This window comes from Panicum virgatum, chromosome 4N (genome assembly GCF_016808335.1).
Source record: "Panicum virgatum strain AP13 chromosome 4N, P.virgatum_v5, whole genome shotgun sequence".
In the NCBI taxonomy this organism is placed as follows: domain Eukaryota; kingdom Viridiplantae; phylum Streptophyta; class Magnoliopsida; order Poales; family Poaceae; genus Panicum; species Panicum virgatum.
The window spans coordinates 1,648,911-1,718,321 of NC_053148.1; the positions used below are offsets into that span (position 1 = coordinate 1,648,911).

The 69,411-nt window shown below is 46.8% G+C and overlaps 5 protein-coding genes and 2 long non-coding RNA genes across 10 annotated transcripts; 4 read left to right on the forward strand and 3 right to left on the reverse strand.

Moving 5' to 3' along the window:
* Positions 1 to 4,649: 4,649 nt before the first annotated feature.
* LOC120669905 (LIMR family protein Os06g0128200-like) lies at positions 4,650 to 10,201 on the reverse strand. Its single transcript, XM_039949803.1, has 14 exons — positions 9,585 to 10,201; positions 9,371 to 9,456; positions 8,541 to 8,659; positions 7,770 to 7,880; positions 7,510 to 7,608; positions 7,274 to 7,396; positions 6,693 to 6,755; positions 6,555 to 6,619; positions 6,350 to 6,459; positions 6,153 to 6,267; positions 6,001 to 6,066; positions 5,471 to 5,581; positions 5,301 to 5,367; positions 4,650 to 5,212 (listed from the first exon to the last, which is right to left on the reverse strand). The coding sequence occupies exons 1-14, from the start codon at positions 9,932 to 9,934 to the stop codon at positions 5,165 to 5,167; spliced, it is 1,533 nt and encodes a 510-aa protein (XP_039805737.1). The 5' UTR covers positions 9,935 to 10,201; the 3' UTR covers positions 4,650 to 5,164.
* Positions 10,202 to 17,578: 7,377 nt separating this feature from the next.
* Positions 17,579 to 30,052, forward strand: LOC120669875 (nucleolar protein 10-like). Its single transcript, XM_039949755.1, has 16 exons — positions 17,579 to 17,866; positions 17,986 to 18,084; positions 18,167 to 18,258; positions 18,868 to 18,968; positions 19,663 to 19,753; positions 20,098 to 20,156; positions 20,244 to 20,367; positions 20,447 to 20,515; positions 25,938 to 25,990; positions 26,378 to 26,486; positions 26,976 to 27,146; positions 27,238 to 27,396; positions 27,835 to 27,927; positions 28,016 to 28,192; positions 28,689 to 28,879; positions 29,268 to 30,052. Exons 1-16 carry the CDS (start codon positions 17,731 to 17,733, stop codon positions 29,650 to 29,652), a joined length of 2,109 nt encoding a protein of 702 aa, XP_039805689.1. The 5' UTR covers positions 17,579 to 17,730; the 3' UTR covers positions 29,653 to 30,052.
* An 820-nt stretch (positions 30,053 to 30,872) lies between these two features.
* LOC120670830 (39S ribosomal protein L47, mitochondrial-like) lies at positions 30,873 to 33,354 on the forward strand. Of its 4 annotated transcripts, none has more exons than XM_039950997.1 (5): positions 30,873 to 30,970; positions 31,048 to 31,237; positions 31,907 to 32,064; positions 32,830 to 32,899; positions 32,987 to 33,354. In XM_039950997.1, exons 2-5 carry the CDS (start codon positions 31,066 to 31,068, stop codon positions 33,025 to 33,027), a joined length of 441 nt encoding a protein of 146 aa, XP_039806931.1. In that variant the 5' UTR covers positions 30,873 to 30,970; positions 31,048 to 31,065; the 3' UTR covers positions 33,028 to 33,354. The 4 variants fall into 4 exon arrangements, with proteins under 4 accessions (XP_039806931.1, XP_039806933.1, XP_039806932.1 ...); XM_039950998.1 differs by having other exon boundaries at positions 30,875 to 30,968; positions 31,045 to 31,237; XM_039950999.1 differs by lacking the exon at positions 32,830 to 32,899.
* An 8,862-nt stretch (positions 33,355 to 42,216) lies between these two features.
* Positions 42,217 to 43,629, forward strand: LOC120670175. The gene is made up of 2 exons (XR_005673088.1): positions 42,217 to 42,655; positions 42,824 to 43,629. It is a non-coding gene; the product is annotated as an uncharacterized LOC120670175 (long non-coding RNA).
* A 2,350-nt stretch (positions 43,630 to 45,979) lies between these two features.
* LOC120670233 (probable E3 ubiquitin-protein ligase XBOS36) lies at positions 45,980 to 50,530 on the forward strand. Its single transcript, XM_039950300.1, has 8 exons — positions 45,980 to 46,461; positions 47,986 to 48,045; positions 48,604 to 48,675; positions 48,798 to 49,121; positions 49,219 to 49,265; positions 49,378 to 49,521; positions 49,660 to 49,769; positions 49,869 to 50,530. The coding sequence occupies exons 1-8, from the start codon at positions 46,285 to 46,287 to the stop codon at positions 50,192 to 50,194; spliced, it is 1,260 nt and encodes a 419-aa protein (XP_039806234.1). The 5' UTR covers positions 45,980 to 46,284; the 3' UTR covers positions 50,195 to 50,530.
* Positions 50,531 to 56,321: 5,791 nt separating this feature from the next.
* On the reverse strand, positions 56,322 to 56,860 carry LOC120670661. The gene is made up of 2 exons (XR_005673289.1): positions 56,803 to 56,860; positions 56,322 to 56,721 (listed from the first exon to the last, which is right to left on the reverse strand). It is a non-coding gene; the product is annotated as an uncharacterized LOC120670661 (long non-coding RNA).
* An 891-nt stretch (positions 56,861 to 57,751) lies between these two features.
* LOC120670423 (serine/threonine-protein phosphatase 7 long form homolog) lies at positions 57,752 to 59,132 on the reverse strand. The gene is made up of 4 exons (XM_039950520.1): positions 59,052 to 59,132; positions 58,588 to 58,972; positions 58,098 to 58,511; positions 57,752 to 58,013 (listed from the first exon to the last, which is right to left on the reverse strand). The coding sequence occupies exons 1-3, from the start codon at positions 59,087 to 59,089 to the stop codon at positions 58,431 to 58,433; spliced, it is 504 nt and encodes a 167-aa protein (XP_039806454.1). The 5' UTR covers positions 59,090 to 59,132; the 3' UTR covers positions 57,752 to 58,013; positions 58,098 to 58,430.
* Between the last annotated feature and the right edge of the window lie 10,279 nt (positions 59,133 to 69,411).

Genomic DNA, 69,411 nt, shown 5'->3' on the forward strand with positions numbered 1-69,411 from the left:
GAGACGCAGGTACTCTTCCCCGTTTGCCCTCGAGCGCGGCGCGCCGGCTAGGGGCCATGACATCACGGCGACGACCGACGGCGAGCAGGTGGCTGCTACTCGGTGCGAGCCTCCGACATGGCGCAATCCTCGCGCTGCCTTGTCCCCAGAATACGTGCAGTAGCTGCGTCCTGCGTGCCTCTTCAGCTGGTTCTCCTGACAGATCACAATAATGTTTCAGTCTCCTGAAACTTTTTGTTGCATTCGACAATGATCAACAATCTGTACCTGATCGCCGCGTTCACCATCCATACCATCTGACTGTAGCTGTTTTTTCCATGCTGAAAGCTTAACATGGCAGTTACATCGATCGAGCATGAGTTATACCATCCAGCATCGTACCTGCTTGAGGTTCCATTGGTGATCAGATCATTTGCTAAAGCAAACTGATTCGGTGCCATCCATGTATTGATACGAAGAACAATCTGCCCGACTAGACTTGCTGAATCTAGACTGCAGGCTGCAGCTGCCAGCTGGTAGAGGCATATGGCCCGCATTGCTCATGATTTAAACCATCTAGCATCTATCACACTTGGTGTCCTATTGGTTCAACTGAAAAGAGTCCTGCTCTTCTTACTTGATGGTCAGTTGGTCACACGATGTAATCACGCATTGCTCGTGAATTAATGGTAAATGCTATATTGTTTGTCTGAATTTTTGTCTCTGGCTCAATATAAATGCGTTTGCCTTGGCAGTACTTGTGTGTGTCCTGGTACTTCCGTCAGGACATAGATGCAACTCCGCCCATTAGCTAACCACGTTGAGCCGCCATTTGCCCACTAAACAATGAGTTGAGATTTTAGAGGAAACTGAGAGTTTGCGCTCCTACTTCTTGTTGATTGGCATCTGCAAAGTTGAGATTGTCTTGAATAACATGCTAATAGGATTATTCAGTCCATGAATGTTTGGGGCGTGGTGGCGGGGATTAAAAAAATATTTTATTTATATTTGTTCCGATCAATAGTAGCTCTTCACTCATCATTGGCAAGGCGTCTCATACCACATAATGTGGTACTGAATTCTCGATCTCCCTCTACCACAGGTCAAGCCAACCCTTATTTCTAAATTCGCATGTCAAAGTCTTCTCAATATAGATGGCTGATTATCTCAGTCATAAATGAACTATTTCCAATTCTCCAGCGGTCATTATGGAAAAGCATATAGTGTCCATTCAACATTAGCTTTGATTTTTTTTCTTTATCCTACGATGTCCAAGGAAATAAGCATTTGATTTTGTCTCCCTTGTTATAACTTATAACATAATATGAACTTTGTGGGTTTGAGATTCAAAAGAAGTTCCATATGTGAAGGCATCACTTGTTGAGTTTGCTGTTACAATTTGTACAACGAACATCGTGCTTGCCATGCTGGTTGAGCTAAAGATCTGATCACTATTCCCTAATTCACTACAAAACGTTTGATCCGGCGAAAGTATACTCTCTTGTATTGTCTTCATCTTTCCATGTGGCAATTTAGATGACTTTCTCCTCTTGGATATCGCCCAGTGGGGCAGACACAGCCACGAATTGAGCCATACGCGTTGGCATCTTTTCAATTAAGAAATGGAGTACACTTAGCTTGAGATGTTGAGATGGACAATTGATTTGGTTTGTCTCCTGTTCTGAAACATTTTTTGTGTGTGTTGGTAGTGAAATTTTCTTCATGCTGCTGCTACTAAGTCATGCAGTCATGCTAGTTGTATTGTGCCCAGCCTGCACGTGGTCAGTTGTACCATTCAGCATCATACTCTTTGCACTAAGGATGTGATTTCATCCTTAGTTCGCTGCGATTTCTTCACATGCTTCTTTGGATGGATAAAACTCATCGTTTTCTTATTCAATGGCCATGCTATGTAATCACATTGCTATGAGCTGATTCTTTATAAATTAATTGTACCGGCTACAAAGTCGATTTGTGTGAATTGTTGGTCTCCAGCTCTATATATTTCTACACTTTCGAAACTCTTGTGAGCGTTTTGTTTTACTCCCACCAGAAAATACGATAAATCTGCTCTTAGTCAACCATGCATGTCAAGCTGTTGTTTGAGATAAATCTGCTCTTAGTCAACCATGAACGTTGAGCTATTGCTCCCAAACAAAACTTACATTATGCTTAGTTGAGATTTTAGAGCAAACTTACGTCCTTCCACCTCTAGACAACTTCAGCCTCGCAATGTATTTATAGTAAAAAAAATTATAAGGGGGAAGGCTTAGCGGAGCTCTATAGGTCCAGCAGCGGTAGTGGGGGTTATGCTAGAAGATTTTGCACCATCTTCTAACATCATATGAGACTGACTTCAACAGAGGCAGGCAAATGTATTTTGCCTCTCCAACCTCTACTGTTCACGTGAGGCATCTACTCCAACAGAGAAGGCATACTCGGGAGGCAAATTGCGTTGGAGGAGAGAGGCAATGCAAAATTGCAATCCCTCTCTCCTCGAACGCATATGCGGCCGGCAGGGCAGGGGAGCCTGCGGGGAGGAGCAAGGAGGAGCAGACCGCGGCGGGGAGCAGCCGGAGCGGCGCGGCGTACCCGGCCTCCACCTCGTTGCCGGAGCGGGAGGCGTGGAGGAGGCTGTGCTACTCCGCCGGCCGCCAGCCCCTCCACGGCGGTGGAGGGAGGAGCAGCCCGGGCCACCTCTCCCGCGCGCTGGCCGGCAGATTGAGCTTCCCCCGCCGTCTCGTCCTCCCGCCGCCTCCCTCCCTCTCCAGGCTGGCGGAGGAGCAGAGGCGGGGTGGCCTCCAGGCGGACGGAGGAGCAGAGGCGGGGTTGGCATCCAGGCCGGCGGAGTAGCAGAGGCAAAGCTTTGTCGGCGGCGCGTCGATCTGGGGGCGGGCGGAGCTCCGGCGGTGGCGCGTCGATTTAGGGGCGGGCGGACCTCTGGCAGCGGCACCTTCCTCTCCGACGGTGCTTGGATTTTGCTTCGTTAGAAGATAGATTTGGATTTTTTGGATCCATGCCATTACAATTTTCCAACTTCTAAGATATGTCATTACAATTCACCTATTTTGAAACCTGCCATTACAATTTTTCGTTTCTTTAAATCGTGCCATTTTATACGTCTTTGATGCCCATGGACCCACTTGCAGACCCTCGTATTTTCGTATGGCCCAAAATACCCCTGCTGCTTCTCTCTCTACACTCACTGATGTGTGGGGCCCACACGTCAGCTTCTCCTTCAATCTCCTTCCTCCTTCAACCTTCTCCTCTCCATGGGCTGCTCACCTCTGCACCCCCCCCACGCCACGAGCGCCGCCGGCATGCTCCCCCGCCGGGAGAGCCCCCTCCCCCCCGGCCGAGCCCTCCCCCGCTTGGCCTTGCGCGGGCATGCTGTCGCCGGAGCCCCTCGCGCGGGCACACCGCCGCCGTGCCCCTAGGCGAGCTCGCATCCCCTGCTCTGCCCGCATGCCGCTCTCGCCGCCACCACTCCGACTGAGGAACTAGGGAAGCAGAGGAGGGCATGGAGTGGGGAGGCGGTTCCCCTGCGCTTCGGCTCGCCGCTGCCCTGCACGCCAGCCATTGCCCCGCACGGTCGCCGCTGCTCTCGCCTGCCGTGCGCCACGCCGTGCCGCTGCTACCGCCTACCCTGCGCCACGCCGCGCGGCCGTCCCGAGCGCTCCTCCACGCCGCTCAGAGCGCCGCCGCTAGTGCACCTCCGTGTTGCTGCGGGGCCATTCGGAGCAGGGGAGGGGGGTGCCCGGCCTGCCGCGCGCTCCACCGTGCAGGCTGCCACACGCTCCGCCCACGGCCGAAGCAGGGGAGGGCCGCGCCCGCTCGGCCTGCTCGCCCGCCCACGGAGCTCGCCCGTCCGGTGCGGGATGCGGGGTAGTGAGGCAGCGGGGGATGCAGGGGTGTGGGCGGCGGGGGATGCTGGGGAGAAGGCGCGCCGGCGGAGGGGAGCCAGGGGAGGGGGGGCGCCAGCGGAGGGGAGCCAGCGGAGGGGATGCAGGAAGAAGAAGCACCGAAGGTTGAAAAAAGAAGCTGACGTGTGGGCCCCACACGTCAGTGAGTGTTGGGAGAGAAGCAACAGGGGTATTTTGGGCCATACAAAAATACGGGGGTCTGCAAGTGGGTCCAAGGGCATCAAAGACGTATAAAATGGCACGATTCAAAGAAACGAAAAATTGTAATGGCAGGTTTCAAAATAGGTGAATTGTAATGGCATATCTCAGAAGTTAGCAAATTGTAATGGCATAGATCAAAAAACCCTAGAGATTTTGCATCGCGTTGTTGAAGACGACCAATTTTGCGTGGGCCACCTATCCACTGTGTGCGATGCAAATGAAAGAATACATCCCTCATTTTGCCTCGCGTGTTGGAGTCAGGATAGGTAGTCATATTGTCATACTTTCCATCTTTACAGACGTTTCACTATCGTTAATATTTTTTTTATATTGATTGTTGTAAGTCTTTATTATATTTACAAACATATGCAGATACTTATATGCATGTGATCAGGTTGGCTCATCTTGACAATGGCTAACAATTGAAAATGCAATCATGCAGAAAAAAAAAGTCTCCGCTCATTCATCAGAGAACAGGCATGCCCTGCTCATTCTTCAGCACAAATTGTATCGTGAAGGTTTACCAACTGATGACGCAAATCAGGATTCCACTGCAAGACAGGCAAATGCTTCATAGATCGGGTTACAGTTGAAAAGCACGCTGGGATCCCAAATTAAAGCAACACAGACGCACACAAATGTTCGAGACATCATCAATACAACCTAAAACCTCGTGTTGTAATCACAGTATGATACATGTAAAAGCAATGGACTGACCTAAAATAACTCCAGACACAACCAAGAAAGGAAGAATGGGGACCACGTGGCACCCAATCACACCAAACATCTCTCAAGAATACCATCAATAATACAGACGTAAAAGAAGAGCCGATACAAGAAATTTGTACACTGCAAAATCAATTGGTTCTACTTTTAACATCCATGTCCGTGGTGACCAACAGTCCCCCATTCTCACCTTCCAGGTCTCATAGTTGATAATCTACACCGGTTGCAGCTCCTTGGCTCTTCAAGATGTTTTGGTTTGGTTGATCATGTACAACGCTAACTGAACAAATATGATGTTGAATCCGTCAAGCTTCACTTACAGGGCAACCCACCAATCAATTTGAGAGCTGGAACCTTCCTGTTGGTTTCCTCTTTCGCCATCCCTAACAAGTGTTGGGAATATCAGTTACGCTTGCATGTTCCCCCCAGATTTTAATGTGAATAGTTAAGAACTTGAGAAGAATGACTCACAAATATCGCATAGTAGAAGAGCGTGAGTATGGCAAGAGCAACAAAGCCATACTGGAAAACGTTGTACCTGCATATATTTTGTTAAAAATCAGAATGCATTCAAAATTTAATGTAAAACATCAACACACAAAAGCAACTAATTTCACACTTTCATATTAGTCAAGACTTACTTGTAAAGGTACTTAATTCCACGAAGAGATTGCAATGTGTGGCCGAAGATCTCCTGAGCAGCAGTTGCTTGTGCATAGTATGCAAAAGCTGTGGCACAGAACTGAATCACACTGCATAACGAACAGCAAAAAATATGATAAACTAAATGACAGCGATTTTATATCGTAAAAATCAACATTAACTAAAATAGGCAATGCATACTCATGGACGGGTTATGACCTTTTTTACACAAGGAAATAAACTGATCAAATTAACAAAATTCATGCTTATGCAGAAGTCATTTCCATCTTCAGTAACATGCAAGAACACAATAAAACCCAATCCAGGTCCATTCACCATGATAAATTGAGGAACATGCCATTCTGAACATTGCACTATACTAAATATTATGTTCTTTACATATGGAAATTCAAAAATAACCATAGACACAGGGCATGCTACAAGAAATGCAATAAATATCCTTTATACTTCATAACAATTTGTATTACAACAAAACATGTGTGCCTAAAAGAAGGCATTGGTGGGATACCTGATAGAGCAAAGTAGAATGAGTCCAACATTAAACAGGAAGGAGTTCATTAAAGTGCCTCCCCATCTGAAATAAATTGATTGGTTTGTTAACAAGATCCAATAATTAAAACTACAGGAAAGAAGGGATGTTACAGTATATAGGTTAGTTACTTCATCGGATGAATGGTGATGAAAACTAGTTTCAAGCCAAGCATCATCTCCCCAGCGATCACTGCAATAAGGAGATAGAAGCAGAAGAACGCGAAGGCAGCAGTCCCAAGCAGACCTGGCACATAAATCAGAAGAATGATTGGACTATTCTCCTCAGTAGCATAAGTTTACAAGAATGCAAAAAGATCAGTGGATACCCCAAACATCGTCCAACTTTATGAAGACTTCATTCAGGAATGATGATAGAGGAGGATCAATCAGCAAGTATATGACGATATGTGCAACCCAAGCTATCGATATGATTAACCTGCATGCCGAACGCCACTTTCAGCAGAAATCACTTGGGAAAGTGGACTAGATTATGAGAGAAATAGCAATGCAGGACAAAAATTTTACACTCACCCGACAACACCAAATATAAGTTTTGCAATGTACCCGAGGACTGTGAATGCCCAAGTAGTCTCAGCCTGTTTCAGAACAGCTGTCAAGGAGAAACGTTTACACATAAAACATATGACATGAGAATTTATGTTATCTTACCTGTTCTCCTTGAGGATACATCTCCTCCAGAGCCTTCATGTCATCTTCCAGAAGTAATAACTCCTGATGTTTAAAAGTGCGAACTTAGCAGTTAGCGCTGCTAAATACACAAGACAAGTACCATAGAACATTGGGAATAAGGTCTAGTGTAATAATTAGGGACCGATAGCATTCCATATGAACACTACACAAACATAATGAGGCACACATATGGACACAGCTCAATGGGGAACTTTTTAACAGCCAAAACACGAAAATGCAATATGGCTTCTATAACTACTTGTCAGATTATTATTAACCTTTTCTGTTAAGCCAAATATTTGGAATTGATATCTTTATTCTGGTTATGGAGAGATGTGAGTAGGAGTACTGCAAACTGCAAAGTTTCCAATAGCTAAATGGAAGGCAGAGGCCCTCAAGAACCTATGTTGGACCATTACCAAATGAATCGCTAGGTAGCTGATCTCCTGCTCTTAGTTTTTAACACAACTCCTAAAAGGCAGAAGATGGTCTTCTTTTCAAGTGATAGCTAAACATTACCAACGACCAGAAAGATTATGCCATTTGGCTGGAATGCGTACCTTTTCCACAGCCTTCACATTTTTGCGCCATTTCCTGCCCTTGTTCCCGCTTCTCTCTTCTTGGTGAAGGGCTTCAGCTGCTTTCTTCAACTCCCTGGCCTTCTTTCCCAATTCAGTTGCTTCCTGCAGGGCCCATTATTTAAGGACATAATGATATCCAAACAACAGAAAGTTTCAATCACAAGTGGAAGCAAGCGTCCTTTATGACCAAAATGCTTTATGTAATGTGCGCGCACCTTTATATATTGCGAGCGTGTAATAACAGCTTTTGGACGCCGGACAAATGAGAATATAAGTCCTAATGGAAGGCAAGCAATGCCAACACCACCAAATATCTACCAAACAAAAAATATAGTTAGCAAAACAGAAGGCAAAAATGCAAAAACAAACTGACAGCATGACTACATCAGTACTAAATGTTGGAAGAACAAATGGCTCTTATTTCACATACAGTTTACAATGTCTAAAGAAATGACAAGTTTTGAAATAAACTCACGGTGAAAAGCACAGATCCAACGATAGTAGTAAGAGCAACGACATATTCAGGGAAGGTAGCACGCATTGTCCAAGTTGTTAAAGAGCTTGACGGTGCCGTAGAAGCCGCACACTGAAAAGACAAGACAGGAGAGGTAAGTTACAACTAGTCACCAAATCTGTATGCCTAGCAAGGTTTCATTTACCGACCGGACCGGCCAAACCGCCGGGGTCCGGTACCGGTATACCGGTCCGGTTTGACCGGAAACCGGTCGGTACCGGTCGAATTCAAATTTGAATTCAAAAAACTCATTTCAACCGGTTCGTACTGGTATACCGGTCGGTTTGACCGGTTTGAATTCAAATCCAAATTTAAAATCGCATGTGTGACCGGTTTAGAACGGTATACCGGCCGGTTTGACCGGTTTACCAAGTGGGCCTTAATGGGCCGTCTCATTTTTTTCCTTTTCTTTTTTGGTTTAACTTTAAATGCCCGAAAAGTATGTTAAACGAACGAATTTTTGAGAAAATTTGACACCATTAGATTCGTCGCACCTTGAAGTATTTTTAGGAATTTTTCTTTTTTTTGGAATTCAAATTTGAATTTTGAATTTGGGCCGGTTTGGTACCGGCCCAAACCAGAACCGGACCGGTTCCCACCGGTTTTGTAAACCTTGATGCCTAGTAGTCAGATAAAGTGGGAAGGCTGAGAACTATGAATGCTAACAAATAAATGCAGTCAGAGATTAGTGTTCATTTAGCGAGAAAAAAAAAGATTCCATCAACGACTAACCTGACGAGGCAATGAACTGATGCAAGGCTGACCGCTTGACAATCCAGAAAATGAGTTTGGAAATGTCTCGACCGATGAAGACAGGTGCCTGACAGTGAAGTCTACTTTACCAACAAGTCCTGAAGAACCAAAATGGAAATGGGATAAGCCTACTCAGTTAAGCACACGACCTAACAGAATAAAAAATGTTTGACATTGTTGGAACTTAGAAAGCTGACATCTGATAATCTCATAAAATGTGTAACCATATTGATTCCATACTGTTAACAATCTTTAATTCGTGCAATAGAATGTGTATGGAAGGTATGGTTTTCATCAAGGCATGTCCTTACTATGCAATCTTAGTATCTACAAATAGAATAGTATAGGTTATATATATATATAACTGAAAAACCAGACGAGACAAGGTAATCTTTTGCTGCCCATACTAAGAAAATTTCACGTGTAGAGGAATGCCTATCTAATTTCAACAACATATAGTGCAGTTATAAAAAAATTGCATAGTTAGTTCTAAACTAAGCTCAAGAAGCATAGGAAGGATCAGCCTAACAAATTAGCAACAGGACAAACTCAATTCCAGATCTAAGCGGCGCAAGCACTACAGCTGTGATTACTCCTGAAGAAAAGTGATGACTGCTTGAAGATTTCACTCTAATTCAGACCCAAGCGCGAGGAAACACTGGAATCGGACTCAAGATTCAGGCAAAAGATGCCACATTTTTTGAACTGAACTAAAACGGTAATCAAAATCTCACTCCATTCTTCGACAAAACAGAAGAGGATTCCAGGGGGCAGGGGGGATGAGGAAGATTGGATTGATCCGCACGCACCGTACAGGATGCCGAGGACGAGGCCGCAAACCACCGCGGACGCGACGACCCATATGAGCGCGGTCCTGAGCCTCTTCCCCACGGACCTGCAGCAGGCCAGAGAGACGACAGCAGCGCGGATCCAATCAGCGGAAAGCTTCAATCTTTTCGAAGAGTAAGGAAGAGAGGAAAAACCCCATCCCCATTTCTGAAAGAGGACGAGGAGATGCCGCACTTGTCCTGGTCGCCCTCGTAGTAGAACATGGCGAAGGGTATGACGAGGAAGACGAGGACGGCGTCGACGATGTAGACGACGAGCCAGAGCGTCTTCATGGGGAGCGTGAGGTTGCAGGCGCCGTTGTAGACGGCCTTCCGGCAGGCCTGCCGGTTGGCGACGTCGGCGGGGAGCATGAGGATGGAGAGGACGGCGACGGTGAGGCCGAGCACGACGACGAGCTTGGGGAAGTAGGCCTGGTTGGCGTCGTCGGGGTGCTGGTAGTTGACGAGCAGGTAGACGCTGACGAGCAGCACGATCACGCTGACCACCACCGCCACGATCACCAGCGCCAGGTTGAAGTCCCCCATCGCCGCCGGATCTCGGCGGGCGGGCGGTCACTCACTCACTAGGGTTCGGGTTCGCGCGTGGTCCGCCCCCTTGCTCCGGCGCCAGCGGCGGGGGGCACCGCCAGCGGCGGGCGGGATCTGGGCGGCAGCGCCGGGGGAGCGCGCGCGGAGAGGGAGGTGGGGGGAGGGAGGGTGGGAGCTGGGGAGGCAGGGAGCCGAGGAGGCCGCGCCGAGGCGGCGGGTGGGGTGCGGTGGGTTGACGACGCCGATGGGGAAAGGGACGGGGGCGAGACTGAGCAGGGAGGGGGGCAGTGTGGGCTAGGCTGGCGAGCAGCGCGAGGCGGCCGGCCGGCTCGGGCGGTCTGGTTGGTACTTGGGACGCGTACTCCCTGCGTGGCTGGGTACAGCACAGCGGTGCAGGGTCTCGTCCGGAGTTGAGCGGCGGCTCTGCGGTTGGTGATGGCAGGTGAAGGCGTTGCTTTCAGTTCAAGTCTCGGAGATTTCGAGCCCGTTTAGTTGCAAAAACAAAAAAAAATTGGATGTCAAATCGAGACTTTGACCAGATGTCGGGAGGGTTTTTCGGACACTAATTAAAAAATTAATTTCAGAACTCACTTGGAAATCGCAAGACGAATCTTTTGAGGTCTTTGACCGCATCATTAGCACATGCGGGTACTGTAGCACTTATAGCTAATCATGCACTAGTTATGCTCGAAAGATTCGTCTCGTCGTGTACATCCTAACTGTGTAATTAGTTTTATTATTTAATTACATTTAATGCTTCATACATGTGTTCAAAGAGGAGGTGAAAATTTTTGAGTGAAAATTTTTGGCAACTAAACGGGCTTCTTTTCTTCAGATGAATCCTCTCTCTGAGTCTCCCAACGCTTGGTTTAGGTTTATCACATCAGTTGTTCACAACTAAGGTCTCGTTTAGATGCACTCCGTAAAATTTTTGACAGAAAATCTTTTCACATTTAAAATATTAAATATAGGCTAATTATAAAATTAATTGCAGATTCCGTCCGTAAATTGCCAGACGAATTTAATGAGCCTAATTAACCATCATTAGAGCATGTGCACTGTAGCAATTACTGTATCAATTTAGTGTCTAATCATAGCGTAATTAGACTCATTAAATTCGTCTCACAATTTACAAGCAAACTATGCAATTAGTTTTTTATTTCGTTTATATTTAATACCCCATGCATGTAAGATTCTCATACGATATAATAGTTTTTGAATTTTAAATTTTGCATCTAAATAAGGGGTAAATTGCCACCCCTTGTGAACAGCTAGGATCCATGACCCCGGGGCAGATGGCTTTGGGTGTGCCATTGGGGGGCCCTTAGCGGATAGCATAAACAATCATCCCAACGCGGGAATGTCCAGTTTCTCCTTTCCTTGTCTGTTTCAGAACATGTAAACAACGCACAATCATGGGTTTGCAGGTTAGGAGTGCCGGAAGTGCATGTGGGCGGCCGATATAAATCTGCAAGCTTGGATTTAGACTGTTTGTGTGTCTGCATTAGGAGGATTCAGGCGAAAAAGGATCAGTCAGAAAACTCGAAGAATACTCTACCCATGACTCCCACTCACCCCTTGCCTCCTGGATTCTTTACCTCCCTCAGATCATTTACCTTTCTTCCAGGTCAAGCACAACCTTTTCTTTTCACCTTTTTCCCTGAACGAAGATCGTGAACAATGTAGAAAATGCTGACCAATAGGTCCTACAGAACTCAGCTTCTGCTTCGGCCAAATTGAGGCCCTGTTTGGTTCTCTCTGCGCTACTCGTGTTACCAAAAAATCTTACATGCATAAGTACTAAATGAAGTTTATTTGTAAAACTTTTTTTATGGATGGATGTAATTTTTCGCGACGAATCTAATGACGGTAATTAATCGATGATTGGCTACAGTAATACTACAGTAACTAACTTCTAATCGTGCGGTCAAAAGCCTCATTATATTCGTCTCGCAAAGTAGCGCACGAGTTGTGAAGTTAGTTTTGTAAACTGATTTTATTTAGTATCTCTAATTATTAGTCAAAATTTGTGCTGCTAGAGAGAGGGCTAGAGAGGGCCTGATTTGCAGCCTTGCGGATGGGATGGACAGGAACTGACGGGACAGGGGCGGAGACAGGGGGGCGGGCAGGGGCCTGGCCCCCCTATCATCCCCAAATTTACACTGCAAATTTAAATTTTGATTAAATTTTTAGATAAATTTATATGGTTAGCCCCCCTAACAATGAAAAAAACGCCATCCTGGCTCCGCCCCTGTGACGGGACCACCGGTCTGCTTGTCATCGGCGAACTCGCCGGCGGCGTGGCAACTGGCATCCCTGGCAGATGCCGGTGTTCTCCGCACGGGCAACACAGGGTGCAGAGTTGCTCTCCAGTTCAGCCTTCCGTGACTCTTAACTGGGGAGCCGTAATAACTTCGCCGCTCAGAGCTTGAGCCGACCGTGAGACCGGCGTGCAAGGCGGCCGGTCACGAGCCTATCCTATCCACGCATGCATCGTGCATTGAACAAGATCGAAGAAGAAACTAGAAAACCTCGCGGCTTTGCAGCGAGTGGACATTGGATGTACCTGTGGTATAGTAGTTGTTTTGTGTATGATTGAATAAATATTTTTATAAATGATTTGCAGAAGCACTTTGAATTTTGAGAAAATTATCGATCACTTTTTTATTTGCAGACGTTTTAGTTAACCATAGAGATTTGGATTTCTATATTGCTCAGTAGTGATGTTGTAGGTTTTGGAATTTTGAGCAACCTTTATAAATGCTTTTAAATTTTAAGACTTTCATTTGAGTGGGTTTGGGCATGAAGACCTGTTTGATCACTTTTGGTTAAATTGTATGTGTTTGGATAAATTTATAGAATGTATTATTCTAACTAAATAATGCATAAAAGGGAATAATGGAATTTTTGGAATTTTTATCACAATGTTGCTCTTTAAGTCAAACACATGAAAACGAACTCATGTGATTGTTTATGGTTCGAACTAAACTCAAATCCTAACTCAAAAGGAGTTGTATATCATGTAAATGAGTTGTTTACTCTCATCACTTTTGAGGGCTTTTTTAAAATTGCTGCACCAACGATTGGGCCAGTCATGAGTCATCTTAGCATGTTGCCGTCTTGTGGTTGTTGAATATATATATTTCGTAGTACATGCCTCTGTCAAAAGAAAGTTCGTGTAATAGCAAATAATTGTATGTATGGAGGGGAAGCACTATTTATGCACGGGTAAGCTTAAAACAAATGCAGGAACAAATCAATAACAATTGATTAGAACATTCATCTATTTAGTATAATAATTGTAGCTATGAACCGTAAGGATTATATATTTCAACAAATTGGACTATATATTTCAATGATAGTTCAGATTCCTTTTTTTTGTGAGATTCAATCACGTGTACATATATCATGTATGCATCTTATGGGTTTCAGATAAGGTAAATGTAAAGTTTCCATCTTGATATAATTTGCATGTTGGCTAATCACCTAATTTGATGATTGACTGCTAATCACCTCATTTTTTTCCAGTACTCCGGTAGACTAAATTGTCAATGTAAATACAACAAGGGATATTGTAAGCGAACAAACAAAATCATATAAGGTACATGTAAGCAACTCGTCCAAAGTAAATGTACATGTAACACAGAAACTAACCAATACTGCACGAAGTCCCTGAAAACGCACTGCATTTCAGGGTCTCCATTCTCCCCAAGGTTCAATAGAAGATCACATAAGGTATGCTACTAAATAAGTACTTAATATGGATAAAACATGTATAGGATAGGAATTTTCAGTTTATACAAATTGCCCCGCTTTGATAGAAGTAATTTATTTAGCAACTGGTATTGTACGGGAAGCACTACAGGTGAATGTTTCACCTACACATGACAACTATATGTTACCCTTCATCTAATAATTTTAAACATGTAAATGTTTCAATCAAACCATAAGTACTAAACCTTGCACTTGGCAGTCTGACACTGTAAAGGGTAAATCCAACTTCAGATATCTGATTGTTTCATCAAAGTTTGCTGAGAGGAAGATTGTCCAGAATCTTATGATGCGCCTTCATGCTGCACAGGCTCGAGAAATCAGGAGTTCTAGAAAGCTATGAATACCACTTGCTCAGCTCTTTACAATTCCGGGAAAGTTCACACGGTTCTCCCATAGAGATCAATAGATCTTATCTGAAACCTTGGATTGGAATGAGATTCTCTTACGCACAGAAACCTGAACCTGGCAATGGAAAAAAGAAAAGTTCAGTCAAACAGGAGAGATACTAATTACTTCACGAAGTGTGGCATCAGCCAGTAATATAGAACATACCGGAAAGCATTTGCTTCACATCTCTTATCCACTGTAAATGTTTTTCGGAAGAAACGGGTCTCAAATATCTCAGAACTGCGAGTGTCGATTGTATTCCAGGTGGAGCCTCCATCCATGCTCCCTTCAAGAACCCTGTGACATATGCTTGTGAGTTGCAAGTACATCGACTAGTAACTTCGATTAGAAAAATATTGCCCACAACTTCTAGCTCGAAACATGTTTTTCCCTATAATTCTCAAACTAATGATCTTGTCAGCGAAGTTATATTGTCTACAGTTGTAACAAAAGTACCAGAATATGAATGCTGTTATGGCCAAAGTGCAGAACAAAACAGTCTTCTTAAATAAACTTATATTTAAGCGAAAGATGATATCTATACTTAATCTTGTCCGTTTTAGAGGACAATCTAAGTAGAACATATCGAAAGAATAGTATAACTTGTCTTGTAATTTTGTTGTGTTTCAATTCTCATGACCTGAAATAGGCAATCGTAATAAAAATCAGCTTGATCTGCAGAAATAATTTTGAATTGTAACTAAATTGGGAACTTTGGTTGGGCTGACCTAAATACTAGGTATATGTGGAGCCCTATTATGTAATTGAATGCATGCCTATTGTGTTATTATGCAAACTTGTACTGAAATGGTAGATGAAAGTTGAGAAAAGTATCTATTAATCATAATTCTCAGCCCTCAGCACATCAGAGATGACCAACCAATTGTATATCTCAAGTAGACTTTTGTAACCACTGCTGGTCAGACATATTTTTCTAACAAAAGCATGGTCCACATTTCTCATATTTCTACTGAATAGCTTGGTGCAATTAGAAGTATACTCAGGAGGGTCATGGAAACAAGCAAAACTCAGTTAAGAAGGTAAGGATATCATAATTAAATACGTGTAGAGAGAGCGGGCAGCTGAGAGAATGTGGAAGGGACTGTCGATTTGAGAAAGAAATAGTGGCAGGAATCAAATCAGCATAATTTTAACCTTCAATGGTATGTCAACAAACACAACGCAAGCCCCTCTTGTACATTTCATCGAGCATCTGGTGAGCAGCAGCCATTTGATGGCGAGTTCAAGGCAAGCACAACAGAGGCCATGTACGGATCATGTGGGGACCCGTAGTGCAGCGACGGCTTGTCGCCGAGGCAATGGCGCGGCGGCTGCGCGCGGGGTCTGGGCAACGGTGCCAGGCTTGTCCTGTATAGGCACCGGCACACGTTGCCGATCTCCTGGCTGTAGTCGACCCTGCTCACCGCCGTCTTCGCCACCACGTCGTGTAGTGCCACCCAGCCGGCGCCCACCAATACGAGGAGGCCTCCCTCCAGGATGGCCTGGGCCTCGTCGCTCGGCTGGAGCTCGGGGATCTGGCGCGGCGGCAGGTCGATCTGAAGGCGGCGAGCCCACGCCACGCCGTCGCTCTCGAGGGCCCAGATGTCCATGCTAGGCGATCCTAGGGTCACCGTTGAGACGGCGAGCGTCCCTCCCATGTCAAATGCCCGGAGGTGGTGGGTATGGGGGTCGGTCAGCGGAGGCGGCGGGATCCGCCGGAACCTCTCGGATGCCATGTCGAACACGACCATGTCGCCGCTGTCGCCGGACTCGAGGTGGCACGACCAGTGTAGGACCCCACCAAGAGCGACGCTGGCGGACGGGACAGGGTTCCTGCTGCCCCTGGCGACAGGGCTGAGCCGCTGTGGCTCGGCGGCGCCCGTCGAAAGAATGTAGTAGAAATCTTTGCCTTCGGCGGCAACATCGTCGTCAGGTGGCACAGCCTGGCCTATCGGCGGTGGACGACGGCTGTAGTGTTGGCCGATGCAAAGCACGCGGTGCTCGCCGGATGGCTGGTGGAAGTGGAGCCCGGATGCCAGCACCGACATGCACGGATCTGGCACCGCACGACGGCAAGCTGGTCAGCTGCCGTGTCGTCGGGTTGCAGATGAGGAAAGCCCTGTCACGCAGCGCCAGCAGCAGGAGGCCGTCTCGCGAGTCGACGGTGCGCAGCGAACACAGGAAGCGCCGGTACCCCCAGGCGCTGCTGCTGTCAAGAGGGTCGACGCCGGCGAGGATGTTCTTGTCGCCGGATCGGGCCATCCAACAGCCACAGGAATCCCCCGCCTCCTCCCGCGCCCGTCTCCACCGCGACAGCACTCCGCCCCCGCCCGAGCCCCGCCACGCGCTCCGCCCCTTGACTTTGTCGCCGCTCCTGTCTCGCCGCCTTGGTTGACCCGGTGCACGTGCACAGCCCGTGACGCGGCGCACACGCCCGGAGCCGCGCGACGCCGCGGTGGATTGGTGAGGGTAGGTGGCCAGGAAGTGAGTGGAGGCCGGCCGCGCGCGCGCACCAGCGGCCCAAGGGCGCGGCGAAGCTCACCAGCCAAGCGCAGCGTCGGGAGCGCGGTGAGGAGACAGGGCGACGACGTCCGGTGGCGGGCCACGATGGAGCTTTGCCGAGAGGACCTGCGGAAGGGGAATCGACCGGGTAAGTACCGGAATCGGTCGAGGAGAGGAAGGGAAAGCTCTTCTGTAAGGAATTGAAGGGAGCCTCACCGGAGACGATGAATCGAGGGTGGCCGGCGGTGGGAAAGAAGGTGGCGGCTGTGGCAGGAGCAGCACCACATCGGCACGGCGGCACACCTCGCCGCCGGAGGCTGGAGCTCCTGCGGCCGGCGGCGGGAGTAGACCGCGAGGAAGGCGGGGCAGATGGTGTCGCGGAGCCAGCGGAGCGTGTGGCGGCGGGCGGCGGCTGGCTCGTGGGCGCGCGGCGGTGGCCGGCGGGAGGTGCGGTGGACTGCGGGTTGATTTCGAAAAAGTTTAGGGGTTTATTAGAAACAATTTCTCAGAGAAGAGTGTGGACGGCGGGTTGTATTTCGAGAAAGTTCGAGGACTTTGGTGCAAAATGACTGAAAAACACTAAGATCCGGGCCGTTCGTCCACCCGATCGGACGGCCGGGAGCGGCTGGCGACGTGGCGCGCTCCCAGGCCAGGGAATTGGCCAGGAATCGTAGGGTGAGATTGGGAGTATTCTTCTAGTATAGAGTGAAGAAAAAAAAGGTAAAAAAAAATCAAGAAACTAGGAGCTCATAGAATGGCATCATGAAACAGGCCCATCGCACCGAGCTCATGGGCCGAGAACTAATAACAGCCCACAATCCTCGCAAAAGAAAAAAAAACAGCCCACAACCATAGCGTTAGCAGCACCAAGCCCACGAAAGCCAACTACTACAGTCCACAGACCATCCAACGGTTGGAAACCGCGATCCGACGGCTGCGGAAGCTCTCGTCGCGCCGCCGCCTCCCACCTGTCCGTTGCACAAGGACAGCCGCCAGGCACTCTGCCCCCTCTCTGCTCTCCCTCCGAATCCCTTAAACCCTAGCAGCGGCGCCCGCCACCGCGAGGGCGCTGTCGACGACGACGACGAGGAGGAGGAGCGCGGGATAGGGCTCCGGCGTCCGCTCTGAGCATGGCGGCGAGCCATGGCGCGGGGACGCTCAAGTCCACCTCCATCAACGGGGTCAAGCTCTACTCGCTCACCGGCAACCGCTACGTCGCCCCCTGGGTTCTCGCAAAGAAGAAGCGCGCGCTCCGCAAGGACAAAGGTGCCTCCCCACACCTCCGCCCCGCGAGTGTTCGTCATTGGTGGGGGGATTAGCGCGGGAAGTTTTGCGATCGTTGTTGATTAATCAATGGCGCCGCTTGTTTTGTTATCTGGTTTTAGAGTATCAGCGGAGGTTGGATTTGATCCATGACCTGAGGTTTGAGACTGCCACCACCAAGATCAAGTTGACGCCTGATGACCAGTACGTGATCGCCTCAGGTGTGTTTACCTTAATGGCTATGGTTAGCTTAACATGTTCGTAGGTAATGTAGCATACTTATGTATCTTATGTGCTATATAGGTATCTACCCCCCACAAGTTAAAGTCTATGAGTTGAAGGAATTGTCTATGAAGTTTGAGAGGCACATGATTTCAGAAATTATAAATTTCCAGGTACCACTAGTGAAGCACATTTTTTTTTACTATTGAACAATGCCTTGTCATACACCATTCCAGAATTTACAGATTTGTTTGTTGATCATAGTTGATAATTCATCATTATCATGCAGTTGGCTGCTTTGATAATTAATTGATTTCCATGAGGTTTGTAGCTGTTCAATTTATATTTATGCTCGACTTATTCTGGTCATTCTACTGTTTACCTTTTGACCACACAATTCCTCTGTGAGCCCATTCCATTAATTTTGGTGGGATGACTCCATCCCTCATGCTTATACTAATCATCGACTTGTGAGGGATGCATTTCCACAAACCAAAAACCCCATAACTTCATTGGCCTATCATTCCTAATTCCTTCATGTTCTTTGTCGATTGTTTTGTCATAACCACATTCTTTTTCTGCACCCGACACTACTCGGGATTCGGGAATATAGTGGTGATTTTCAATTTCCCTATAAACATGGAATTTATACATTGAGGAATGGCAAAGGAGAAACATGGCTTGTTATCTAGTGCAAGGGAGAAAAACTGCTGAAAATTTCCTAATATGCTTAGGGATGCTCACCTTTGTTCCCTAACGAGTTTGCTTGTTTCTTTCTTCAGATCCTTGGTGATGACTATTCCAAACTCGCGTTTTTGTGTGCTGATCGTTCTGTAAATCTGCATGCAAAGTATGGAAGCCATTATAGTTTGAGAATTCCAAGGTTAGAATGATTGCTAGCATACTTTTATTTCATATATGACTCAGTCTTATCTATGTACTAGTGGTTATGCACGTGCCCAGGCACGTGTTTATTTAGTGGTTTTGCACATTTCGAGTCCCATGTTTTAAAACTAATTCTATATAACTCTACGGAGCTACATAATATACTCTATGGTGTAAGAGTTCCGCCAAGTAGACAAATCAATCAAGAATATAGAAATCACAAATTTAACTTCAACAAAATAAAATTAATAATTAATAACAATAATAATGTAGTATAAGACCTTGTCTCAATCCATTAATGTTGATTATTGATTGACATGGAAATTAATAACAAAGTATGGAAGCCATTATAGTTTGAGAATTCCAAGGTTAGAATGACTGCTAGCATACTTTTATTTCATATATGACTCAGTCTTATCTATGTATTTGTCATCTAGTTCCACACGCTGCGCAGTCATAACATATGCTTGTCACCTATGTGGGTATCTTTAGGAAAATATTAGTTGTTTTAGCATTGAAGAATAATCTATATTGAGTTAATACATAGTGTATTTGTTCTTGAACCTTGAGTCTAAACAGAGAAGTCTGTTGTTTGATGAATATTAGAGAATCAATAAAAAAAAGTTATAGACATGCTTCATCCAAATTTCAATCTTACATATTTTGAATGTCCATAATGATTTAATTGACAGAATGGGAAGGGATATGGCCTACGATTGCTGGTCTTGCGACTTGCTATGCGCTGCTTCATCACCAGATTTGTACAGAATCAACTTAGAGCAGGTCTACTTTCAGTACTTAGTTATTCATGTATTTGATTAGTTCGTTTATCTGTTAGTGACTAAGCAAAATATCATATTTGTAATTTTATTTGATGCCTAATGCAGAATTAAGGTTCTCATAAAACTTAAGCAGATCATTTTGAATGGAGTTCCACCTAGCTATATTACTTACATCCTATTTGATTTTGGTGATATTAATTCTGGCTATGAATACACTAAATACACATTCCTTCTGTTGTTTTAAATAGTACACACAACCATAATGATTGCTTTTTTTCTTGTTATTTGCTTTCAGTCTTGCTAGATCAAATACTTATTTGCACATTTTATATGCACTTCTTGCAGGGACGTTTCCTTGCTGCTCTTTCATCCCAATCGCCTGCAATAAATGCAGTTACACGAAGGTAGTCACTCTTTATTGACTTTACATGTCTTTCAATTGACATGAATATCAGGTATTGTTAACTTCTCAATTTTCTTCGTGCTCACAGTAAGGTCCATGGGCTTGTCGCTTGTGGTGGTGAGAATGGTGCGGTTGAGTGCTTTGATATGAGGAAAAGGTCTTCTGTTGGCAGAATTAATATTCCAGCTGTTTCTTCTGAAGATTATGATCAGGTATCAGTTTATTTCTTTAATAGCAAGTAATACACTGATGTTTTTTTTTGGCAACTGGGTCTTAAGTTTGAAACTGCAGGAGGTCACATCTTTGCAATTTGATGAAGATCAAGGATACCTTATGGCAGTAGGGAGCAGTACAGGAAAGGTAGGGTTTGTCATTACGTGATTTCTTGTTTGATTTCGCCTTTTCAATGTCCTGCTCTGAATTTATGCAAATAACATTTCTTCTATTCCGCACTACTGATTATGGTAGCTACTCTCTCCATCCCAAAATAAAGGTATACATGTATTTCAATATTCAATATTCATAGTCTTCCCAACAATTAGTCTACCAATATGAAAAAAATGCCACAAAAGTGGTTATGTTTTACATTTTAAAGTACTTTCTAATGATCAACCCATTATTGCCTTGAACGGGATAGGAGAAATTAGTGGTCAAAGTATACTCTTGTAGACTGTGCCAGTTCAAGCGATTCCTTATATTGTGGGATGGAGGGAGTACATGGTTTGTCCTTCTGTAATTTCAGCCAAAATTCTGCCATGATAATAGTGGAAGCAGTTTATATGCTACTGCATGTTTGGTACTATTGCAGTGTCCATCAGTTGGATAAGAAAATTTCTTGTGTAACAGACTAATAACTTTTGCTAAAGGAGTAAAAAGGATTAAGAATTGTACTAGCAGTTTATATGCTATCATGCAATTTTCCTTTGTGAGGTCTGCCTTGTTGCTTGTTGGTGATTAAGAATTTGGCTTGGTCATCTGAGCTGTTATAGGTCCACGTGCTGGAACCATGACCTATGCTATCAGTCCGCTTTACTATTACTTCTACTGCTAATTCCTCTCTTTGCCTTTTAATTCTTTTTTGGGGCTCATGTTGGGTTTCTTCTGAAGTCAACCCCAACTCAATTTCGGGGATAAAAGACTAAGTTGTTGTTGTTGATCATCTGAGCTGTTATTGGTAATTCAGGCAATAGTTGCCCAGGCCGTCCTACTTGAGCTGAATATCCAACACAGAACTGGAAACTTTAGGGTTTGTTTGGATATTTTGCTAGAACCGATCTAGTCTTGCCTAGCCAGGTTTCGTGTTTGGAACTGCCAAAAAATCCACGGGCAAGCTAGCATATACGGACAAGGAAAACTTTGCCCAGCGCTGAGAACCAACAGTCTGCTCTTAATTGTCAAGGCAAAATTGGCCCGGGGACACCGTTAAAACGTGGAATTTCCCACAGCACACCAAAAAAAGATGTCTTTGCCACACCACACTATATCGTGGCACTGCAGAGCCCGCTAGTGTGCCCCTCCTCCCTCCACTCCCGATCTCGCCGCCGTGGACATCGACAAGATGGACATCGACCTCGATGATGCCGGCGCCGACATCGATTCTCCCTTGTCCGCCCCCTCCGCCTCCCGCTCCCTCCCGGCCCCTCAGCTCCGGTTCCGGCGGCGGCTATCCCCGAAAGCGCAAGAACCAGCGCCACAAGCCGGCTGCGGCCCCACAGGTCGCGCCATCGCTGCTCCTGTGGGCGCTCTCCCTGCTCGCTGACGCCATGGGGTGGCTGCCGCTCTGGGCCCACCCAGATACGCTGCAGTCACTCGTCGAATGTAGATGTGGAGGGGTAAGGGTATACTTGTCTTTTATAGGAGTGTTGATACCTCTTTGAGGGGGATATATTATTATATGAGTCGACATTATTTTTTACTGGTCTGTGGCAAAAGCCGCCTTTTTTGAGTGTCCTATGGCTAATTTTGCCTATCATCAGAATGACTGTCATTAAGCAAATATTGTATAACTTCCTGTCTGGCTTGACAGAACTAAATGACAAGTGCAAGTGTGGGTTAGATCAGATGTGCTAGTTTGTCCAGCCAAGCATAGCAAGACTCGGCTGAAAATCCAGATGTGTTTTTCCTTTTGACGACAGATTGAGTACTCAGATAATTGACCTTGTTTAGTCTGTGCATCATCTAGTTTTGCTTTCAAAGAAACTACTGTTACATAAAACAAAACTGCATATGGATGTTTTATGCTTTACCACCTCTAATTTACTCAGTATGGCTGTTTTATGTTACAGCAGTGTACAACAACAACAACAACATAGCCTTTTTTCCCAAGCAAGTTGGGGTAGGCTAGAGATGAAACCCAAAAGAAATAAGTTCAAGGTTCAGGCACATTGATAGCTAGTCTCCAAGCGCTCCTATCCAAAGCTATCTCTTTAGAAATATTCCAATCCTTAAGGTCTCTCTTAACCGACTCATCCCACGTCAGTTTAGGTCTACCTCTACCCCTCTTTACATTATCGACCCGCTCAAGAACCCCATTACGCACCGGCGCCTCAGGAGACCTTCGTTGGACATGTCCAAACCATCTCAGCCGATGCTGGGTAAGTTTCTCCTCAATTGGTGCCACCCCGACCCTATCCCGAATAAATTCGTTCCGGACTCTATCCCTCCTTGTGTGCCCGCAAAACCACCGCAACATCCTCATCTCTGCTACACTCAGTTGCTTGACATGTCGCCTTTTTGTAGGCCAACATTCAGCACCGTATAACATCGCTGGACGAATTGCTGTCCTATAGAATTTGCCTTTTAGCTTTTGTGCCACCCTCTTGTCACAAATGATGCCAGAAACTTGCCGCCATTTCAACCAGCCAGCTGAAATTCTATGCCTAACATCTTCATCAATGTCGCAATCCTTTTGTAGCACCGATCCTAAATACCGAAAAATATCCTTCTGGACCACCACTTGCCCATCTAGACTAACGTCTCCCCCCTCATGCCTAGTCGCGCTGAAATCGCATATCATGTACTCGGTCTTGGTCCTACTAAGTCTGAACCCTTTCGACTCTAACGTGCGTCTCCACAGCTCTAACTTTCTATTAACCCCTGCCCTACTCTCATCAACTAGTCGATCTGTCCCATCCTTAATGCATTTGATATTGTTGATGTCCCTTGTCTTCCGCTCGCGGATCGTAGCCATCCTATAAATGTCCTTCTCCCCTTCTTTCGTGCCTAGCCGCTGATACAGGTCATCATACGCCTTACCCTTTGCTACACTCAGCTCGCTTTGCAACCCTCTTCGTTAATTTATAGCCCTCGATGTTGGCTGCACTCTTGTCAAGGTGGAGGCGCTTGACATGGTTTTCACGACGTCGCCTAGGCGTCGCCTCGCCTTGGCGTCCAGGCGAGCTTCAGATTGGGGCGTCTCCTCCGCCACGCCCGTCGTTCGTATGGCGTCGCCTCGCGCGCCAAGGCGTCGGGAGGACGCCACACGGAGGGTAAGGCGGTCGCGCGCGGGAAATCGCGTGCCTATACTCCCGCGCGGGCCGCCGCATCGCTTCAGCGCGGGAAGGGAGAGAGAGCGGAGGAAAGAGAAGAGAGGGGAGGGGGGAGAGAACAAGACGAACCTGGAATTCGGCGGCGCGCCGCCGGCATCCAGCTCGCCGTCCGCCCGTCCGCCGATTCTGCTCCGGCCGTCCGCACATCCGCCTCTGCTCTGGCCGTCCCCCTCTGCTCCGGCCATCCGCCAGTCTGCGGATTGAAGCCCGAGCCCGATCTGCTCCGCCCGTCGCCCCTTCCGCCGATTGACGCTGCAGATCGGCTCCCGCGCCACCATCCTCTGCTGTTACTCCACACCTCTCCATCCTCTGCTGCTGCTCCTGAGCCCGACCTGCGCTCCGCCCTGCTGCCGATTGAAGCCTCCACCTGCAGATTGACGCCTCCATCGATTCGTGGCTGCTTCCTTCCTCTGCTCTGCCTCTCTGCCAACGCCCTTCCTTCACGTCAGCCAGAGGTATGTCTTCCCCCCCTTCTTTGCTTTTCGTTCATGCTACTTGCTGCTGGCTGCTTGCTGCTTGCTATGTGCTAGTGCAATGTGCTCTGCTCAGTGCTCTGTTTTTTGAACTCATGTAGCTTGCTGCTTGGGAGAAGAAGAAAAGAGAAGTCAGGCTCAGGCCATCAAGAAGGTATTTCAGTTGATCCACATCCATATTTATTCAATTAATCATATTACAAAAATATTTAACTTGCTGTTACAAGGAACAAGGGCAACTGGAAGTGGGAGGATGTCTGCTACATGGGCTCCAAAACTTGCAGCAACAAGGTATGTTTCTATCACTCCATCTAGGTTAAGGTATGTGTATGGCGTTGCCTCGCCGCACGCCATACTCACCTAGGCGTCTGGAAGGGGGTGAGTCGCCTCGCCTCGCCTTACCGCCGTAAAAACCATGGTGCTTGAAACACTCCTTCTTAATAGCCCTTTGCACCTCGCCGTTCCACCACCAGGTGTCTTTCCCCTCTTGTGTGCCTCCCCTACTCACGCCAAACACCTCTGAGGCCACATTCCGAACACATGTTGCCATCTTTAGCCACATGTCATCTGCGTCTTCTCCTTCTTCCCAAGGCCCCTCACCTAGCATCCTTTCCTTAAACGCTTGTGCCGCTTCCCCTCTAAGCTTCCACCACTTTGTTCTCGCAATCTTGGCACGTTTGTCCCAGTGGACACTACCCGAAAACGAAAGTCCGCCACCACAAGCTTGTGTTGAGGGACAACACACTCCCCAGGTATCACCTTACAATCTAAGCAATCACGTCTATCCTCCCTCCTAGCAAGGATAAAGTCGATCTGGCTCGAGTGTTGTCCACTACGAAACGTCACAAGATGGGATTCTCTCTTCTTAAACACGGTATTCGCTATCAACAAGTCGTAGGCTAACGCGAAGTTCAACACATCCTCCCCCTCTTGACTCCTGCTACCATACCCAAAACCCCCGTGCACTCGCTCGAACCCTACATTAGTCGCACCCACATGGCCGTTGAGATCTCCTCCTATGAAGAGTTTCTCGCTGGTGGGCACGGTACTAACCATGCTATCTAGATCTTCCCAGAACTGCATCTTGGTGCTCTCACTAAGGCCTACCTGAGGGGCATAGGCACTGATCACATTCAAAACCGAATCTCCAACTACCAACCGGATTAGGATAATCCGGTCGCCTTGCCTTCTAACCTCTACGACTCCATCCTTAAGGCTCCTATCAATCAAGATGCCTACACCATTCCTACCCGGAGTTGCTCCCGTGTACCAAAGCTTGAAGCCAGTATTCTCAACCTCCTCCGCCTTCTGGCCCTTCCATTTAGTCTCCTGAACGCATAGAATATTTACACGCCTCCTAATTGCTGCATCAACTAGCTCTCGCAACTTACCCGTTAGGGACCCTACGTTCCAGCTACCTATATGAATCCTAGTTGGCTCGGCTAGCTTCCTTACCCTTCGCACCCGTCGAGGGAAGTGCGAAGACCCTTACTCATTTTTCACTACACCCGGGCGTAGATGTAGCGCGCTATTCAGGTGACGACCCGACCCTTGCTCACTTATCATCGTACCCAGGTCACGATACGACGCGCCCTTGGGGGGATGGCAGTGTGCAGTTTGATAATCTTGTTTTGTTTACAATTTATATATCTTTATGCGTACAAAAACAAGATATTTATCATTTAATTACATCTTCATGACAACCAAGTCTTTAAAAATATGATATATTAAATACACAAACACTTTTGTGATTTTCTGCAGATATCAATATATGATTTGCGCATGTCTTCTCCTCTGCGAGTTAAGGATCACATGTAAGTTCTGTATTTCTTCCTCATATGAAGAATTCTCAATTGGTGCTCATCAAAAGTTGATTAAACCATTTTCATAGGAATTTCATCTCGCTAGATGGGGATTTCCTACTTTATTTGTTCATTACAAACGGAGTCATACCTTTTCTGATTACCCCTTTTCTCATATCCATGTCATTCTGGCCACATTCCACCCTTTTTTTTCAATTCTATTATAGAACTCGCACACCTATTATAAGGTTTTTGAAACTGTATATTCACTATTCTGGATCTTGCAACTCTGAATACCTGTACCTCTATTGCATACGAAATGTAATCGATAGTCGAATAATTCTTGAGTTATATTGTACTTTTCGCTGACCATGTCGTTAATGTTGTTTTCTATTTCAGGTACGGTAGTCCAATACTAAATATCAAGTGGCACCAGACACTTAATTCTACTGAACCTAAACTTATCACCGCTGATAAGCACATAGTGAGAGTTTGGGATCCTAATACGGTGAGTTCAGTCATTTCCAAAACTTTTGTCTTTTTATTTCATGGGTGCTCGCACAACCACATCAATGTTGATACGAGTTTGAAGCGAACTAAGACTAACATTCTATTTTAATGCAATGATAACACAACGATAAGAACGCTGACCTTTTTTATATAGTTCTATCCTTGCTTGACCAGTTGACCCTTGCTTTTAACTCAGTTTATGGACTTGGGAACTCACGTTTCTTAGATAAGCCAAATAGTGTGATTTTAGAAATCAACGTTCATGCCAAGGGATGCTTCGAAAGATGTATGACCTTTTGAACTATGATCATAATATGCCATGCTATTTTAAATAACAACAATATTCATGGGCTGCCGTAGTCCATCATTAACTTCATAGTTAATTAACTTAATATTTCTTTGGTGGAATTCATTTCTTTATGAATTTCCAATACAGTTTCATGGTTTGATGTTCTTTGATGGGTGATGGCTTCAATCTTTTTTGCAGGGAAGTAACATGACTAGCATTGAACCCGATGGTGGTGCTATCAATGATGTCTGCATCTTCCGGAACAGTGGTTTAATGCTATTAGCTCTGGATAATAGCCAGATACCTGCCCACTTTATTCCTGCACTTGGCCCTGCTCCAAAGTGGTGCTCACATCTTGATAACCTAACTGTGCGTAAAACTACTTCAATCGATTTGTGGTGATTTTTTTTTGGGTAATATTTGGCTAAACATTTTGTTCTTTGCATCACTTCTTATATAGGAGGAGATGGAAGAGAAACCAGATAGCACGGTGTATGATGAGTACAAGTTTCTGACTAAGGAAGAGATGGAGCGACTGAATCTTACTCAATACATTGGCACCAATGCTGTAAGAGTACATTTACATGGATTTATCGTACGTTATGAACTATATAAGAAGGTAAACTGGTTTCTCGCATACATATTTTGAGTTCTTTTTTCATTAGAATGTTTATATATGTATTTAGTTTTTTTATGGGTTTATATATTATTGTGCTCTAATGTACATTAACTAGGAAACTGAAATAGATTTGTTTTGTACCTTGAAGGACATTTTTCTTTTGTGAATGTACTAGTTTGTTCTTCACTTCTTTGTAATATGAGTCTCTGTTGAATACTGGCCGAGTACAGCCAAGATCTAATCTAATTCTTGAAATCACTTGAATGGAAAGCTCATAAATGCATTGGATGATTTAAGTGCATGGGTGTCCTTAAGTTGTACTCTCAAGTACTGCTACATGTACAGTTATTTATCTAACTGTATAGTTGAACTTCATCATGGACTGTAGTTTGTTTCTGTCATGTATTTAGTATTTACTAGTATTCTATTTCTTTGCAGCAACGGAGAGAAGTTGATCCTGTTGAGCATGCGGCTCTTATAGAAGAGATGAAGAAAAAGAAAATAGATGCCCAGAGAAAATCTCGAATAACAGTATGTTTGGTCACCTGCTTATTTGTATTATAGGCTCAATATCACAACCCTGATAAACATCATTTGTCTCTTTTTTTTTCTCATGCAGCAAGTTGTCAAGATACCAAAGGTTAATAGGCAGCTTTTGGACAGTATAATCGAAGAGGAAAGAAATGCTGATATGGAGAATGCTGATAAATCAAGTAAGAAGAAGAGGGAAAGAAGACTTAAAGGTTATAAGGATCTATTAGAAGATGAACGGTTCAAAGAAATGTTTGAGAATAAGGTGGGGACTCTACTTGCTGTTAGATTAGATTGTAGATGGGTTAGTGCTGTCCTTTTTTCTCAGTAATGTATGGCATATTTTAATCTGCTAGTAGTATACGAAAATAAATTCCAATACATACTTCATCCATTTACCTTGATTTTTACCTGACTTGTGCTTCCCAAATGCTTGTGTGGTGATACATCTGTTTCTTGTAGCATGTGAATCTTCTGGGTCCACATTCTTGCTAGTGTTTATGATAACCTATGTCCCTTGGAGCTGTGTTTAGAGTATTCCTTTTGTTTCTTATCCACAGCTACCTGTCTACGAGAATTGAATGTGGAGAGATTTCAGCTGTAAATAGATATATTGCGTATCTAGCCTCTTATGGTGTCCCACTACAGCTTGAATCTTGACCTACTCATGATCTTTAATCCTTTATGATTTTGTAAGCTAAGTAATGCTAAATTATCAATGTTAATTGATTTCTAACTCCATTGATCTTATGAGCGAGCAGGATTTCCAAATTGATGAACAATCAAAAGAATATCTTGCACTTCATCCTCAAGCGGCTACAAAAGAGCCACGCTTAATTGAAGAGCATTTTGAGAGTGTTAGTGAAGATGAGAAACAATCAGATGCTAGTGCATCTGATGCATCAGGAATGTCCGATAGTGACAATGACATGCATAATTCAAAGCGTATAAGGTAAGCTACATCATTTTGCTAAATTGAACATGTGACACGAAGTTTTCGGATTTTATTTTGTGCAAACTGTGCATATGTACTAATGGGGCATGATGCCCACAAGGTGCAATTGTTATTCTTAACTATCCCATTTGATGCATATTTTTTATTTTTTAAGCTGTAGGAGAGCAAATTTAAGCTCTATCTCTTATATAAACATCTGTCTTGCTTCAAGGTTGTGCATTTCTAAACCGATTGGCTCATGGCTTCTTATTGCACTTTTAAACTCAGTGGCTCTTCCTTCCTACTGCACTTGTAAAATAAGGGGCTAGGCTATTAAGTTGCACTTGGATGTGCATTCTATTCTACTTGTACATCAAAGATGTGCTCATTGCTTTCTATGTTTCAGGTTATACGAAGTCAAGGATGAACGACACGCTGAAGCATTTCTGAGCAGTGTCTCCCTATCTAATGAGGATGCTGTTCCCCTAGAGGATAGGATAGCCGCTCTGGAAAAGAAACAGAACTCCAAAGCACTTGATGCAGTCAAGTACGGCCCTGGTGGTTCAAGAGAGATCTCATTCATCTCTAGAAGTGGAAGAAGGCACAAGGAAGAATTGCCTAGCGATGATGAAGGACCAAAGGATTTCAAGAGGAGAGGCGTACAGTCCCTGGGGTTGAAGCAGGGCAAAGCTGAGTTCTATATGTTTGGTGGAAATCGTGGCAGAGGAAGGGGTGGCGCCAGAGGGAGAGGTGGTCGTGGGAGAGGCGGCAGGGGCAGGGGCAGAGGATGAGCTCCGATTTGGTCTCGAGACGATTCTGGTAAACATAGAAATGGGGATATTTCCCCTGAGTTATTCACACAAGTGTAAAATGTGCTGAGATGTTGTAGTCCATTACAAGAGTACAAACTGACCGCATCCTGGTACTCGTGGGGACTCAAAAAGTGTTTCCCTCTACAATAGGCAAGAGCTATAGCGGTGTGTACGGTGCTTCAAAATTTTGTAGTTAGAGAAGTTTGTAAGATAATTTAATTCCTCTTCTGGTCCATCTTGTAATGGATTTGCCTCGTAAAAGAGATGCACTGTGTTGTGTTTGCTAAATTGGCGCTTGGACAAGTGTGTGCTGGAAGCTGGACTTCTGGGGTATGATATAACGTTGGATTTATTTTACTAGGTGATGGAACAATTTTGGCAATTTTTTGTCAAAATTATGCTAAGGTATACTCTCTCTGTCATGAAATATAAGGCATTCCAATATTTTTGGAGAGTCAAAGTTTTTCATATTTGATCAAATTTTTAGGGAGAATAATAAAAGTTTATAGCACCAAACAGATATATTATAAAAATATATTTAATGGAGAATCTAATGGTACATATTTAATATCATAAATATTATTATTTTATTATATAAATTTGGTCAAATTTGAAAATTTTTGACTCTTCAAGAATGCTGGAATGTCTTATTTGGTTGGCGCTAGGAATTTTAGCGCTAGAAGAGAATTTTTCCCGCATGAAGGGCTGAATGAAGTTTATTTGTAAAACCTTTTTAGAGATGGGTGTAACTTTTCGTGACGAATCCAATGATGGTAATTAATCGATGATTTGCTACAGTGGTGCTACAGTACCGTCCTTTAATCGCGCAGTCAAACTGTTAATATTCCTAGCATGGGAGTTTTGAAGTTGGTTTTGTAAATTGGTTTTATTTGACACCGTAATTAGCAGTCAAACTGTTACTATTGCTAGCACGAGGAGAAACCAAACCAGGCCCTTATATTTCATGACGGAGGGGGTAGGGCAGTAGCCTCCGAAGAGATAATACACGTGTAGTTGTGTGTCATGTTCACGACGTATTTTTCATGCCACGCAGTCAAAATTATTTGCTTTGAAAGATACGAATACAAATGTAGTTTTGATCTGTGTTTGCTTACAATTCGACATGTTTTCGTCGCATTCCACTAATCACCTGAAGCGACGTCAGAAATGGGTCCATACCGTCAGTGTCTTACTCCCACTCCCGTCGAACGCTAGATTTCCAAGCGAAAACCCTCTCCCATCTAAACCCTCTTCCTCCCTTCCCCACCTCTCCAGCGGATCACTCGCCGCCGCCGGTATCTCACTTGCCTCCCTTCCTCCTCGGATCGAGTTCTTCGCGTGTCCGGATTCCCTGATCCGCTGTGCTGGCAGGACGCCGCCGCCGCCGCCGTGATGCTGTCCCTGTCGAGGGCTCTCGGGAGGCGGCTCTTCTCATCCGCCGCGGCGGTGTCCGAGTCCGCCGCGGCCGCGTCGACGTCGGCGGTGAGGAAGGCGCAGAACCCTCTCGAGGAGTTCTTCGAGGTTGAGCGGAGCACCGAGGAGGACAAGCCCCGTCCCTACTACGGTACCTATTCTCTCCGCGACCTCCGCCGCTTGCGCCTCTGGTTGTTTTGCCGCTCACAGATTCGCTGCGGATAGGTCCGGAGTGTCCGTTGGTTGGTAGTGGTTAGCGGCAGATGGTAGAGCAAACCATCCCATGGATTGCGTTGGAAATTATGATGTTGATTTGAGTGCAATTTTCCCCCTGATGTGAGTTCAGATTATCCAAAACTCATTTGCATATCCACAGCGCTGCATACTCGGCTGTGATTCTACATCTGAATCTCGAGTTGTAAGCCCGATTTAGGATTAGGGTAGTATGTGTGCTTCCATTTATTATTCCTTTGGTGACACTAGACATACACATACCTGAGGATCAAAGTTTCCAAACTTGTGTGTACTGTAGCCAGATGGGCTTTGTTTGCTCTGGAGCCAATTATTGGTGTTGTTGCTTGTGTACATGAAACACTTAACATGTGAGCATATCAGCACGTAACAAAGAGGATTTCTTCAATTGCAATACTGAAATGTCTGTATCCTCTTGCCTTCATACTGCACTACATTTTTCCTTATGGTTGTTTTCGTTTCATAGCTTTAGTATTTTGCATTTATTTCTTCACATTTTTATTGTTTAAACACTATACTTCTCTACAGAGCTTATTGTTGTTCACCTTTTTGTTTCATTAATTGGTAGGTCGTAGTTGGAAGGCTTCTGAATTGCGCCTAAAATCGTGGGATGATCTTCAGAAGCATTGGTATGTTCTTATGAAGGAAAAGAACATGCTTATGACTCAGCGACAGATGCTGCATGCAGAGAACTTGCATTTTCCAAATCCAGAGCGTATTTCCAAGGTATTTGACTGCCGCCGATAGCACAGTTCCTCGTGCAAGTAACTAACAATATATGTGCCCACATTTCTGCACAATCATGTTGATGTCATTTGCAACAATAGTTGAAGGAGCTTTGGTTTTAAACTATGCCGTGCTTTGTAAAATGATAGTTCATAGTTTGTTTAATCTGTTGGTGGGGAGCCATGTCCACAGGCATGCAGTTTTTTGTGTATCAAATATTGTTTTTCTGGCCTTGTCTTCTTGGTTTCTTTGCTTGCTTATCATTTACATTGGGATTTCACTTTCACGAGTTCGCTAGTTATTCGTTATTGTCAGCTCTAACTGTGGGTGCTATGGCTTTACCAATATAAAGCATAGTAAATACTGTTTTCCTATTGATTCTCTCCAGTTACTCCAATACATTTGACTAAATTGAGTAGGTTCTCTTTATATTTTGTGTGCTACTGAATATTCTTGAATCGGGGCATCTAATAGCTGAGCCTTGCATACCTAAATTTTATATGTTAAAAGACAGTGGCTTCATAATAAACTAACAGTTGTATTCTGTTTAGTTCCCAGCATATGTGGATACAGTTCTGAAATCAATTTTATTTGTGGAGTACCATAATTAGAAAAGGGAGGGGGGGGGGGCAAAATCATGGGCATTCTGTGCAAGGTGACCTCTCCATTCAAAAAGAGTTAATACACATTTGAAAAACATACAAAAAAGGAAATCTTATTGTGGGGATAGAGTCTGACATGGCTTCAAATTTAACAATGTACCAGCTAACTTGGAAAGCACTCTCAACCCCCTGCAGTGTTCTTGTTGATGCGCCGTGGATTTCTTCTCATCACTGTAAATTCCAGCATGTGTTTCATCTGCCATGCCCTTTTTTTCTACATCTGCTCTTGAACTTGGCATTTTTGCTTTGCATAATTTCAGGTGAAGAAATCAATGTGCCGGATAAAGCATGTCTTGACTGAGAGGGCCATAGCTGAGCCAGACCCAAGGAGGTCAGCAGAAATGAAGCGGATGATCAACACCCTCTGATTCACTCACATGCTTTCCTGTGGGACTAAGGTTGAAAGGCTAAGTAGCACTTAGAAAGATTTGCTTCGTTGTGTTGTATGTTTATCCTAGAAGACGTGTAAGACCGATCCTTTTTTATGTCCGTGGTATGCCTGCAACACGCCTTGTTGACATTAACATCTGGGTTCCAATAATTGAGCTTTTATGTAATGTGATATTGATACGCATTTCACATTTGTGCCTCATTTTTGCTGTCAATGTGACTGCTCCCTTGAGCAGCAGTCGTAAAGTGTATTCCCTAATTCAATCTTTAGTAGCAATACATAGTTTTCCTGATGAGTGATTCCATGACGAGGATTTCAGTGGTTCAGTCACTTCAGTGGGGACACTGAACGTAGTTTTCTGTTGCAATAATTATAGTGATTATTAGCACTGCAGAAACGGGTTGGCAGTCCCATGAACCATGTTGCTGTCTGACGTCCGGTTGGTAGTTCCGGCGGAATTGGTTGGGGCTACGTATTTCACGAAAAGCATCTCCTCTCAAGCCTCAAACCATTTTGTTCATGCTAATGTTATTTCATACTCATGCTATTTGTGTTGCTCAGAGGCTGCATGGTCAGTTCTTGCTACACTAGAGTCTGTCCAATTGAAGTTTTTCACACTATGCTTCGAGGAAAGTGCCTGTCAATTCAAATGCTCTTTTGAGAGTAGCCATGCCAATTTCCATCCATGGTCTAGTTCCTTTGCTGATGAATCCATGGACGAGGGATTCCATTCCAGCGGTGCCGTCAACTCCATGGAAGTATTGCCCGCGGTTTTCATGCTGGTGCGGTAATCATTGTTGCATTCTGCCTGCCAAGAGGTGTTGCCACTTTTCTTATTTGGATTTTAGAATACCCAACTTGCAAGTATGCTATTAGTCCTACATACCAGTGAGACATGAATGAGGTATGGATTGCCATGTCCAGTGGCATCTATCATGGCACATCCTCTGATCGCATCTCGGGCTAAGGTTCGCCGCATGAAACCAAGTCATCTCGAGCCACCATTACTGACGAGGCATTGGCGTTTGGCACGCCCCTGCTGAATATATTGCTCATGGCCGAGCACCGACCAGAGCGTGAGCTCGATCGAGTTGCTAATGCTTCGTCATGACCTTGCATGCTGCCGTCCGGGCGGCGAATTGGTTGGTCGATCGGCCGCCGGCTTTGAAAACACGCGGCCGTCAAATAAAATGCATGCCTTCATGTCCATCGAACACCATGTGTTTTCAGCCGATCTGTCTTTCAGGTAATTTCAGGCTGGACTCTGAAGGCGTCAAAAGCCGCTGCAGTTTTTCTGGCGGCCGTCGACGAGCTGTTCCGAGTCCAAGGGGTGACGTTGACGCACACGCACCTGCCACCTGGTTCTGGTTGGTTTCCGTCTTTCAGAAGTCCAGGTTCTCAGTTCTCTGAATCCTCGAAAAGTAGTCCAGGTTGGAGTACATTGTAGTAATTTTTTGGAAGACTAACAGAGGTAACGAACTGTGGTACTATGGAAATATCATCTTCACGGCAAATTTTATCTCACGCTATGAATCCATCAACGTATTGATATGAAAAGAGAGAGAGAGAGAGAGAACTTCCAGTTAAACTAGCAATTGATTGGACACGTTTGCTCCGTTTTCGCTTTGACCGGAAGGAGGGCCATCACCACTGCAACAACTGCCATGCCTCACCGATGCTAGCTGGAAGAAGAACAAGACTAGAAGCGGATAAAAACAACAGGTGTCACGGCACAGCGAGTGAGTTACCAACCATCTCCAGAATCTCTGTACTCTTCACCCAGTCCACGTGGCGGCCGGCGCCACGTCTGCTGATGGATCCACAACATTAAACTCTGCCCGGGCTAGGTGGGCAGCCGTGCACACGATCCTGTCAAGGAAGGGTGACACGCCAATGGAAGCCTCGGAACGCAAGCAACCCACCCTGCTGGGGGCCTTGCCATGATGCCCACCCAGGCGGCCATTGGCTGCAACTTGCATGTGAGGCCGGGAGGTGATCGATGCCGTGGGGGCATTCGAGAATCGCGACGGCGTGCGTGTCATTTTCGCCGTGCCAATCAGTCACTCCACACACCCCTCTCGTCTCTAGCCAGTGATGACAGCGATAAAAAACAAACCACACACCCCTCTCGTCTCTAGCCAGTGATGACAGCGATAAAAAACAAACGGAATCACACGCACACCTCACCCCTGCTGCTACGTGCACCCTGCTAGATTGCACTCGTCTAGTGTAGTCCGCCAACACGTGTGGGACACATTATAGAGGACCTCCGCTATCGATGTAGAAAATAAAGACATTGGTTTCGAGTACTAGCTAGATTTATAGGTGCTTAGGGTTCAACAAATATATACCTATTTGGAGAGGCCCCCTCAACGGCTTCTGCTTGAGCTCTAACAAACACTATAGGGATAGGACAGTTTTGTCCTGTAGCTTATGGGAAGGTAGGGCAGCGGCTTAAGATGGAGCACGCGGAGCCACAAAACCCAACTTCGTCTACTCCAGCTCCGGCTCCACCTTTTTGCTGGGAGCCGAAACCCTCCCAAATAAGGCTATTAGATATGGTGTTGCGGATTGTTGCATGCCAAAGAATAAAGGACGGCAAACATTACATGAGTTACGATAAAGAAAATGATGTTGGTTTTCTCTACTTCATACATTTGATTGACATCCTTTATTAAGACACGTATAAGCCGGGTAGAAGTCTTGCTGCACTTTTTAGAAATGAAAAAAAATACTTTCTTTGTTTCCATTCCCATAATAAGATGAAACTGATTGTTCCTATGCATGTAAAACAGCAGTAAAAAGTTTTGCAAACAAATCCTAGATGATTTTTCTTTGTATATGCATACTGTGAGCCCGCTAGCTTGGGTTGCGTTGTCAGTGACCATACCTTGATACGTTGGTGTGGACTGAGCACTTAGCGAGCAGGGGGGGAGCACTGAGTGAACCACACCGATTCCTTTTCCTTGCAAGAATCCAACACCCATGGATAAATATGAAATGTGTTTTGGTGTGTTCAGATTCTTGAGAGATTCTCTCTTCTTACGTAAGGAGGAGATACTAACCCCAGTGCTTGCCTATTCCTTGACAAAATAGTTAGAAGGATGATTAAGCGCAAATACCTCTGCACGATGATGAATTGATGACCATGCCCAGTTTACCTTTCGACCCTCGGTGAAGTTGACATTACGAATTGATTCAGGCATGTCCTGTAGCAGTAAATGGCACCATCGGCAGCAAATTTGACAGGGAATTATTCAGGCTACTTTAATTTATACGCAGCCATTTCCTTTATTATTATTTGTCTCTGGCTCCCTTTGTATCAAAATAATAAGATGCAACATTTAGCTGCTTGCTTACATTTGCACATTGAAACCTCCTGTTGGGTCCACACGATATAAATCTTTGGCCCATGCTGAATAATACAGGTTGCAGTAATAATAATGCGATAGAGAAAACTTTTTTTTTTGCGGATACGGTAGAGCAGATCTATAGTATCTATGTTCAGAGTTCAGACTGGCATGCCTTGTTGTCCTTCAGTTAATTGATGCCAATCCATTAATTACTTATACTTATCTTTTGGCTCTCTTTACCTCAATTATATTAGGAGATACTTATATGCACCACACTACGTTTTTATTTGAAAAAAAGAACTGTCTCCAGTCTCTACGACACCCCACTATGCATGTACTGATGTACACCACATTCATATATGTTGTGGGGTTCTAGGGATACCCACAGCCGGGTGGCGGAGCGCACCCGCCTATTCCCAGTGAGGGAGTACTCGGGGAAGTACTAGGCGATGGGGCTGGATCTACGCTGAGAAAGGGACTCAAGAACACACGATTTAGAGTGGTTCGGGCCGCCGGAGCGTAATACCCTACGTCCACTGGGAGATGTATTGTTCTTGGTGGTGTGTATGAACCTATCCTCTGCTGGCCTTGGCTCTTGCCCAGCCTGAGGTTTTCTAGCGGCGCCCCCCCTTTTATAGATCAAGGGGGAGCGGATACATAGGACGTTGGTGCCCCGACAGGTGGGCCCAACGTGACTGTGGCTACAGTGGTAGCGAATCTTTCCTCCGATATGCACACTGCTGCTCTTCTGACTCAGGGGGGTCTTTTCTTGTCCCGTCAGCTAGGCGCCCGTTGGAGTAGCGTAGCTTGCGGCGTGGCCTGGTGAGGCTATTATGTAGCGTCATAATGAGCGAAGCCGAGCCGTCGTATCCATCTGTCACGGCAGGCTGGCAGATGCGGTATGGGCGGCGCCAGCGGCTTCACTGCCTTGGTAATACGCGATCAATAGTGTCCCCTGGTCAATGGAACGCCTCATCTTCTGTCATATCAATGCAGACGTCCACCAACCGCAATGAATGCAATGGTGGGTGAACGTTAGTAAGGAAACCCAAACGGCCATATCTTGCAGACACGTGGCGTCCCCAGACCACCCCGACGCGGGGTGCCGATTTCTTCCCTTAGTGAGGGGTCCGGTTACTATACAGGGGTCCGGGACCCCATGAGGGGTCCGGGACCCTGCGGGGGTCCGGGACCCTTGGGAGGTCCGGAGCCCCGGCTGCTTGCGCACGAATTCCTGCCTCTTCCGGGACACGTGGTGTCTCCGGACCTTTCCCAACTGTGGAACGGTCCGGGCCGCTGCTGGGAGAACAGGACTTCGGACCGCAGGGGTCCGGCTATTTGGATGTAGTTAAGGATAACTACAAGATCCTTGCCTGGACACAGCAAGAGGGGGTACCCCAGTCCTGGGGTACCGACAGTGGCCCCCGGGCCCACCTCGGGTGAGGTACGAACCCGCAGGTGGGGCCACCATCGTGATGTGTTCCTACGCAAGTTGATTGCGTTGGTGTGCTCATGGAGAGAGCGGGCATCCCGGACCCCTGAGTCCGGTATGCCTGTTGCCAGGTTCAGGTACTAGAGTGCTCTCCATTGGGCGACGAAGGTGTAGGCTTAGGGTACGGAACCAAGCTAAGCGGCTACACAGACTTCGGATCGCTCAGGGAGTAAGCACCACTTCCCGGACCCGGCTCTTGTCGACCGTGGCGAGCGGTCTCCGCCGGAGCGGGCCACCGGAGTGGACTTGGAGCGACCGTGGCGAGCGGTCTCCGCCGGAGCGGGCCACCGGAGTGGACTTGGAGCGACCGTGGCGAGCGATCTCCGCCGGAGCGGGCCACCGGAGTGGACTTGGAGCGACCGTGGCGAGCGGTCTCTGCCGGAGCGGGCCACCGGAGTGGACTTGGAGCGACCGTGGCGAGCGGTCTCCGCCGGAGCGGGCCACCGGAGTGGACTTGGAGCGACCGTGGCGAGCGGTCTCCGCCGGAGCGGGCCACCGGAGTGGACTTGTAGCGACCGTTGCTGACAATCTGATGAAGCATGTTATCAAACCTCATAGTAAGGTGCAAAGAAACCAAGCCTTATACTAGGAGGGAGCCCGGGACCTCTAAGGACAGCAGTCCTGGATACTAGAGTACTTGTAACAGGGTAGTGAAGTACGTAAACTTAGGGTACATTACCAGGCTAAGCTACGCGGAGCTTCTCTACCCCAGGATACAAGCACCACTTCTCCAGAGCAGGTCCTCAGGGGTCCGGACTGCCTTCCAGCTAGAAGGGGTGTCTTCACCTGACCATAAGCTAGCAACTTAACTTGGATTGTTAGCAACAAGGAAAACTCCGTTCAAGAGGAAAGAATAGTTAAACCAAGGCGAATAAATGTAATCAGGGTGGAGCCTAGGTAAAACTGAGAAAGTAAATCTCCTTTATTATTGTGGTTGTCACGGTATACATCAGAGGTCGGGATTACGAGGTCGGACCTCCACCGCTCCGGACTGTTTTTTGCCTGTTTGTGTGATAGGGCCAGAGGTCGGGTTTACAAGGTCGGACCTTGACCGCTCTGGACACACACGTAGGCGCCACGTTATTACAAAGGAGGAATTCTCTTAGTCTTTTCTTAGGAGTAACCTACGGCTGCATGCTATACAGCGTGTTCTTCGGAGGTGAAGGCGCCCTGGACGTGCCTGAACCGCATCATCCAGCATCACCTCGGGAGTTCGGGGGACCCCTCCTTGCCTTAAGAGCTATCACATGCTTACATGGCATGAGACAAATTCTTTGGCTTTGAATGGAAGAGGTCCCCTCCCCCTGCCGTCGCCGTTGCCGATGGAAACCAGAGCCCTTGCGCAGCAGATGGACCGGTGCGACGCGTGGAGAAGTGCGGTCGTTCGCCGGCTTGTCCTTGGTGCTAGCGCCAGGGGCCCCCGCGCGAGGAGGCGGGATCCTGTCTGCAGCAGCACCGAGCAACGCTGAGGTGGATCTCCGGTGCTGGAGACGGCAGGACGACACGGTCCACTTCCTCCGGGATGGCCGTCGGCTCCAAGCTCCATGTTGAGAGGAAGCCTTGAGCCGACACCATGCCACCGCAGAGGAGGTGTGGCCGTTGCTTGAGAGAAAACCTTGAGTCGACATAGGGGCAGCAGCGCCCAGCGGCGCCTCCGCTGTGCGCCGCTACGCCGGCTCCGAGGTGTCGCAGTGGCGACGCACAGCAGGCGTCGCTGTCGTGCGCCGCCGCACCGAGGGCGTTGCCGCACCGGTGCCAAGACAGGTGGAGTGAGTGTGGCCCTGCCTTCCTTCATCTTCTTGTTTGTCGTTGCAGAGGATGAACACGGCCCCAGAAGCCTGAAGATCCAGTCAGCGCCTGTTCTTCCCCACGGACGGCGCCAAAATGTTGTGGGGTTCTAGGGGTACCCACAGCCGGGTGGCGGAGCGCACCCGCCTATTCCCAGTGAGGGAGTACTTGGGGAAGTACTAGGCGATGGGGCTGGATCTACGCTGAGAAAGGGACTCAAGAACACACGATTTAGAGTGGTTCGGGCCGCCGGAGCGTAATACCCTACGTCCACTGGGAGATGTATTGTTCTTGGTGGTGTGTATGAACCTATCCTCTGCTGGCCTTGGCTCTTGCCCAGCCTGAGGTTTTCTAGCGGCGCCCCCCCTTTTATAGATCAAGGGGGATCGGATACATAGGACGTTGGTGCCCCGACAGGTGGGCCCAACGTGACTGTGGCTACAGTGGTAGCGAATCTTTCCTCCGATATGCACACTGCTGCTCTTCTGACTCAGGGGGGTCTTTTCTTGTCCCGTCAGCTAGGCGCCCGTTGGAGTAGCGTAGCTTGCGGCGTGGCCTGGTGAGGCTATTATGTAGCGTCATAATGAGCGAAGCCGAGCCGTCGTATCCATCTGTCACGGCAGGCTGGCAGATGCGGTATGGGCGGCGCCAGCGGCTCCACTGCCTTGATAAGACGCGATCAATAGTGTCCCCTGGTCAATGGAACGCCTCAGTTTCTGTCATATCAATGCAGACGTCCACCAACCGCAATGAATGCAATGGTGGGTGAACGTTAGTAAGGAAACCCAAACGGCCATATCTTGCAGACACGTGGCGTCCCCAGACCACCCCGACGCGGGGTGCCGATTTCTTCCCTTAGTGAGGGGTCCGGTTACAGGGGGTCCGTGACCCCATGAGGGGTCCGGGACCCTGCGGGGGTCCGGGACCCTGCGGGGGTCCGGTCTCCTTGGGAGGTCCGGAGCCCCGGCTGCTTGCGCACGAATTCCTGCCTCTTCCGGGACACGTGGTGTCTCCGGACCTTTCCCAACTGTGGAACGGTCCGGGCCGCTGCTGGGAGAACAGGACTCCGGACCGCAGGGGTCCGGCTGTTTGGATGTAGTTAAGGATAACTACAAGATCCTTGCCTGGACACAGCAAGAGGGGGTACCCCAGTCCTGGGGTACCGACAATATACTTTGTTAAAACAAACCGTTAAAACACTCACGTTTGTGAAATTTAAGCAACCAAACCATATATATTTTTTAATTAATTTATATAGTATGAGATATCAGATATGGATCTAACATCTTAGACCATCTCCAACAGATTACTGATACCCTATATTCAAAATATATTCTCTGTCCATTTCTAATAACCACTTTATGTTTTTGTAATGGTTGTTGCAGTAGACTACCAAAACCCAATCACCAAGAATAGGGTAATAGAGGGAAAATCCCCTTCATTTAGATGAGAGGAAGGAGTGTTTTTATGATTATTAAAAAAATTAGGTAATAAGGATTGGATAGGTAATCTCATGAAGTACCTCCAATAACCAAACCATCAACTTTTTGATATTGAGAAGAGGAATGAGTAATATGTTAAAGACTTACAATATTATTACTAGACCCTACGAGTGGTCGATCACTCGGCACTGTCTCGTGGCTGAGTTAGAAAATCCTCAGAATTACAATTCACTAAACGCTTACCTAATCTCTCCAAAACCAGACGAGTCGCCTGCAAGTTGCGAGATCGCGCCGTACCATTGATTGCCTCTGCCCACAGCCCACTCTACGTCCCATCATCTGCACCACTTCCCTTCTCAGAGTCACATCCAGTCGCTTTTCTCCCTTTTTTTGCATTCTTGTCTATTATAATATTATATTTTAATGGATGCAAACTTGCACAGGGATTTTGTTGCTTATTTTATTATTTTAATCATAAATGAGGGTAGCGCGATGTCACCATGAATTGCATCTCATTTAATTTTACTAGCCAAATATATATGTAAATATTGGAAACACAGTTCACTATATCAACTAAAGACATGTTTGGACGTGATAAGAAGGGCAAAGCACCATTATTTGATAGTTGGAAACAGGTTAAGGAACATAGAATTATTAAGCCTCCATTTGGACAAAAGGTGTGTACTATGCCACTACAAGCACTACTACAAAACAGGTCTTTGTTCCAGGCCATTTATTCCGGCAGCCTTTGGGCCCGGGACAATAGGTGGCTTTTATCCCGGGTCCAACAGCTAGCCAGGCCAGCGGGGGACAGGGGCATTTTGTCCCGGTTGGAGCCACCAACCGGGACAAAAGACTGCGCGGACCTTTTGTCCCGGTTGGAGCCACCTTTGTCCCGGTTGGAGCCACCAACCGGGACCAATGGCTAAGATTCTATCCCGGTTAAAACAACAGCCCGGGACAAAAGGTGATGATCGACCTCTCCCTCTTGATAGTTTCGAAGTCCGTGGCTCCTCTCTGCCACTCATTTCTCTACTTCTCCTCTCTCTACTTTATCCCTCTCTCTGTCTTGCTAGCGCGACCAGCAGGCCGCGAGCTGCCGCCGGCCGCGGAGGCGCGCGAGCCACCGCTGGCACCCGCGGAGCGGGCTGCCGCTGAGCGCACGAGCATGCAGCTGGCCGCTGGCCGCTGCCGGCCATGCAGCGCGCGAGCCACCGCTGGCAGCCGCGGAGCGGGCTGCTGCTGAGCGCACGAGCATGCAGCTGGCCGCGGGCCGCCGCCGGCCATGCCGCGCGCGAGCCACCGCCGCGGTGGAGGGCACCGGCCGCCACGGAGCACGCGGGCCGGCCGCCGCCGCCGCCGACACGAAGCGCGCGGGCCCGCCGCCACCACAAAGCACGAAGCTTACCGCCGCGCAGAGTGGGCCGCCGCCGGCCACTGCGGCGGGAGCGCTCGAGCAGCGGGTCCGTCAGTTTTTTTCTTACTTTTTAGAAATAGAGATGCTTATCGGATTGTATGGATTGTATCTTGTGATGGATTCTTTGAATGATTTGCTGGATCTATTGATTTTGTATGGTCGATTCAATATTTGGTGATTGATTCTTTGAATAATTTGTCGACACTATTGGTAGGGATGCAAGGGGAATGGGAGGGGATGCAAGCCGCGTGGACGGCCTGGCCAAACTCCGGTGGGCGGCGCGGCCAGACCCAGCGAGCGGCGGCGCGGCCAGACCCGGCGAGCGGCGGCGCGTACGGGCTGGCTGATGGAGGCTGATTTTTTTTATTGTTAAAAATTACATTTGTCCCGGTTCTATAGCCGTCGGGATAAAATGTCGGACACATTTATCCCGGACGAGCAGTCCCGGTTGAAAAACCGGGACAAAAGCCCCTCACCAACCGGGACTATATGCACTTTCTGTAGTAGTGAAGGATGGACGAAACTGAATGTGGATGCTCCCTTCGACCAATCTTCAGGAGAAGCAAACATAGGAATCACGGTCAGAGATCATTCTGGGAAGATGCTGCTGTCAGCTTGGAAGCATGGCATTCGTTGTGTATCGGTGGAGGATGCTGAAGCTGTGGCCTGCCTTGAAGGGGTTCAGTTATCAAATGAATGGATCAAGAAACCAACTGTAATCGAATCTGACTGTCATAATGTGGTAAAGTCCCTGCTTTCCAATGCTGAAAACAGAGCTAGCTTCTCCAACATTGTGAAAGAAATAAAGTTTGGTATGTTTGCAATTCCAGAGGTAAAAGTGTGCAAAATTGCAATAAGGTAGCCCATGAGTTAGCCCAGTTAGCAAAATGACGTACGCATTCGACGGTTTGGAGAGATAATCTCCTTCCTGCGTTCATGAGCTTGTAAGCATTGATTGTAACCTTTATCAAATTAATGAAATAAACTCCTTCTAAAAAATAATAAAGATATGCTTGGATAGGATAAAGTTGAGTGCTAAACTTTAGCATCTATTAGCACTCATGCTTCTGCTACAATTTTATTAAGTCTTGGTTAAAGTTTAGCTCATCCTATTAGCACTCCTTTTTTTAATGGAGTAGTGCTAAATTTTAGTACTTTTGAATAGTGAATGTCCGAATTACACCCTCGAACTATTGGATAAGCCTAATTTTCAACCTTCAACTATAAAACTGGGTAACATAAGCCATCCAACTATCAAAATCGGGCAAATTTGGACCTTGGGGTGGTCTCCAATGTGGTTTTATATTTTTTAAAAATAAAAATTCTAGTTAGATCTAAAAAATCAAATCAAATTTATTTTAAATTAGAAAAATATAAAACTAGTATCAAAATTTTTCTAAAAATGTGATCTATCTATTATTGCTCTATTTGAAGCTTAGTTATTCAAAAAATAATAGACATAACTACAAGAAACCAAATATTATAAAAATAAAAAAATTGATCTAAATTACTAAAATATATCATGCCAATAGGTAGATTACATTTTTAGAAAACTTTTGATACCCATTTCATATTTTTATCTAAAATAAATTAGTTATGAAATTTTTAGTTTAAATTTGAATATTTTAATTCTCACAAAATACAAAACCGCATTGGAAACTACCCCAAGGTCCAAATTTATACGGTTTTGACAGTTGGATGGCCTATGTTATCCGGTTTTGTAGTTTAAGGTTGAAAATCGGACTTATGCGATAGTTCGTGAATGTAAACCAGACTTTTTCCTTTTAAATATTAGCACTTGAATCCAAACATCCCTAACTTCTATAGAAATGGTGCCATATGTTTTCTAAAACGGAGAAAAGAAGTTGGAACGATAAGTGGCAGAGCTAGCAAAAATTCCAAGGGGGGCCGGAAGATCAAGGGAAGGCGAGTGATAGCCATGACCGTGACGGCGATGGCACTGGCATGCGGTAACATCCCTGCCTCTGAGACCCTCCAGCTCCCCGTCCCCAGGGCCTTCTTCAATTTGCGGCTCCTACTGAAACAGCTATGGCTGTAGTTTTTTAATGAAGTTAATCCCTGCCTCTGAGACCCTCCAGCTCCCCGTCCCCAGGGCCTTCTTCAATTTGCGGCTCCTACTGAAACAGCTATGGCTGCAGTTTTTTAATGAAGTTAAAGCTGAAGCTATTTAAAAAAATGTTTGCTAAAAATGCTTTCAATCGTTTATGATCACGGTAGCCGCAAAAGCTACAATTTTGTTTTGCTTCAGTCGCGTAGGCAAAGACATTTTACGTCTTATTCACGGTTCCCATAATGAAACTATTTTAAAAATGACATTTTGACAGTGGTGAAGCCGGTGAGGAAGCTATGCCAAACATACTATCAGAACGTTACTTTTTGCTTGCTTGTAGTTGTTGTCTCTTGAGCTATCTGATAAACTTTAATTGAAAGTGCAACGTGAGCTACTAGATATTAGATTTGCTGTAAAACTTCTTATCTAATTATTTGCTGCAAAGAAGGGAGATTAAATTTTTTTCCCACCGTTAAGGGGTGCCGTGGCCCCTACTAGCCCCCCTTCCCCCGGCTCCGCCGTCACGATGAGGTTAGTCAATACTCCAACTGAAAGCAAATGCGTACCATTTTGCTTGCACGTGTTTGTCTCGCAGCCCTCCCCTGCAGAAAATTAAAAGGAGACAAGAGAGAAAGGACGTGTTGGTTGTACTGCCGAGATCGAGGGATCTTAATTAGGCAATGGCTAATTAGCTGCAATGCTGATATGATCATATGAATTGATGCAGAGTTAGTTGTTATACCAGACCGTGTGAGTTAATAATGAATTCTAAGGGTAACCTTACTGAATTGAACCGAACCAAGCCACACATCTTATCGGAGATGTTTTTACTGCTATGCTTCTCCTTGTCCTTTGTCCCCCACTCTAATTTTTTTTTCGAATACGCAGAAGAACTGCGCATTATTGTATTAAGAAGAGAATAAAAATTGGTTTACAACCCGCGGAGCAAAAAGCTCACGGAACACATTAGACACTAACCTAGTGCTAAGACGAAGCAAACAAAGTCCTATAGAGCCAACCCTCAACAGACTACTCGCACTTAATACAACCCAAGTGGTGCTCTAGCATCACGGGCACATCACTCGAGAGTGAAGCCCATGGTCAAAGAGTTGCGAAGCGCTGATAGGTCTCTCACACCCCACTCTAATTTTTGAAGAGACGTTCATGTCAAGTTAACCCAATTGGTACCGCACGCATAATCAACAAGTCCTCAAGGGTGTTTGTGCAAAAATAGACCACCCCTGATTAATACACTAATGCCCAGCAGCTATCCTCTTACCAAACCGAGAGAGAGAGAGAGAGAGCGAAAAATCTCTCGTCAGCCAATGGCCGGCAGCTGGCGCAGAGAGTGTATAAGACCCTGAAGCGTGTAGCTCAACAGAATCGCTAGCTTTTTGCCAACGACCAAGAGGTAGCTCCTGCTCCTCACGTTTGTAGCGTGAGCCATCCTACGGCAGCAACCAAGAGCCAAAGCTGCAAAGCTCCAAGCGAGAAGCCTCCGTCCCTTCTCGACGACCTGCAACTACTCGAGCTACTCAACTGGCTAGCTAGCTCAGACAGAAGCCGGGTGGCGGCGGTCGGCGCGAGCGATCGGCGGCGAGCGCATGGGCAACGCCCTGGGGTGCGCCGGCCTCGGCGAGCGGCTGGCGGCCGCCGCGAGGGACGGCGACGCGGCGGAGGTGCGGCGGCTGCTGGAGGCGAACCCGGGGCTCGCGCGGTGCGCCGCCTTCGGCAGCCTCAACTCGCCGCTCCACCTCGCCGCGGCCAAAGGACACCACGAGGTACGATCAGTCGTCTGATGATCAACAAGCAGCGTGCAGTGTGTGCACGTACTCTCCCTTAATTTGTTTGAAACTTTTCATTTCATTTTTTGTCGAGTTTTGATTTGGTTTTGAATTGAAGGGATAGATAGCTAGCTATATATATAGTCAGGAAATAAACATTAGACAAGGTTTTCTTGGCCTAAATCTGTTTGACTGACTTACTATTTGGGAGTATGAAGCTAGCTAGGTTGTGGTCATTATACTGATCATGCATGGCCCACTGCTCACTGGTTCTGTTTTTGTTCTCTCCTTCCTTTTCTATGATCTCCAAGGTAGAGTACTACGCTACAAGAATCGATGCCTACCTGCTATCCTTATTGATCTAAATTAGTTGAGTTTTGGAGCTGATAACATTCGAGACATGCACACGTGGCACGTAGTTAAAAGTGAAGTTAAGACGTGCAGTATATATATAACAGTAAGAAAGTGAATAAAACATGCTCATGGGTAGATGCCATCCTTGATTTTTTTTCCTCCTCCCTTTGTTCAGTATCTGTCACGTACACAAAAAAAATTAATTCTCGTGTCAATCAAGCCTTTCTGAGATAAATTCATGAGGTGACATGAGAGCTAAAAAAATCTTTGCCTAATCATGGTCATATATACACACAGGACTCAGCCACGATTATTATTATTTCGGTAGCATGCAAATGGCAAAGGAACAATCCGTGACGTTTTTATTACAAGATGTAACGTTCAGCAAGTTGGCCTGCTAATGCGGATTATTTCTACGTTGTTGTCACCCTGATGACGATTGGCAGTATAGTAGATCCAACTTTTTTTTTTGACTCATTTTCGTCCTGCAAGTTTGGTAGAGGGGCACAATTGTACTTGGACAGCGACACAAAATCTACCACTGGTTTTCGCTTTCCTTCCAGGAGAAACTTGAAATGGTCCTTGTTTTCAAAAAAATTTAGGCCTCTCAACAAGTTGCAAACTTTTTCATACAGTTGGGCAAAAATGAAAGGAAAAATGGAAATGGAATTCTTTTATTTTTGTAATTGAATATCAGAGATCAATCAATTTGCTCTCCAACCACGCTAGTCGTCGCTATACGATCCAGCGTAGCAGCTCCCAAATGTTTAATGCGGTCGTATCTGAAGACAATCACAGGAAAAAGGACGTGCTTGACATTGCAGACACCAGTTGGTGTTGATCAGAGTCCCAGGAAAAATCGCTGCCGAAACGGTTGGGACTTGGGACTCCCCCAGCTGAGCGCTTAGCCTATTCCCTTTCGTCCAAAACTATTAGTCGTTTTGTCTTTTTAGATGCATCAATTTTACTATGTAGCTAAACATGATATATATCCAGATGTATAGTAAAAGTTATACATCTAAAAAAACCAAAACGACTAATGATTTTGGACGAGGGAGTATGTTATGCAACTCATGTTTTTGTGAAACTATTATTTTTTAATTAAACATGCTATATTTTTTTCTCAAAAAGAATTAAACGTGCTATATATCCAACTTGTTTGTTCAGATCGCTGTGTTGCTGCTGCAGAACGGAGCTGACGTGAACGCCCGGAACATTTACGGACAGGTGACCAATCTCATCTCACCCAATCCAGCAGCATTTTATCTAACTATGATTGTGGAAGATTGCAAGCCTCAACCGAGCCGAGCCGTGCAATCTTTCATGGTGACAAGCTCTACTAAATTGGACCTCGGTTTATATTCTTGTTTTGTATATAGGCCTGGTTTAGATGCAAAATTCAAAATTCCAAAACTATCACATCGAACGTGTGCAACACTTACATGTAGTATTAAATCTAGACGAAATAAAAAACTAATCACATAGTTTGCTTGTAAACTACGAGACGAATCTAATAAGCATAATTAGACACTAATTTGCTATAGTGCATGCTACAGTAAATATGTGCTAATGATGAATTAATTAGTTTTAATAAATTCGTCTCGTAGTTTACAGACGAGTTTTGTAATTAGTCTATGTTTAATACTTAAAATGTGAAAAGATTCTCTTTCAAAAACGTGCATCCCATAGTTAATTTCTCAACCGACACGTCTCCCAGGTTGATCCGTTGAGGTTGAATCCATTCTTGATACTATTCTCACGTTTTTGGCATGTGGTGACCTGAAGACGGCGTTGATGCAAGCGTGCCGGTTCGGCCACTGGGAGGTGGTTCAGACGCTGCTGGTTTTCAGATGCAACGTAAGTGCAGCACAGTGCTCACCTGCCACTTGCTACAGTCGTGCTGATGTGCATTCGCATTGCAATCTGCAAACGCTTCGCTGGTGTGATCTGAAACTTTGCTGGGTTCGACTGGGCTGAAGGTGTCGAAGGTGGACAGCCTCAGCAGCCGGACGGCGCTGCACCTGGCGGCGGCCGGCGGGCACGTCAAGTGCGCCAGGCTGCTGCTGGCCCCGGCCGCCGGCAACGGCGGCAGGTTCGTGAACAGGGCGGCCAGCGGCGGCGTCACGGCGCTGCACCTCGCCGCGCTGCACGGCCACGTCGAGTGCACGCACCTGCTCATCGACGAGCACGCCGACCTCGCCGCGCAGACCCTCCCCTGCGTCGCGTCGCCGATGGGGTCCATCGGCGCCGGCAGCACCCCGCTGCACTATGCCGCCGCGGGCGGCGAGGTCAAGTGCTGCCAGGCAAGTTGCATTGCTCTCGCCGGATCACCCCCATTGCCTCGACCTTGTTCTTCTTCCTCTGATTCAGTTCATGACGCCGGCCTCTGCTCTGGTTCAGATTCTCGTGTCGCGAGGCGCCGACAGAACTGCCGTCAACTGCAACGGGTAATTCGTCAACCGCTCGGCTTAATCTCTTCTCCTCCATGTCCAATTCTCCATTCGCTTCGATCGAGTGCTCGGATTGGTGGCTCATTCCTGCGAGGATTCTGCTAGTCAGGTGGCTCCCGGTTGATGTCGCCAGGACGTGGGGCTGCCACTGGCTGGAGCACGTGCTGTCCCCGAAGTCGCACCTGCCGATCCCCAAGTTCCCGCCGTCGGGCTACCTGTCGTCGCCGCTCGCCAGCGTGCTCAGCCTCGCAAGGTACTCCATCCCTGTCGTTTCTGTAACTGCAAAGAATCAAGAGCACTGGCAATGCAGGGCACCACCACCGATTGATTTTTGCTGCAGCCTCTTCTGAGTTGTGACCACGGATTGTCTGTTTGGTTGAACAACTTGCAGGGATTGTGGCCTGGTTCTGAACACGTCGTCGGAGTTTTCAGACGGCGTCGTCGACGACGGCGACGCTTGCGCAGTCTGCCTGGAAAGACCCTGCAACGTTGCTGCCGAAGGTTTGTCAGTCAGTCCACTGTTCGTGCACACGCACCTGAACGTGACGAGAAAAATCAGTTCTTGCAGATGCTAATCCTGTTATGTCTGAAATCTGACAGTGTGCGGGCACGAGCTGTGCGTCAAGTGCGCGCTGGACCTGTGCTCGGTGATAAAGTCCTACGACGTGCCGGGGATCGCCGGCAGCATCCCGTGCCCGCTCTGCCGGAGCGCGATCGCCTCGTTCAGGAAACAGGCAGCCTCGGAAGCAGAGGACGGGCTCGAGCCTGAGCTGAGCCCCGCCTGCTCCGGCGGCGGCCACTGCAAGAGCTGCAGCAGCGCCGGTGACCACCAGGCGTCGTCCAGCCCGGAGAAGAAACGAAGCACGGATTCGGATCAGCCCATCCTCCCCCTCTACTCCCCCTCTCCTCCCGCCGTCCTGTCCTGAGCTCCCGATCGATCAAGGATCTGCAGCTCGATGCGTGTTAGCAGATGCAGAGGAGCTGCATCACCGTTAGAAAATGTGCAGTATTATGCAAGTACAGATTGGTAGATGCTCAGAGACAGACAGATTGTTTGATTCTCTTGCGTTCGTTGTGCTAATCGATGGCATGCAGATCATTTTATGGTGGTGTACATGGTATGGGTGTAACGTGTACGTCTGATTGGTTTGTTCTAGAAAGGAACTAAAAAAAGAACATTCTTTACTGTAAAGGTTCTGGATTTTGGCTCATGATCCTTTGCTTCTGTTCAAGAATTTGTGGAATTGGAATTTCGTTTGAAATGTCAATGTCCTTTTTCGTCTTGATGATGAAGATTGCGCCCACATTTTCTTCAACCATCAAAGGAGCAAAAGCGTCTGGCCTTCATCAATTTCGACCCCGACCATTTAGCTTAGCTAGACAGCATTGAAGCATTTTGGACAACTAATCCCCTTCTCGAGCAGGATAACCGGGTCAAGAGCACCGTTCTGCCTGCATCTTTTGGAAGATTTGGAAATGTAGGAATGTGAAAGTTTTTCGGCATGACGATGAGTCCAACCTTCAAATTTCCAGGCAATGTCACGATGACCTCCTTCTCTGGACCAACAGATGCAACAGACAAGTTGATAAGGCCAACATTGTTGAATGGGGTAAGGGTGCGTTTGACAGAGCTCCCAGAGCTAATTCTCTGCTAAATCCAGCAGGAACTCTATTAAACAGGTTTTTAGAGAGGAATGATTTTCTGCTGATTTTGTGAAGTGGTTCTGTGAAATGATCTAAGAGGCTGGGAGCTGGAAAAAAACTTCTCCTGATTCTGTCAAGTTATTCTCCACCCTAATTTCAAGAGCTTATGGTAGGAAATGAAAGAGAATCACTTTGAGCTATAGAATCATTTCTCTTGAAGAATCAGCTCCTGTAGAGAATCAAAATTAGATGGAGCTCTACCAAATATACCTTAACTTCTTCGGGGCTGTCTAATTTACAATCGACCGGTCAGAGGCCTCCGTCCGATCGATTTTCTGACAAACATCAAACTCCAGCCCACCACGTGGTCACATGATTTTCTTTCACGGTCTTTACGCACGGGCATAGAAATATCTTTTAAAAAACATATATGTACAATCCAAATCCAAAACATTTTGAATACAAAAAATTTGTTGCAAAGTATTTATACAAATTTATTTTGAAAAGTTTTACATATATAAATTTGTTGAAATACAAAATTTTCTGTAAAAGATTGTAAGAAAACAAAAATCGGGAAAAAGTTTGTTGAGAAATTGGAGGGTCAAATTCCGGAGAATTTTTTAAAAAACATTAAAACAAAAAATCCAGATGGAAAAATAGAACTAGAATTGAAAAAATAAAAACAAAAACTTCAGAACCAAAGAAAAAAAAGGATGAGGTAGCCGCCGCTACGCTCGACAGCATGGCTGAGCACCGGCCGCAGCTCCTTCAGGCCGTGTTGCGCTCCGTCATCACAGATGCCAGCCTTAGCAGAGCCGTGCGCCCCCGGTCACCATGGGATTTCCACCCGCCAGATCGCCGTGTTCTTCGCCGCTTGAGCGTCCGAAAGCTGAGGAGCCAGCAAAGAGAGAGAGAGTAAAGAGAACAGTGAACTAGAAAGAAGCCGCTCGACGGGAATGGGATGGGAGGAGATAAATGTGCAATGTGGGACCACCACATGAAATCCGCTCGGAGCCTCGGCGGACTGCGGGCAGTGGAATCGACCATGGCTTCCGTGCGGGCGATTGTAAAAACAGGATTGGGAACTTCCTCCCACTAGGATAGGATAGAAAAAGGCCCAAGTATGTACAACCTTTAGTTTTTTTTCTTGTCTTTCCCTATTCATTTTTTTCTCTTTCCCTATTCGGTCTTACAGATCCTTTTTTTTCTTTCCCTATTCGGTCTTAAAGTAATGAAGTCCCAAGCATGGCTCAAAATCTGACGCAGCAAGCTTGCCAATGTAAATTGTTTCTTTGACAATAAAGTTCAGTCAACCCCAGATTGCCATAGTTTTCCTTAAAAAAGGAATTTTTTTATTTTTATATTTTTTTTCGTCGATTTATCAAAAATATATGTGGCTATAATTTTTTTTCAAAAATGTCACCCTGCCGCCGGTTGGTTCGGCGGTAAGGAGTTACCGCCGGTTCATCCGGCGGTAAGATCCTTGGCCCATGGAAGATACCGCCGGATCAAACGGCGGTAGCTCCTTACCGCCAATCGATCCGGCGGTAAGTACTACCGCCGCGCTGTAGCCCGGCTATAGCCGGCTGCTACAGCCGGCTGTAGCTGGCAGCGCCCTACCGTCGTTTTAAACGGTGGTAGGTGTTCCCCATATTTTTTTATTGTTTTATAACCTTTCACTGCTATAATTTTTATTTTTAATTGTTTTATAAGCTTTCACTGCTATAAATAATTGTATAATTATTTTAAAGACTATCCGAACTGTAATTATTATCTTTACATTTAGAGATATTTCAGAAAATAATAGAGATAGCGGAGGTTAGGGAAATATTTTTTAAAAATTTATACAAATTAGATTTAACTCTAATAATCTGTGAAAATATATTTTCATGAGATATTCATGAGTTTCAATTACCATTTCGATGTCTTGTCACCTTGCATCAGATTCTTCTGCACCCCACTATAATTAAAAATATGGGAGTACTTACCGCCGTTTCAAACGGCGATAGACATGCGTGAACCATGCCTATAGACCAAATAGCTCCATCTATAAATAAAACATCGCCCCATCTCATATGAAGTCAGTAGCCATCTCATACGGAGTCTTTAGCCATCCACGCACGGCCACCATGTCTTCCTCTGGTTCTACCTACATTCCGTGGAACAAAATTAGAGAACCTGTGCCTCAAGGAGTGCAGGTTCCAATGTGCTTCTGCAGTTCGTTGTGCAAGCTGATGGAGTCCAAAGTTTTGGGCGATGACTTCGGCAGGAGGTTCTTCATGTGTGAGAACTACGAGTTCGATCCGCCAAAGCGCTACGGCAAGGACAAAGCGAAGGTATCACCTCGCACTATCTATTTTGCGCCTTCGGAGTTCAGTATGTTAATTCTAACTCGGCTTCAAAATAGAGTCCACCACCTCTTTGTGATTTCATACAGTGGCTGGACACGGAGCAATCGACCGAAGCTAAGGAACACGTTGAGCGCCAAGCAAGGTGGGCCGCGGAAAGGTGGCAGCGAATGCTGCAAGAGGAAAAAATGGAGGATAAGCGCAAGAAAGATAAAGAAGAGATCGAAAAGAGGTTCGCAGAAGTTGAATGTCGGCAGGCGGAGGAGCGTGAAGCTGATAGGGAGAGGAAGCGAGAGAGGGCCCGCCGTGCGAAGGAGGCGGGACCCGAGGCTATTAGGAAGGGGAAGTATCCTCGGTGCACTCAGTAGATGACTATCATGTAATGTTCGAATTTCATATTCCCTAAGGCATGTTAGGTCTAGATGGAACACGACGTTACCGTGTTCCATGTACATGCCAGTGCAATTGTTTTTGTAATTTCAATCTCAAATTAATCGGCATTGTGTAATTTGTACTAGCTGCAACTAAATTATTCAGAAGCATTGCCCTACAAATAAACTTTTCAGACCGACGCGATAACAACTCCGTTGGCATATATCGGCCAGTACACACAATAAAAACAATGAAAACAATCACCGTTCAAACATTGAACACAAATTAAATAGTGGTCCACACAATTCAACGCACAGAACACATGACATGGCATGTCAGGACCTGTTGCAAACTACGGTAACGAGGTCCAATACTAAACCTAACATGCCTTAGGTAATTCGAACAAACGTTACATTATTTATTCAGACGTAGCAGTACAACATCAATCATTCACGGGCTGTACCCTTATCACGTCCCGCGATGTCTGGTTTTGCACGCTCGCCTTTGCGTAAATCTTCATTCACCTTCTTTAACCACTCCATATATTGCTGATCACGATGGGTGATCCACGTGTCAATCCACTCATGGAAATGACACCAATGAGTATGCGTGTCATCACCAGCGTACTTTTGCAAACAAGAAACGATTCAAAATTAATAAAAATAATAAAAGCATATTTACAAATTAATCTATACCTGTGATGTTGCACCTCTTTTTTGGACTTCCTCGATATTCTTGCAACACCAATATCTCTGGCCAAAAGTCTCGTAATCACGAGATATGTTCGGAACACAACGCATTTGGCAATAGCAATCTGGTGGCTCTACATCTTTCGGCCATACCTTGCAATCTGTAATACATCTATTGGGATCGTTAGGAGAGGGTCCTAAATTAGCCTCCATTTCCCGACGGAAAGCTGCCCGGGAGAATGAGGAGCTCATAGCTGTTTGGTTGGGCTAATTAAAAAAAGTGGAAACTGAATTGCAAGTCTGTGCTCTCAGGAACCACAAGGTGCTCTTTTATAGACGCAGGGCTGCTTACATGTCCAAGCACTTTGAACACAGATATTATCTCTCACTGCTCCATAGTCGTCCACGGTTCTGCACTCGCACGCTCCACAGTGCGCACTCATTCCACTAAAAACAACAACAGGACCTCTCACTGCTCGTACCATCAGCACTCGCACGCTCCACAGCGTTCACTGCTACCACTTTAAACACGGATTATTGCATCGACCTACTCATCGCATCGCCCACTTTAAACTCGTCGTACTGTCACTGCATCGACCTACTCGTGATTATTGCACTGCCCTGACACATCCCATCGCCCGGAACACTACATGGTACCGGCGTAATCGTCACAATGTTAACCATAGGAATTACATCATAATACAACGTTAATGAAACACACAGCAGAAATGCAGTGGCATGGCAGAACCCGTTGCAACTACGGTAAACAGATTTTGATCTAAGCTAACATGCCTTAGGTAATTTAAAAAAACCCAACAAATACAACGATGCAACATGTCACTTGGACTAGGTAGTCCTAATAGCCGTACCCCCACGTAGCAAACTGCGTTGAGCCTTCTCCGCAGTATCCACCCATTGCAGGTTGCGCAGGCGGTGGTGCCGGAGGGCCAGGGCCCTTGTTCTTGTGACAAGGGCAGTTGCAGTAAGGAATAGTGCATGGTTCATCTTGTGAAGCGGCAGCATTGCTGTTATCATCATCTTCGCCGTCTTTGTTACCCTCGCTTACTTCCTCGTAATGGTTCACCTTGCACTCCAGATCAAATATCTTAATCTGGAGGTACTCGATGAACTCCTGAACAGAATCAATTGGTGCAGGATCGACCCACCTGGTAAACCCACAGTTTTCTGGAGCATCTGAAGACTGCAAAACAAATTTCATCTAAGATGTCTCAATGAATAAAGAAATAAAACAACCGAGCATTACCCATGCGTGAGGGCATTTGAAGAAACGCCGACCGCCATCCATCCCGTCGGTGCACATCTGCACTAAGCAGTCCTCACCATGTCTGCATTTTGGCCACGTTTCTCTACGGTTATCGTATTGTCGAAGAGGAGTTTCATTGGTAAATTCACTCTTGTGTTGTGGCGGAAACTCAAACACTGGTTCTGGAAAGGAATCGGGTCCAAGAGGCCCCTCCCATATTATGGGGTCTCCCTTTCTTCCCCCTTTTCCTTTGCCAAAACCGTAGTAATTCATCCCGCTAGACCCACCTCCAGACATCGGGTATACAATGAGCTTTGGTGTTTGAGTGCAGCTGGGAGCTCACAACCTTGTGAGTATTTATAAGCGCACAAAGGTCTGATACCCGGAGTGTGGAGTGTAAATGCACATGAAAAGCCTACTGTATTCGCACGCTCCACAACGCTCACTCGTACCACTTTAAACACGGACACGACCTCTCGTTGCTCTTGATTTGTACCCTCGCACGCTCAACACCGCTCACTGCTCCCACTTTAAACAACGACACGACGTCTCACTGCTCATGACTTCAGCACTTTCACGTTCCACAGCGCTCACTCGTGATTATTGCACTGCCCCGACATTTCCAATCGCCCGAAACACTGCACGGCACCGGCCTAATCGTTATAATTTCACTCCACGGACATATACCATCGCCTGAATCATTGCACCGGCCTACTCATCATAATGGTACGTAATGGACACATCGAATCATAGTCTGCACATGCATACATAAGATAGTATGACGGAACAAATTAATTAACAAGCTACAACCTGTAAACTAGATGCGTCCGCGCTTGCCCCCTCTCCTCCTGCCACGTCGCTCTGCAGCCTGGCCCGCCCTAGTGTGGTGCTGTGAGTACGTCAGTGGCTCCGGCGGGATGGTCTGGCGAGTGGACCGACGACCCTGCTCAGGAACAGGCGTCTGTTCCACCTGACTGTAGTCCTGCGTCGCGAGTGGGGCACCCCCAGCTGTGAAGTGCCGACGACCTCCTGCGTCGGTGCAGAAGAGAAGAACGTGTTCACCCACTCCATCTGCGCGAGGTCGTCTACCTCCTGAATCTCCTCATCGTCGTCTGTCCCTCCCACCTGCCGGTACTCTGATTCACAAACTTCAATCCATCAATATTTAATTAAAAATGCACTTGTTACCGCCTATTAACAACTGGTCTTAGACGTACCTAAATCGTGTATTGGACGACGAAGAGACGAAGATCCAGCGCTGTAGGGATCCATCGACGGAAATAGCGACGAGCCGGGCGCTACATGAATAAGAAGTACAAATTAATAAATAAAGTTTAACATGATACGGTATTGTAAGTGACACGAGGTTGGAGTACGATTTACCTGCCGAGTACAAATGTGCCGGTCGCAGCACGTACGTGGGCCGAACTGCAGAACCCGAAGGTGTCGTCATCGTTTCAGGTGGCGGTGGCGGTGGCGGTGGACCTGACTGTGCCGCGGGTGCAGACCGTCGTGACGATGGACCGGTCACAGGAACCGGCCCCGAACTGCGAGGTGGGAGGAAGGTGTCGTCGTCACGACAGGTCACGGCTCATCGGAATCGCTTGCACATATCGACGATCTTCTGCAGTGTGCTCTGGTGCTGGGCGGGCGTCATGTCATGGTACTGGCCCATACTCGACGATGCCTCGGACTCAATCGCTCGTATGACATCGTACTGTACCGAGAAAGTAGTAACATCATATGCAACCAGTTTTTTTACTGCAGATTCAATCAGAGAAACGTACCGCTATGGCGAAGTTCTGATCTCGAACTACGGGGTACATCTCCGACACCCTTGCGGCCTCGATCGGAGCCTCTGGTGGAACGTGCACGACATGTGTGCGCGTCCTCGGCAGGTACCACCGTAGGTAGTCCGCGAACTCCTCGTCGCTGTGCGGCCGATCCTCGAAAACGACGTCGTCGAGGGCCGCGGCCCAAGAGTCGACGTAAGGACGGACCTTGTCGGCCCACCGCGAGCCTGGTGGCTGACCCTGCCGTGTCCACCTATAATAGAAAGCTTGAGCGATTCAATGCTAAATGGTAGGTTAAAAAATTATTAATTATTAACAAAACTATTTATTCGGTACCTGTGGACGTGAGCCTCCACTGAGTGCACAATCGGGACCGGGGTCTGCTGGTAGAGACCGAACTGTCTCATAACCCGGTGAACGTGGTACTCCTCGACATGGATGTCGTAAAGGATCGGCTTCCTCGTCATCCAGTACTCGTGATCTCGCAGGCATAAGGACGAAAGACCGCTCGGTGCCCGGGCGTAAATGTCGGCTGCAGTGTAAGGAGTCCACCTCACGTCCGTGTCCACAAGAGCGTCAAATTGACCAACGAAGTCGTGGTACGACTTCCTCGTCTGCACGCCGACCCAAGAAGGCTGCACAATGAAAAAAAAGTTAACCGCTAAATCGTACATTTGTGCACGCATGTAACAATAAGTACAAGAAACTATGTAACATACCCTCCTGAGGCACCACAATGAACCCATCGTAGGTCTGTCGACGTCGTCGTGGTCTGCGGACAGCTGGACGTACGGCTCGAAGTCCATCTCTGGCCTACCAACGGGAAAGCGCTCGTAAGACCAGAGCTGTAACAGTAGAGGACACCCAACAAAAATGGGCTCCTCTGCTGAGACCTTCGTCACGCCCGTGCAAAGACCCCTGTAACTCGCAGCCAAAACAACAGAACCCCAGCTGAACTGTGGCATCTCGTGAAGTGGAGCGTCAGCTATTGACCTCGCCAAAGGAATGAGCTGTTTGGGGCACGAGTCACCCTGCGAGCTGCAGAACATGACCTAGCCGAACAGCCACAGTAAGTAGGCCTCGAAGTGCCTGGCAACCGTAAAGTCGTCTGCGTCTGCCCTCATGTAGTCCGCCTTCAAAATGGTACGAGTCATCAATGCAAATACGTATCAATATAAGTACGGAAAGAATCAACATTTATGTACTCACACTGAACTGTAGAAGCCACCTCTTTGTCGGTCCGTGTGCGTGGTTCGCAGGCAAGGGCCGGTACGGCAATGCTAGCTCGTTGCGCTGAACCCCGGCGAACCGAGCCAAAAGGTCGTCGCGCCACGAGAGTCCCACGTCCTCTACACCCACAGCTCGTCCAGCACACGGCAAGCCTAGAAGCATCGCCACGTCCTGAAGAGTAGGGGTCATCTCACCAACCGGGAGGTGAAACGTGTGCGTCTCCGGACGCCAACGGTCGAGAAGTGCCACGAGGAGGGACATGTCGAACTGGAACCGTGGAGCCCTGTCCCTAGGTCGACGTGCAGGGTCGGCCATATCTCCCTCCACAAGTCGCGCAATCGGGAGAAGACCTGAAGCGCGTAACCTGCATCGCGAAAATGAAAATCAAGTTAGAACAAACGGTTAAGGAAACAACTAAAATATGTGACAAATGTAATCCGTACCTAGGAACCCAGCGACGGTGTATCGGCATCGTCGACATGGGCAAACGAGCCCGAAACGTCCCTAAGTTGATGCCACGGACCGCAGACATGTATGACCGGTGGCGCTTGTCGACGAGAGCATCTAGCAACTCAGGGGTAGCTCCTTCCTCGTGCGCCATACCTGTATAATGAGATTTATTACAAATAATTTCAGAACATAAATAACAATATTAAGCATAATAACATTAACATAAAAAAATACTAAATAAAATTTTAGAACATAAATTAAGTAATACAACAAATTTTTAATAAAATACTAAATAAAACATAACATAATAAACTTATAAATGATGCACAACAAATTACATATTATATAACTTCAAATTCCAATTACAGCAATAAAGTTGAACATATATTTGGGGCACATATTACAACAAATATTCGTACGGCAAGACGAAATCAGTTTACGACATATTAGTTCTTAATATTACATAATTTAACATCGAACATGATTGAATAGCGAATGACACAAATGACAATCGTCATCGATCACATAAGGCCATCGTTGTTAGGACGGCGGCCACGACGACCCGTTGCCTGCGGTGCCGGATTTGGAGCAGCTTCAGATGGGCCCGCTCCATCTGTGCGGCCACCATAACTCAATGCCGTACAATACTTGTACGTATGACCCGTCTCATGGCACTTCGAGCAGAGGCGGACATCTCGACCAGCCTCCGATCGATCCATGTTATTTCTAATGCGTTTCTTCTTGCGTCGGCCCACCCCTTGAAACATTTCTGGATTTGGATCTGGAATGTAAGTTGCATTGTGTCCAGGATCAGTTATGAAGTCTCCAAGGATGCGAAACCCATATATCTCGTGCCTCCAAGTCATCCAAATAGTTTCCTTCATGAAGTAATTTGAAACATACATACGAGCCTGTAGTCCACCAGCTTCAAAACAGGCAGCAATGACATGTGTGCACGGCAGGTGCATCAGCTTTGGCTTATGACATGAGCAAATACAAGCATCAGGACGGAGAACACACTCCTGCACATGTTTCTCACGCCGGCCCCCCATTCGGCCTTTGTCCCTACACATCACCTCGTACCGACGTTCCATAGAGCCAATTGGAGTCACCCAATGTAAACGGGCCTTTTTGAAAGCTTCCTCCATATGCTCCGTAACCTTGTATCCGTAAACTTTACGATTATCGACCATATCTTTCTGTGCCACAGCGTAACGGTCCCTGAATTACTCGCAAGTGCGATACAAGAAGAACTCCACGATCCCAACAAGTGGCAATGATCTTACACCACGCAGCACCCAATTGTATACCTCCGCTAGGTTCGTAGTCATTAAACCGTACCTAGCACCGCCTTCATCAAACAGTAAAGCCCATTTCTCTTTTGGTTCGTGCTCAATCCACTCAGAGAATGTCTTAATTGCCTTTCTCCTTTTGCGCCTGACATTCGGACCGTCCAAGCCCACATCTTCAAGCGAGACCTGGTCGTCCTCCTCTGTATTTACAGATCTCTTCGCTAGCTCCGTTGTTTGCTTTTTTGTTAGCTCATCCAATTTTTTCCATAGGAAGTTGAATTTCCTTTCCTGATTCTGGCTGCATAACCGCTTGAATAGCTTCATAAGGATTTTGTTCTTGAACTGGGTATGAAAGTTTGCCCCCATATGCCTCATGCACCACCTACTCTTTAGGTCCGGCCAAAGTGCAGTCCTACTACGCTCAGTAGAACCATTCTGTATGTCATCGATTGCTTGTAATATACCCTTGTGCCGATCATGAATCAAACACACGTTCTCTACATCTTTAACAATCATCTGTTTCACCCTCTGCAAAAACCAATACCAAGTATCCCCTGATTCTTTCTCCACAAAAGCAATTGCCAAAGGCAACAATTGTCTGTTACCATCAGCTGCAACAGCTGTGAGGATTGTGCCTTTATACCTTCTTGTCAAAAATGTCCCATCTATACAAATGACTGGCCGGCAGTGCGGAAACGCCTCAATGCAAGCGCCCAAGGCCAAGAACGACCGTTGGAGTACCTGCTTTCCAGGCTTCTGGGCACATGGATACGTTTTCAAGTCGTAGTAGCTACCAGGATTTCTAAGACATATAGTGTGCAGCAATGCCGGTATATTGTGATACGAAGCTTCATACGTCCCCCACCTCATCTGCAATGCTTTCTGTTTCGCTCTGTAAGCTTTGTTGTAGCTAATTTTATATTTAAACTCCTCCTCAACAGCACAAATGATTGACTTAGGTTCATAACTAGGATTGTCCACGATCAAAGGGTACATGTAGTTAGCTATGAAACCTGCACTGAGGTTGCGGTGCTGTGGTTCTAATTGCTCAAGCAGGCATGTGTGCTCCACAATTTTTTTAACCTCCCAGAAATCCTGCCACTTGCCCATAGAAGCATACACCCTGAAAGGACATTCGCTTCTCACACAATGCACGTCATATGTTCTCGGACTGCTCTTGAGAACTTTGAAGTGTCTTTGCAAAGAGAGAGTCGACCAACGTTTTATAGCTTCCTTCATGTTGTCACTTTTAGCATACACCGAACCGATGCATACCTCATTTTGCCTGTACTCCCAAGACACCGCTTCACCTTCATTTACACTTAATTTTGAAAATTCATAACCGGACCAATTGTGTGGGACATGATAATCTTCGTCGTCATCATCATCATCATCATCCGAGGAGTCATCATTCATTGCATTGTGCTGTTCTTCACCCTCCCTCTGAAACTCTTCAACTATCTCTGGAATGTTTTCCCCTTCATCAGCCTGACCAGTTGCTTGACGAGGTTCGTGTGCAGCATGTTTATCATCTTCTAAAATCTCAAGTTCACCATCTTCTTCATGAGATTCATGCATCGTCTCAATTTCTTCGGAAACTATATCTCCCTGGCCTTCATGATCCCCGCCCGCTTCAGTTCTAAAACTAATCTTCTCGAATGCTTGAACAAACAACACAAGCGGTAAGCCTCGGCTACTACTTATATTGACATAGTTCCTCCAGTTTTGCGTCCCTTCAAGCGGCAATAGCTCCCAAAATACTGGTTCCCTTCGACTAACCACTGCCATGACAGAGATCTCATGCTCATCTCGACTAAGGCCGAAAGCTTTAAATAGCCAATTGGATATTGAAATCCAAGTCCTCTCTCTAGCTCGGGGTATTTTTTTTGTGATCGAGCTAAACTCTGACAAATCTACCCCTTCAGGACCATATCTAACTTCTCCAGACCCATAGAACACTTGAAAATACAAATCATCTGACATGCCTGTCAATATTTACGACAATAATTACTCTTTCTTAGAATTTAATCAATGCTAAAAAATAATTCTGCTATTTTTGCATATATCTTAATTATTTCTTTACAATTTTTATTACTGACAACAATTTCTAATTTTCTGTAATATAATATTAATTAATATTATTTTTTATGCGACAAATATGTCTGTTTGAACTCATTAATATTTTCAATTATATTCGTTTGTAAACTAATATTTTCAATTACATGTTCTACGATTTTATATCGTAATAATTTATTTTCGAATCACTAATATTTCTATATATAAAAAATAATTTCTACACATCAAACTATACTCAAATAATTACACGCTAAAAACTATTTCTACACATAAAACTATATTAAAAACACTAATATTTCTAATTCTAATCTACAAACTATTATTAATAAAATTAAAATTTAAATTGTACCTGCGCGCGCCGTCTCGGTGCGGCGGCAGCCGGCCGGGAGAGCGCTGCGAGCGCCCGGCGCGCGTGCGGGAGCCGCGCGGGGGGCGGCCGGGCGGGCGGAGCGGGCGGCGGCGCGAGCGGCGCGGGCGGAGCGAGCGGGCGGCGGCGCTGGGGGACGGGCGCGCGCGGGGTTTAAAGGAGGGACCTTACCGCCGGTTCAACCGGCGGTAAGGCTCGGCCCACCACGGCCCAGCGCGGACCGATCCTACCGCCGGTTCATCCGGCGGTAACAACCTTCCGCCGGATGAACCGGCGGCTGGGTGACATTTTTGAAAAAAAAATAAGATATATATTTTTAATAAATCGAAAAAAATAAAAATAAAAAAATTCTTAAAAAAGGGTAGGGTACGGTAGACAATTGTTGGGCTGTGTAGGAAGGGCGAGCTGCGGCCCAGGTGAAAGGAGTGGGGGCCCGTCAAAAAGACAGGCGCACAAACTGACGGATCCCTGGCGCCATTAATATTAGGCTTAAACTAGATAAAGGCCCGTGCGATGTTACGAGCACATTATTTTTAACAAAATAAAATAATTTTAAATAAATATTATAAGAAAATAATAGACACATTGGTAAGATATCTCCGTAGTTCTGCTCTATTTCCAAAAATGATATCTTCCATCCCGGGTGGAATTTCAGAAAAAATAACAAATAATATTGTCTTAGAATTCAGAACCGGCTCATTCGAAAAATAAAAATAAAAAATCAGCCAAACCAACTCATCCCTCGCGCGTGCATGGTGTCAATCCCTGTCTTCTCCTGCGCCTGCTCCCATGTCTCCGCTCCTCCCGCGCTGCCGCCCGTCTTGCTCAGCCATCCCTTCCGCGCAGCAGCTCGTCCTGCACCACTGCTCCTTCCGCGCCGCAGGTTCGGAACCCTCTCATGCCATGCCACCGCCCCATGGTCCATGGACCGTCGCTACCTAGCGAGACCATGTCGTCGTTAAGGTCGGCATGGAGGATCGTTGGCGGTGCGGCTCCAGGCTTTGCAGGCGGTGATTTTTTTTCTTCTGCTCCTTCATCGCTGGCAGCTCTGTCTCTCATATCTTCCATGAAATATTTGCTTGTTGATCTCTATTTTCTCGGACCCATAAGTAAAATCATAAGTATCATTGAATAAAGCTCCAGGCAATCAAGCCGCAGGGAACAATTGGAAAACCATTATCATCCCATTGAATGGGACTGCATGATTCAGCAGTGTATTTCATACCAAAACGCAGCTTTTTATCACCTCTACTCCTGACTTGACATACCTGTTCAACATTGGTAAATTTAAGATTGTGCAAATTTGCAATGGTTAGGAAAACAATTATTCCCAAAAAGAAAGATAAAATCATCATGAAACTAAATAAACAATTACAATTACGTGCGATGCTTCTGGTAGTAGTTCTCAAGTTCACAATAAACATAAATTGGTGCTCTCATATGATCCAGAACCTACAAATGTACACTCAGCATTTATGTGGCGGCAGTTAAATATGGATTCAAAATAAAATATATGCAGAACAACGAATACACAAGCCTGACGCAGTTTCAGTTCACCAAGCTGAGCTCTAGAATTTTAGTTATACAAATCACACAGGTGAAGAAACATAGTCTGCATAAGGTAGATACAATAAAGATAAGCTCTGATATGATCATATAACAAACTACCTTCACTTCAGAGTACAGTTCTTTGAAATTGAGTTGTCCTTAATATAAGCTTAGCTTATTTCCTCTGTAAGCATTGGGCACACAGTTAACATCATGCAGCAGATGCCCCGTCAATCTTCTGTTCTTTCGCATCGTCTTCTGTTCTTCCACAGGCAACCAAGCAGCCAATCCAATCCATGCACCAGCAGCACTGTCTACATTGCCACACCAATCAGCAGCACGCTATGTCCTTCCCCCTCTTTTGGTTCTAGCACCACCGAGCAAGCAAACCAGCGGCCTGCACCTTTCTCTCTTCCTCACGGCACTCCTCTTCTCTCCCATGGCAAGCACAGCGGCACAGCACACACCAACCAGCTCCTCCTCCAATTGGAGCATCAATGCGGCAACGGAGCATGAGAGCCACCACCTTCATCGGACAGCAGCGGCTCGGGTGGTCAAGTGTGGCGTAGAGCTGCAACTCTAGCGGCCCCTCCAGCTCGACGCCAGCTAGGAAGCCAGCGTGGCTCCGGCGGCCGCCAACGTGCGCGGCTCCGTCAGCCCCTCCAGCAGCCCGACGCGCGCGGCTCCGGCAGTCCGGCGACCTCTCCGGCATCCCTGCACGCACAAGATAAGGTTCCCGCCGTTCCCTCAGCTTTTCCCTCTCTCTTCCCTATGCGCCACCACCCGTCTGCTCTGCGCCTCCCTGTGCGCCGGCGGCCATCCGCTTCCGCTCCCCGCCTCCCTATGCGCTACCTCCGTCCGCCTTCCCTTTTCCTCCTCCCTGTGCATCACCGAACGTCGCCCCTCTCCTCCCTTTGTCCTCCTCGGTAACTCCCTCTCTCAACCAACCAGCGCTGTTCGTCCGTCTACCTCCTCCCTCCTCCCTCTCGGCCCAGCGCGGAGGCGGCGACCCGCCCCGCCGATTGGACCGAGGGACGGCGAGAGACGGTACGTGGTGGGAGGCGGTGGAGCGGTACGGGAGGGGCGAACCACGGGAGCAAGCCCACAGTCCCGCTGCGTGGAGACGCCCGCGGCGGCGAGGGACGGGTGAGGAGATGGGGGGGAGGGCAGGCGCCGCGGCGGAGGAGACAATGCCGAGGGTTCGCAGCTCAGGAGAGGCTCCCGCGGATTGCGCCCGGGAGGCACGGCGGAGGAGGTGGGGGCCCCGGCGGCGCAGTGCAAGGAGGGGGCCATCCGGCCATGGCTTGCGGCGGTCGTGGAGGAGTGGGAGGGCGGCGCACGGAGAGGAAGGGGTGTGGCGACGAGTGCGAGAGGCGGGTCAGGTCAGCTGGGAGTGGGTGGATGGCGGGTAGGAGTGGCGGGTACGAGTCGAGTTTTAAATCTCCCGCTATATCTTCTGCTATAGCCCGCTATAGCTATTTGAGGTATGGTACCGCTATATGAACTCATGTGTAATTTAGCCGCTATAGCCCGCTATAGCTTTGTTTAGCCCACTATTAGCTGTTTTTTGGTCCAACCGCTAAACTCCTTAGCCCGCTATTAAAAACCATGGTAGGAGCGGACGTCGGATATGGATCGGGCGGATGAGTTGTGTAGTTGGCAGAACCATGGAAGGGTGAGGACACTACAGCCTTTTCAGTAGTAAAGATTTCTTGCTTTTGTGATCATCATGCCTCTGGTTATGGCATGTAAACACTGGTTGGTTGGTCTTGCCATCTTCGAAGCAAGATCGACCTCTTTGAATCATCTTTCAATTTCCATATATGCCTTCTAGATCGAACTTTGGGCCTATAGATAACACACACGGGAGCACGCGATAGCTTGCTCACAAGCACACGCCATTAGCTCGGCGTTTGAGCATCCATGGCTGCGTCGCCGCCGCCGCATGCGTGCCGTGCTAAAACATGGGCAATGGCCGTCTTCTTCCAGGTCGCGATCATCGGCTACTTCGTGGGCGTGGCCTACGCCTACAGGCGCGGCATCTCCCCTTCCTTCTTCGCCGGCGCCCCGTGGCGGCTGCCGCTCTGGGCCTCGCTCGGCGCCTACATGTCGCTGGCCTTCCTGGTCATGTCGTACACGGACCTGTTCCTGCCGCGCGCGCCGGTGGCAGTGCAGCGGAGGTTCATCTGGATCGGGGTCTGCGCCGTCGGCGTCGGCGCTCTCAACGCGATGGTGACCGCCGTCCTGGCCGTCGGCGTCGCGGACTGCCGCGTCCTGATGGGCTGGACGGGCGGCGTCGCGGCGTGCATCGCCGGGCTCCTCGTGTTCTGGGCGTGGCTTGCTCGCAAGTACGGCGGCGAGGGCGGCGGCCCGTCGGAGAATGGCAAGCCTTGTGCTGCACGATTGCCGGCCTAGCTCTATGACGTTTGCTTTTGCATTCCATGTTTGGATTTGACAGTTTTGTATTGCATGAAGATCTTTCAATTACATTCAAACTAGCTTGAAATTAGCACAATTGCACGGGCCTGAAATCAATGGTTTCGCATCTTTCATCGCCGAAATTAGAGAACAATCGTCCTTTGTGATCGATCATGATTCATGCATCCGTTATGGAAAGTGCAATATTCCTTACCATCTTACTCTGATCCAAGAATCAATGGCGTCCATTGTTTCCATTTCCATATGAATGCAAGTCGAAATGGGACCTTGCTCCCTATCAAGGGCGAAGCTAGAGCTAATGGGTGGGGGGGTGCCCAACTTCATCAAGACTTATATGATATTCAAATAAAGGACAATGTATTCTAATAATGGCAATGCCAATTTAGTCAATAGTCAATACATATCATACACAAACTAGTAGAGGCTAGGAAACAACACTCACCGGTCACAATCTGTAGTCTGTAGCAAAATAATTAAATAGTCACGGCATTGATCACTTTAACCAAAAGCCCAAAACGTTGACAAAAGATGTTCCATATAGCAAAATATATGATCAAACCTAAAGAACAAAAGAACAAATAGGTCAATTATTTAGCAAAGAAAAATAGGATTGTCCATTGAAAATTAAATAGATGCACTATATTACCTCTTAGAGATCATATTTACTCCCTTTTTCTTCCATTGTCATGAAATGATGAACCACAGCCTCATTGCTAACTTTCTTCATTTCTTCTTTCTCTATATAACAAATAAGTCTATGACTTAGGTGTTCATCACCCATGCGATTGGACAAACTTGTTTTTACAATTTTCATGGCCGAAAAACATCTCTCAACTGTTGTTGTGGCCGAAACTTGTTCATCACACTCCTTCATTGCATTATAGTGTAAGCCACCAACCTCACCAATATGTGATCTTAGCCTTTCTTTCCTATGAAAACCATCCCAACCATTAACCACAAATGCATCATATCCTGCATCTTTCTTTTCTCTAAACAAGAAACAATAAAAGCAATATGCTTTCTGCTTCGTCTCACTATATTCAAGCCATGGACCAAACTCATCAAACCATTCTCGCATAAATCTTCTTGGCTTCTCTTTGTCTCCAATTTTTAGAAGTGGGAAGTTTATGCCGCGAGGTTGACAAGGTCCATTCTCCAAGTATTTTCTTCTCACCTTTTCTCTAAGATTAGGATGATAAGAATCAATTTCTTTCCTTAAACCAAGGTCATATTTAATCTCCTCATCCCAATTAATTTCATTTTCAGCCAGGCAGCTAGCTTTCCGCTTAAAATACCTCTCCATAATTACCTAAAATTTAATCATTTGCATTCAGTAAATTGCAGCATCAATTATATAGAATTAAATTGCAAAATCAATTAGCTAGCTAGCTCTAGCCGGACAACACCACCAAGTAGGCGAGTACCTGTTGCCCTGTTGGCGGCAGCGTGACGATTGGGCAGCAAGCCAAAATCAATTAGCTAGCTCCATCTTATTTGCCTGACGAAGTGACGAACTGGGCAGGGGCGGCACCGCGGCAGGCTTGTTGGAGTGTTGCAGTGCAGGGCGGGCGGGAAGCGTGGCGCTGGCCCTGACCGCCTAATGGTCTGACAGGCTAGGCGACGGCGCGGCACTGAGGCAGGCAGCAGCCAGGGAGGCTGGGAGGGTCGAGGGGGCGAACTTGGGCGAGCAGCGGAGCAGGCCCCTGTGGGCGAGGGCCGGCCGGCGGCAGATGGAGCAGGGAGGCGAAATGATCGATCGCGAGGGAGACGAAAGGTGCGACGCTTCGGATGGAAGGAAGCTAATTCTGGACTAGTGGTGGGCTTTTTTTCCCTCTCGGGCTGTTGGCTGGACTGATGGAGGTGCCTTTATTTGGGCCTGGGGTGTCTATAGGGCCGAAATTTCATTGCTCTAAAGAATTTTTGGAATTGGAGGGGGTGTAGGGGTACCCACGGGCTCTTATTGGGCTCCGCCCCTACTCCCTATACTTTGGGCATCCTTGTACAGTTCAGGAGGCTCTCCATCTTCCTTCTTCGGCAGCGCCCCGTACGTGGCGGCTGGCGCTGCTGCTATCTCTGTATCTCGTGGAGCGCCTACCTGTCGCTCCTCCTACTGATCAAGTCCTACGCGGAGCTCTTCCTGCCACGCACACCGATGGCCGTCGACAAGAAGATCCTGAACGTCGGGGTGCTGGGCGTCGGCCTCGGCGTCATCGTCCTGATGGTGGATACTGTTGCTCAAGTGAAGAAGGTGTAGCTGACACCGATGGCTTGATAGCAATGCGGATCTGAAGGGTCTGAACTCTGAAGAGTATATATATCTGAGAATCAGTAGTTCTGCCACTTTAGCATCCTCCTCGCGCGTACTACTCAACGGCGTCCCTCTGGACCCTATAATGCACGGCAGGGGACTGCGACAGGGGGATCCCCTCTCCCCACTACTATTCATACTTGCAATCTATCCCCTGCACCGTCTACTTCAGGAGGCTACAAACCAAGGAATACTCAGCAAGCTGCGAGGCAGAGCAGCAAGACTCCGACTCTCTATGTACGTGGATGATGCGGTAATTTTTGTAAAGCCTACGGCCACAGATATCAACAATCTCAGGAACATCTTAATCAATTTTGGGGAAA

Coding starts and splice junctions, on each gene's coding strand:
- LOC120669905 (XM_039949803.1), bottom strand. CDS start 9,934: ATGGGGGACTTCAACCTGGCGCTGGTGATCGTGGCGGTGGTGGTCAGC. Junction 7,609..7,769: donor TTGGATCTGTGCTTTTCACC/GTGAGTTTATTT, acceptor TTTGTTTGGTAG/ATATTTGGTGGTGTTGGCAT. Junction 5,368..5,470: donor GGAATTAAGTACCTTTACAA/GTAAGTCTTGAC, acceptor AAATATATGCAG/GTACAACGTTTTCCAGTATG.
- LOC120669875 (XM_039949755.1), top strand. CDS start 17,731: ATGGCGGCGAGCCATGGCGCGGGGACGCTCAAGTCCACCTCCATCAAC. Junction 20,157..20,243: donor ATAAATGCAGTTACACGAAG/GTAGTCACTCTT, acceptor TCGTGCTCACAG/TAAGGTCCATGGGCTTGTCG. Junction 25,991..26,377: donor CTGCGAGTTAAGGATCACAT/GTAAGTTCTGTA, acceptor TTTCTATTTCAG/GTACGGTAGTCCAATACTAA.
- LOC120670830 (XM_039950997.1), top strand. CDS start 31,066: ATGCTGTCCCTGTCGAGGGCTCTCGGGAGGCGGCTCTTCTCATCCGCC. Junction 31,238..31,906: donor CAAGCCCCGTCCCTACTACG/GTACCTATTCTC, acceptor ATTAATTGGTAG/GTCGTAGTTGGAAGGCTTCT. Junction 32,900..32,986: donor GTGGATTTCTTCTCATCACT/GTAAATTCCAGC, acceptor GCATAATTTCAG/GTGAAGAAATCAATGTGCCG.
- LOC120670233 (XM_039950300.1), top strand. CDS start 46,285: ATGGGCAACGCCCTGGGGTGCGCCGGCCTCGGCGAGCGGCTGGCGGCC. Junction 46,462..47,985: donor CGGCCAAAGGACACCACGAG/GTACGATCAGTC, acceptor TTGTTTGTTCAG/ATCGCTGTGTTGCTGCTGCA. Junction 49,266..49,377: donor ACTGCCGTCAACTGCAACGG/GTAATTCGTCAA, acceptor TCTGCTAGTCAG/GTGGCTCCCGGTTGATGTCG.
- LOC120670423 (XM_039950520.1), bottom strand. CDS start 59,089: ATGTCGACGATGCCGATACACCGTCGCTGGGTTCCTAG. Junction 58,973..59,051: donor CACCGTCGCTGGGTTCCTAG/GTACGGATTACA, acceptor TTCGCGATGCAG/GTTACGCGCTTCAGGTCTTC. Junction 58,512..58,587: donor GGTGGCTTCTACAGTTCAGT/GTGAGTACATAA, acceptor ACCATTTTGAAG/GCGGACTACATGAGGGCAGA.